Source organism: Setaria viridis, chromosome 1 (genome assembly GCF_005286985.2).
Source record: "Setaria viridis chromosome 1, Setaria_viridis_v4.0, whole genome shotgun sequence".
Taxonomy (NCBI): domain Eukaryota; kingdom Viridiplantae; phylum Streptophyta; class Magnoliopsida; order Poales; family Poaceae; genus Setaria; species Setaria viridis.
Window position 1 is genome coordinate 30,486,086 of NC_048263.2, and position 70,115 is coordinate 30,556,200.

Consider the following 70,115-nt stretch of genomic DNA (forward strand, 5'->3'; position numbering starts at 1 on the left):
TTTACCGAGCTAGCTCACGAGCTAAACGGGCCAGCTCGAGCTGGCAAACGAGCCGAGCCGAGCCTGACTTCCAACTCGTTAAGATAACGAGCCGAGCTGAGCTAGCTCGTTGTCGTAGCGAGCCAAAACGAGCCGAGCCGGCTCGATATCCACCCCCTGCACCCACCCATGAACCGACCGGCAGACCGGTTTGTGTCGGTTCAACCGAACCGCGTTCACGAACCAGTCTCCAGGAAATCCCCCAGGCGGCTTTCTTGGCCTCTGCCCCAATCCAGAGGACTCCACCTTCCCTTCCGCCGCAACCCGCCTTTCTTCCTCCTCCCATCGTCGTCCTCGTCCCCTCCTGGGCTAGCGCGGAGCGGGGATCCATCCGGATTCGATTCTCCTTTTGCTGGTAAGGAAGTCCTACCCTGCTTGGGCGCATTGTTCTTGGGGCCGAATTTATTTTCCAATTTGTTCGTGGGTTTTAACTGAAACCTAATGCTCCTCGTCAGGTCCGCCGCTCGCACGCGATGTTTCCCTGTCAGGGAGTGGCTACTGCGAATCCTCAGCTGCTTGGTGCTCCTGCCGCGAGCCGGTATGGTTCTCCCGCGAGGCCGTCTTTGCGTGCTAGACCGGCTTTTCTGAGCCTGCGGGATCCTGCATTTCGTCGTGAGCAGAAATCCTTCGCTTTGAGAGGTAAATTCACTTTATTTTCTTCTTTATGGGAAATTTTACTGGTGTGAATGAATGCTGTTTATGCAAGCACTTCGCATTGAGGCGGTTATCCGCTACTGGACAGCATTGCCTGAATTATTACGTGGATATGCTTGGGGGTACTGGGTAACTATGCTGTGCTTATTGGCTTATTGTTACCTCTGAAGCTCTATCTCAAGTTCTCGATTAGCAAGACCGTTATCCTTTCTTAATATAGTTTTAGTTTTGTGCGAAGAATTGCTGTAGTTTGACATTACCTCTGAAGCTCTATCGCGGAACTTTTGACTGCCTTTATTTTGAGATATCTTAGCTTTACTGTATTAGTTCCTCCAGACCAATTTGTTAGCATTTGTTTCTTTTAGAAAATGGAAAGTTGCGTGATCAAAGGAGTAAATTGATAAATTAATTTCAAGTTCTATATGCTTCCCTGGCAGAATATAGTTGATTGATTTTTTTTAGATCAGTGAACTGTAGAAAGTAATTTATAGGATGCAAGGGGATGTTATGCATGCTTGTCTTTTAACTCTGAAAAACCCAATGTGTTTAATTAGTAATTACTTTTATTATTTGTTATTTGTTTTCCCAAAGACAAAGGGAGTTTAGAATTTCAATGTACAAAATACGTCAGTGACAGCAAAAGTTTGCTACTGTTCGGTGTGCACTTCATGACAGTACGCCATTGAGGCATCTTATCTTTAACAATGCATGAAGTTGTTATCCATGTGGAGGCAGCACTAAATTAAGATTCCAGTCCAGTTCAGTTAAAAGTTGGTATTTTATGCTGAAGGTACAGACATGGATAAAATCTGGTGTTCAGGTCCTCGTATCGATAATATACACAAAGTTACAGACTAACAATTCATATCGACTTTATTGTGATGAGTACCACAGGTCGTTCTTGGGCAGATCCTATTATGAAATTCTGCTTCTTTTGCAAGTTTGCAACTATCAGTCATTGTGAATCCTGAATACTCTTTCAAGTTATAATGAGTAGTTACTTACTTTTCTCTAATTGATTTAGTAGGTTGTTTTTTTTGTCTCTAATTGGTTGAGTAGTTTCTTAGTTGTCTCTAATTGATTGAGGAGTTACTTGTTTCTTGATTGAGTAGTTTCTTGTCTCTAATTGATTCATCCTTTCTGCTTAAGTTACTTATCTCAATTTAAGGTGAATTATCTCAAAATGTAAGTCTTCTTCCTGTGCCAACAATGATGTTGGAATTCTTATTGATCTTCATATGACAATAAATTTCTTCCTTTCAGCTGGTGCGGATTTTCACCGTCATGTTCTATCTTCATCCTTTGCAAAGTACGATACCATCAAGGGCATCAAGCCACTGCTGCCATCCCCCAAATTGCATCCAAGAACTCAAGTTGGTTGTCAAGCATCTTTATCATCATTCAGCTATCCTGAGTTATCTTCCAAACCTAAATGGTGGTGGAGATCCCTAGCATGTGTACCCTATCTTCTGCCACTGCACAACATGTGGGGACACGCAGATGCCATCTATCAGCTTCATCCATACTTGCAAAGATTTAGCCTGCTTTATGCCTTCATTGATACAATGGCTCTACTCCCTGGGTGGCTTTTTCTGGTGATCTTCATGACCATATACTTCTTTGTTGTGAGGCGGAAGTGGTCGCCGCACTTCTTGCGGTTTCACATCATATTGGCTATCCTGCTCGACACAGGCTCACAAGCTCTGGCCACTGCGATCAACTGGAGTCCAAGCATAGTTTTCCAGGGTAAGCCAATGGCATATTTCTGGATGACAATGGCCTTCATCCAGATCTTCACGGTTGTCGAGTGCATGAGGTGTGCACTTTCAGGGTTGTATCCAAATGTTCCATTTATATCTCACACGGCGTTCATCCATTCAGATCTTAACCTGTTCAGGTAGTTGATCAGTGCGAAGTGCATTTTTTGGAATTAAGAGGTGCTGAATGAGGCTGGTGAGTAAGAGCTTTGAACGTGCTAGGTAGTTTGGAAAAAAAAAAGGACTACACAGAGAGTGTAATTGTTACTCTTCACTGCATGAGAGAATGTAACTGTTACTCTTCACTGTATTGTTGCCAGTGCTGTTAACTGCATGTCTCTGAGAGTGTGATTGTCACTCTTCACTGCATTGTTGCCAGTGCTGTTAACTGAAGATCCCTGGGAGTGTGATCGTTACTCTTCGCTGCATTGTTGCCAGTGCTGTTAACTGCATTTCTCTGGATTTATTAAGCTTGAGTGGCATCAGACTTCGTGCCTTTATTCTTCCTTCCGTCCACTTCGACGGTAAGTGCTGAAATTTAAACGGATGATGCATATCGATTGACTTGTGCGGTGATATTTGTTCTACATATTCCAATCATATGAAGTTTCAGTCGAGCTATTATTTCAGTTTCGTTAAGCATGTAATGGTTTTATGCTTGCAGCTCCTTGAATCTTGATGCGCCCAGTCATTACAAGTTTACAACCTGAATGGTTTTATTGTTCTGAATTGTTTAGACGATGGGGCACCGCTGCGGAACATTAGGAAACGGACCTGGCCCGGCCACTGCTGTTGTGATGCGCCATGAGCGTAGGCTGCGTAGCAGAGGACGCCGGTGGCTCAGCTCCTGACCATCCGCCTTGCAGCCGGGCAAGCTCCTCGCGGCACCTCCAAAAACACTACCGGTGCGCCAGCCCGAACAGAGATGGTAAAGCGCCGCCGTCAGATTGCTTCACGCGGCGAGCTGCGGCAGAACCACGGCCATCACCATCAGTATTCCGTGCAGCTGACTTGCAACAGGCACTTCTCCATGTAATAGGAACAGGAATACCACAAATATACTGAATTTGCCAGATGGAGAGTGAAAGTACGCAATCACCGAATGACTATTACAAAACAAGTATCTGCCAGCTTAGATGTTGACATATTCGCTGCAAAAGTATAGCCTTGGGCTTTTTTGCCCAGGTACCCTCTTTCTGCTATGGCCTACAATTCTATAGAAACATATTCCTACAAACGTATAGAAAGAATAAATAAGGTCTATCGATGCTCAAGATGCACTCGATGGCTTTGCTGTTCTCATTTCAGACCTTCTGATCGAGCTCGGACTGCGAGGACAGTATCCCGTGCTTCTGAGTTTTCTCGCTTGGTGTCGAGTAAACCTGGCGCTCTTTCCCTCCAGGTTTCGATGATGCATTCCCATACCAAATCATGCCGATCACAGCCAGAAGCATGCCTAGGGCGACGTGGAAATTGAGGCCCTCTTTCCCAAAGAAAAGGAAGCCCAAGGTCAACACAAGAATCGTTTTCATGTGGCCTAGAACTTGGAATGAGACGGCTGTGAATCTTCCGATGCATATGAATTGACTTAGGTTGGTCCCAACAGCAATTATGCATGACAACACGATGAAGAACTGAAAAATTCAAACATGACAAGGAAATTAGAATGTCTTACTCAGGTTGGTCAAGCCAACACCAAAGAGAAAAATTATTGCATCAAGCACAAGAACTATTATGATTCAAATCATATACCACAAGCTCATCTCAGTGGATTGTGTTGATGGTTAAAAAAATACTGTAGAAGTCGAAAACAGAATATTTCCTACATGTCTAAGAACCATCAATATGAAGCAATGTGCTATTTCTTATGGTCAAGCTAACTACTACCAGTATCGAACACCCTGAATATTACTTTGGAGAAACAAGGCTCCAAGTCATCTTCAATATTGCGGTAACCTCAATGCCAGACATCATTACTTAGTCTTGGCACCAAACCCACTGCAGTGTTCATTGCTCCAAGCTACACTAATCACATAATGATCCTGAAAACCTAGCTCAGATGGAATCATTGACAAGTATGAATTTCTCCCTCCAATCGCAAAAAGAATGATGTTTTTGGGACAAATGCAGTCTAACTTTATTTAGATTGGACACAAAGAAACGATATCTTGCATTGAAAATATCTTTGATAGCACTATAACCTTGAAAATATGTGGTTTTATAAGTATACGATGAAAGTTGTGCTCAAACATGTGATTCTGGACCAGGTCCCAAAAAAAAAAACTGAGTGGATATACAGTGCCAAACTAGCTGGACTGAAATAGATGGGCTGCTCATGGAACAGTTTTGCAAAGATAGAAACAAAAGTGTGAAACTAATTCAGAATATGCATCACATACCGTAACTATTGATGTGTAATTAAAAGTATCAACTCTTTTGTTGGTCAGCCAGAAGTCCACAAAAGGCCCCAATACTAACAATGATGCTGCCTGACCTGGAGCAGTATGACCTAAGAGGTTGAATGAGCCAAGCGAGTACTTTCGCTGAAGGTGATGAACATACTGCAGCACAGAAGAGGAGATCAAATACATTAAAGTGATAATATAACATAATAGGCTGTTGTGAAAGTGAAAAAAGGTGCACACGGCCCACACAAAGTTAAATGAAACTTGATCAGGTCGAAAAGGTTGAAGTTTATTTAGTTATTACTAAACTTCTCTTTGAACTTAACAAGGCCCAAAGATTCTTCTGCTAGCTAGACCTCCATGAATGGAGAGGAAATTCAGACTTCAGTATAAGTCACCAGCAAGTTTGAAAATTCCATACACAATACTTTTTTAGAAATTATAAAATTGAAACTGCTAAGTTAGAAGCCATCAAGCCAAGCTATACAAATAAGGGTTAAAGCAGGATCGCTATCATTAGGAAAAATGGATTACACAGGTATATGCATATCGAAGGACAGGTTATAATATCAAGAATACTCACATGCTGTTGTAGTGCTGTGCTCCAAACAGCTATTGCTGCAGCTAATAACCCTTGAGAGTTCACACTAACATCAGTGACAGTACATACAGCAACGCCAACCAGGACAAGTACTATACTTAGTTTTGTATCTCTTGAGTAACGGACTTTATCCAATAGGATTTCCAGAAAGCATAAGACTGGAATGATACACAACTTCGCAATCTGAAAAAAGCAAGGCACATAGTTTATTATACACAATTTTTCAATCCAACACTGATAAAATACCAAAGTTACGTTGTCACCTGATAGAATCCGACAGAGTTCCACATCAAACTAACATTCATCCCAACAATGGATAGGTTTGCAAAAAAGACAAATTTTACTAGTTCTGGTAATGGCAAATAGGATGGTTGAATATATCCCAGCCATTTCATCACTAATGTCATCAATGTTGTGGTTGCAAAATGAAGTCCAGTCAATGTTGTAGCTGTACAAGCAAACAGTAGAAAACAACATCAGTACAAGACATCTGAAAGATTTGCTTCATAATCATCATATTCTAATTCTAGATAGAAGTGATAACACACATGGAAAATGCGAATTAGGATTACAGTACAGCACTGTCAGTGTCTTACCGAAACTAAAACCATGTGTTGCCATTAAGGCTTTGTTGACCATGATGATACCAACTGATGTTACAACATTGAACATCCATGCTCCGGCATCTAATGCTGCTTTTCTCTCCGCCTTGCTTCCTGGTGCCATACCTTCTTGACATGTAGAGTCCAACCCAATTTTCTAAGTATCAGATCCACAATCCACCTTCCACACGAATTGCAATTTAAAGTCAGTTTGACAACATGCTGACATTTGCACTCATAAATGAACAGGTGGCATCAAATACAATGAAATACATGAAAACTATGGACTTAACAGAACTTCTCCATAAATTAGTGAATGCAAAAAGGGAAATTTTAAAGAACACACTCAAAGAATTACAGAAACACACGTAATGTGTAAGTATCAAGCAGTGAGGATCAGAGATGATAGGAGAAACATCATCAAATTACTAGACAAGCTTAACAAATGGTATCGATAGATATCAGTGCCAACTATCCATAAACACCCCGCTATCTGCTCTTGCTAGATCTGCAATTTTATAGCCTTTGAAAACTAACGGCATGTTGATGAATCGGAGTAGCAGCGTGGAGGCATGGGGTTCAGTTGAACCCAGGGGCAGACCAAGTATCAGAAATGGGTGTACACATGTACACCTTCGAAAAGAAAATCGTACTTAGTAGGTATAATACCTGTAATTGGGTCCAGATCCGAATACAAACAGGTTTAGGGGATCGGGGCGCTCCGTTTCCAACAGCAGAAAGAGAAGAGAGGGGGGCGGGCATACCTGGTTGGTGCTCGTCGGCGGCGAAGAGCCCGGCGAGGACGTGCTGAAGGGCGTCACCGCTCGCACCGTCGGCGCCGACGCGCCGCCAGGAAAGGAAGGCCACGAGAGAGGGAGGGAGGGGGAGGGAGAGGAGTGATTCCGTGATTGGGTGAACGCGCTCGGGCGTCGGCGTCTCGGTAGATCTCTGCAATCGCTAGGCCGGACCTACGCGGCTACGCCTACGGATGCTAAGTTCTACTGTAATTATTTATTTCGGATTATATCCGACCGCCAAAAATTAATAAAATAAAGGAAAAAATTTTTATTTTTCATCGCTAATGGCATTACGTCCCTCGTGTTTCATTTATGCGAATCAACTCCTTAACTAAATAAATTGGTGCATTTATTATTCCCACATTAGTTTAATCATGGTTTAGTATGATATAATGGTGGTTTATGCAGCGTAATCATTTGAATGGTCATTAATAACTATTTAGCAATGTAATATGCTGAGTTGAAAATATAAAGTCTAAATTTTTTTTAGAAATCCTCTAAATTGCCTACCCATAATTTTTTTGAAAAAAATACTGGAACCTATTCGCACTCCACTATTATAGAGATTGACTCAACATAAAATGTGGCTAAACATTGATTAGCATGATGATTGTATCGCCTAAACTGCTATTAAATATATTAAAATCATTGTTAAACTAAGGTGGGATGATAAATGTACCAGTTTAGTTAATTAAGGGGTTGTTGCACCAAATAAAATATGAGGGATGAATGTCACACTGTTGCAATACTTGAGGGATGAAAAATATATTTTTTTCTAAAATAAGTTAAAAATAATGTTCCAATGATTAAATTAGGGGCAAAAATAGTCCATTGGACTGATTTAGAAAACACCATTATTAAATACCTATTCAAATGTACTGTCTATCTATCTACTTACTCCATCTGTCCAAAAAGTCAAAAAAATAAGTCATTTTACGATTCAAATTTATCAAAAAAATAAGTCATTATACTCAAATCGCCACGTGAGCATGCGACAGTCAATTAGCACCAGTATAGCTAGTACCTAGAGGCAATTGATGCCATTTTATTCCCTTATAAATCTGTCCTAAAATTCGTTGAATAACTTATTTTTTTGGAGGAGGAGCACATGTATCCATGTATATAGTGATGCAAGTGGTGACATCAATAAGCAGCACTGAGTCACCTAACTAATTTATTCGATGAAAGATAAACCATGCACGGGTATTTTGTTGGCTCCACACATCCGAATTCTCATGGGCAGTGATTGCCGAGATAGCGCATGACCTTACAAATAGTATAAGAACACGTACATCACCATCCATCCCAGGTAACAAAGTCCTTAGCAACCCGCGTCAAGTATCGAGATGACGTTGTAACCAAATAATCCTGTGATGCTGGCGACTGGAGGATAGCTGAAGAACAATTTGAAGTCTTAGAAATTAGAAAGAACTATCGTACACAAAAGATCAATTTGAAATCACACTCGATTAAAAAGGCGATATGTGAACTACAAGTATATATGAGCGAAAAAACTCGTCGTAGCAAATACTACATCATTATAGAACAAAGGGAGTGGTTACAATTACAAATCTGAAATTGCAATTAGCTATTCCCCAACAAAAATGGCTCGGAGATGGACGAGTGTACCAAGAGTCCAAGACGTACGTCATCACCATTCATGAGCAAGGATACCTCACGATCCCCGAACGAATCCGTCAGCACGAATGCCGAGTTTATAACCATGACAAGCCCTTTCTAGTCTAGTGAAAATTGGCCGCCAAGTCCTTTTCACAGCACCCCCGCACCTCGTCTCAGTGGGATGTCGCCGTGCAACCAACCGGGTTGACCGCTCATCGTCCAGCCAAATGCCCCGTGCGTGCGTGAGTCCGAGACCGAGCCAGAAGTGCTCGCTGAACCCACCGCAAACCGCAGCGCAGTGGTTTGGTGCCGAGCTCACTTCAGACACCTGCCCCACGGCACCGGCAGCCGGGCGGGCGATGCGACGCGTCCCTGCCTGCACTAGCGCACAAGTGCGCGCTGTCCTGGCGTTCCATTCCATCCGAGATGCTACGCACGCCGTCCCCAACCGCTGCAATTCTAGCACTAGTTGATGACAACGGCAGAGCAGCTGCCTCTTGCCCTTTAAGGATCTTGTACGTACCTAGGTTGCTGTCGAAATCGAAGAATGCTGTTCATCCGGTCAGTGCTTTGGTTCATCGCAACAAAAAAAAGCGAGGGCCTTCTTTTTTCACTTGAGTAGGATTCACACATGTGGCGATCGACCTAACTCGTGAGAGCATGTCTGCGTGTTCGATATTGGCCCTATTTGATACTACGGTGAGGAGAAACGCTTCTCAAATAAGCTGCACAAAAATGGAAAAAATATTTTTTTGATAAGCAGATTTGATCCAGCTTCTGCGTTTTAGTACAAATAGGAGAGGTCGGGAGAATCGCGACCAGAAAAACAGCCCGTCGTTTGGCCAACTTATTTTGACCATAGTTAATTTAAACTGTTCCAGAGAGGATCATTGTGCTCCACGTTTCTTCTCCTGTGCTGGGACGATGACTCACGAGCTTTGTTGCCTTTTTATTTGCCAGTGCACCGACTGGTGGCGTGTGGACGGGTCAGTGATTTGGTCTTAAACCTCATAAGCTCTGAAACGCTGACGGCGCCTTTTTACCAACCTGTCATCGTCAACCCCAACGTCCACGAGGTGCCATGCCACATCGATCCCCTGAAGAAAAAGGTAGCCAGTAACCTGCCTGGAATTTCGAATAGGAAATTCAGAATGTGAATCACTAGTAATGCGGCATCCTTTTATTCTGAAAAAAAACACACGCCACTTCACTACTTGTGCACATTGATCATCCTATGAATTCTGAACTCATCAGGACACTGATGCTATCATTATCTAGAAGAAATGAAATTGATGCCCATAATTCGAATGCAATTTCCAGCCGTCGCGTGCAAAGTGGCTACCCACTGATCCGCCAGCAGAGCAGCCATGTCAAGAGGAGGAAGATGCCGCCGCTGATCTCCAGCAGCAGTAGGGTCGTGTTTGGTCGTACCCAGAACTGAACAGCCCAACTGCTCCAGCTTTCAGTCTTCCTGACAGCATGCCTGAACCACCGCGTCTTCCTTCCCTGACCCCTCCGCTTCCCTCCAAGCGAAAGCGCCACCCCCGCTGCCCCCATCGACGCCTTCCTCCTCAACACTTCAACAGGCTCCACTCCTGCAACCCACTCAAAGGCACCCCACCGACCACACTGCCAGCACCTCGCCAGCGACAGCGAAGCTGCATACCGATAGAATGCCCTGACCGAGGGAGGTTGCTGTCCGCTCCACTGGCTGATTGTGTTTCTTTCTTCCTGTTCGCCTTCCTTGCTCCTGCCATGGAGTCCTGGGGGAGGAGCTAGCCATGCATCCCTTTGGTGCCTGAAGAATTGCATAGCCTGATCAGCCAGAGCCAAGTACTGGAAAAGGTTCGTCACTTTGTTCCTTTCTTTTCGCTGCAAAACTGTCTCCGCTCTGCTCTTTCCTTTTGTTCAGATTGAAATGCTGTTTGTTCAGGTTAGCGTTGTACTTCAGTTCTGCACCAATATTGGTAGTGTTTTCGTCAACTTCAGTTTATACTGTATTACTGTTTAAGTGTTTATCAGGTTTGCGGTTTGTTTTTTCAACGTGACATTTTCAGTTGTATTTAGTTCTCGCTGAACGCGATACAGTGGTTCGGCTAATCTTACAGTTACATGGCTAAACAACTAGCAAACCCAAACAAATAGACAGTTGTTACTTGTTAGAAGATCATCAGTTCATACTTCATCGGTCTCGGATTGGACTGCCCAGAATCAACTTTTGGATTAGGGTTCAGACGATATTGCTTTTGAATAAACGACAGACAGGGTTCAGTACGAGCCAACAGTACAAAAGCATACTTATGTAGTTTTGTTATATATGGTCTTGGGTTTGGTGGTCATAATTTCAGAAGAGCAACTTTTCAATGCTTCTGATGTCAAAGAGTTAACAGCAAGTTCTTTTTTTTTTTCTTCGGAATGAGACACATCAACAAGTGGCTGTTGCTTCAGAACCCACACATTATGTCTCCTTTACAAAAGCTTGGTGGATGGAATGGAGAAGTGTTCACTGTTCAGTTCTAGGACCTTTTATCCTTAGCAGCTGGTAGGCAAAACGTGAAAACCAAACTAGTGCAGTTGTTGGGACCTTGAGGGGTTCATACATAAAGCAAGAGCATCATGCAAACCTAATTGGCTTGGCCACAACAATGCTGACAGAGGTTGTTAACGTAAATTCTTTGTTTATGCATGAAATTTGTACCGAATACCTGCATTGGCTAATCTAAGATGACTCTGATGCTTCCAGGAAAAAGCTGTTGGTGATTATTTTCAAGGGAGGGGCTGAAGAAGCAATCATCAAGGGAACGATGGCTGAAATGGAAGAAGCTCTGCGATCCTGCATGGAGCAGCTGGTCATTGCCCGAGAAGAGCGGGAGCAGATCATCGTGGAGGCGGCCAACGAGATATCCTCGGAGAAGAGGAAAGTGCGCGAGCTCCAGCAGAAGCTGGAGGACGCGAACAAGAAGGCCGCGAAGCTCGCCGCCGAGAACAACAGCCTCCGCAAGGCCGTCGACGCCAAGGACGCGCTGGTCGGCGAGCTGAGGCAGTCCGAGGCGGCCGCCGGCGGCAAGCTCGCCGACGCGACGGCGAGGCTCGAGTCGGCGCAGAAGCAGGCCACGTCGCTGCAGTACGAGGTGCGCATGCTGCAGAAGGAGCTCGAGGTCCGTGGCCAGGAGCGGGAGTACGACCTCAGGTCCGTCGACGCCGCGCGCCGGCAGCAGGCGGAGCACCTGGAGCGGATCGCGGCGCTGGAGGCCGAGTGCCAGCGGCTGCGCGCCATGGTCCGCAAGCGGCTGCCCGGGCCGGCGGCGATCGCCAAGATGAGGGACGAGGTCGATCAGCAGCAGAAGCAGCAGACCCCCGCCGCCAGCCCGCGCCGGCCGCGCCCCGCGACGCCGTCCTCGCCGCGGTCGGTCCCGCCGTTCTCGCCGCGGACGCCGTCGCCGCGGCGCTCGGTGTCGGACGCCGAGGGCCACGCTGCGTCCAGGCTCCGCGCCGTCGAGGACGAGAACAGGGCGCTGAAGCAGGAGCTCGCCAAGAGGGAGGGCGAGCTGCAGTTCGTGCAGATGAAGTACGCCGACGAGGCCTGCAAGCTGACGGTGGTGCAGAGGCAGCTCAAGGAGCTGACAGAGGAGAACAAGCAGCTGAACGATGCTAACTGTGAATCAGAGTCTTGGGCTTCTGCTCTGATTTCTGAACTGGAGCAGTTCAGGGCTGCCAAGCAGAACGGTGCATCCATCATGGCGTCATCTGAGATGAACTTGCTCGACGATTTCGCAGAGATCGAGAAAATGGAGATGGCGTCAGGTGATCTGAAGGGCAATGTGCCACGTGCATCTCTGAAGAAGGCGGATATGGCATCGGTTACGCCAGAGAAGAGTGGCAATGATCCTGCCGTGAATGGTACCATCCCCAACGGCCATCCTGAAAGAGTTCATGATATTTGGAACCTCGTGGTGCATAAGCATGAAGCAAGTGGAGAAAGCATTGAAACCATTCTTGAGGAGATTCAGAAAGCAATTTCTAACAAAAGAGAAGATTCAGAGGTACCATTTGACCGGTCTGAAATAGAGAAGACGGTGAGGGATCTGATTGAGAGAATCACTCCCATGATTGGCACATCTGCAGGGGATAATGTTGCAAGATCAGGACCGCTGTTACATGGTAAATCTGAACTTTGCAGTCGCCTTGAGCAACTGGTTCAGGTGTGTCATGATCTACTGCATGGGAAAGCTAAACTTGAAAAGTTCATCGACGAGGTTTGCCTGATCCTGAAGTACATTGTGGAACAATATTTATCGAACCAAGATCTATCTGACACCGCGGATAGTGATGAAAAGAATTTTGATGAGGATAAGTCACCAGGTACAGTCAACACAGAAGGTAAACAGGACATCCAAATTGCAGAAGCAGCAGCAACTCCAGATATTCAGAAAGAAGCACAGGAAGGACCAAATCAGCCAGCTGAAGACCATATAATGGCCACTCATCAAGAGAAGCTGGATGAAGAACTCGCACTAGTTGTACTTGCTCAGGATGACAATATCCTGCCGGGCAGAAAATCAGCCTGTTGTGAGATAGAAAGGTGGATGATAAGTTTGCTACATGGATTTCTTTTCTTTTCCCCTTAAAAAAACTCGTTTCAAATTTTTTTAAATAAAACTGATGCATATTCTTTGTCGTGCAGTACCGCTGCTGAGGCAAGTGTGCAACATTTTGCAGCTCAAGAGGAAAGTCATTTGGCAACAGTAAGTCACCCTGTTCTTGCAATACATTTTTACAGAAAAAATAGTAAAAGAATTGCAGGTTACAATTTTCAGCGTGTCATCAGGAACTGAATTCACAACATCTGCACTCCCTGCAGGACTCGGAGATTCTCGCAGCAGCTGACAAACTCGCCGAGTGCCAGGAGACTATCACGATTCTGAGCAAGCAGCTGCAGGCTCTGAAGGTCCCAACAACTTCATCAGGTCCTCTCGATGGCTCCATCTGCAACCCCAGGCCGAGCTCGGCGAAGTCCGACTACAAGCCGCAGTCGCTCGCGAGCATCCTCGCCGAGGAGTTCGCCTGCGCTGAGGGCTCCAGATCTCCTACTACGCCCAAACAGGAGCAGTTAAAGAAAGAAGAAGAAGAGGTTTATGCAACAAAAATGAGGAGCACGGCACAGGGGCAGAAAAACGCCGGCGCTGACGACGAGGAATCGACACAGGTAGTCGTCCATCCGGTGTTCGCCGAGGCGCGGAAGGAAGACGAAGCTTCGGCTGATCCGAAGAGGAAGAAGAAGCGAAGTCAGAGCCTGCTGGGCAGGATCATCTTCAGAAAGAAAGTGGAAGGCTGAAGCTGCAGAAGGTGAAGTCAACATGGTGAATGGTGAGCTGCTGCTGGTGCTGCAACCTGCAAGTGTGCCATGGATCCAAGCAGTGCTGCTACGTTCTGATCAGTGATTTTTGAGCGTGTTCTGTTTATCCATTCCTTGAATTTCCTGCTCCCAGAGATTGGCCGTACATTCTGTTTCGGAGGCTGATGGCTGATGGCAACATGCTCTGGCTGTCTGGCACATGGTGTGAACAGATTTTCTTCTTGACGTCCGCGAACAGATTTTCTTTGTGTATTTATTATGGACCTCATGGTTGTGCAAATGTTAATTTATTGAAAGGGAATACGCTCTTTTTTTTCCCTCCTTACACGAACAGTACATGAGTACAGTACTAGAACAGAGTTGTGTGCTCTGAGCTGTTCCTGCACTTGCGTATGTTGCTGGATTGTTTATCGCGAGGGAGACTTGATCCCCAGGCAGTGACAATTCACAAGGACTACGGATACATCATCAGCAGCAAATCTCTCATGATAACACGCAAATTAGGATACATGCTTGCCGCTCGCGGGCACATCCGCACATGGGACTGACATGCGGCCTATAGCTTGAGGGAGTGCTCCAATGCGCCGTTTGAATTTGGCTGCAGAGACATGGAGTCAAAAGAATTGCAAGATTGTTTAATTTCATGGCAGAGGTGCTCATCCCAAGAAGGATTCTCCAGCGGGAATGTGATATCCTGACCTCATTACTCTAAACAAATGGGAAAAAAAAGAATACTACTGATAAGTAATCCTGAGCAGAATGGATTGGACCAGCTGACCTCAACAGAAGAAAAACAAGGCAGGCATGGCTGGACCAGACCTCTCCTAGTCAGTAGTCACCTTCTAGATGAAGCAGCGTCGTCCCAACTCCCAAACCGGGTCACGCAAAGGACGGCCGTATTCTAGAGGCGGCCGAAATGGACAGGAGCAGGGAGCACGACGACACCTCGATCCCACAGGCCACAGGGGGTTTCAGACGCTGACCCCTCCGCGGAAAAACCATGAGGAAAAAAGTCTGCGGTGCGGTTGGGCGCGGGCGGCAGATCAGAACACGGAAAGAAACATCACTAGTTGCGCGTGCATGCTCCAAATCCGCGACGCCATCGACACCTTGAGGCCATGGATGGGCATGGAATGGAGGTCACACCTGGGCGCAGGCGCGCAGTTCTGCCAGGTGACAGCCCAATAATTAGGTTATCATTCCGGCCGCAGTGACGTTCAGGGACGGCACGGAGCTTTGTGTGTTTTTAATTGACTGACGGCAATCGTTTGTCACTTCTCTGTCCTGCACTTCTCGTTGATGGATAGCGTTATTCGGCGGTGCGGCAAAGCCATGGTATCTCGCTATCTTATCTTCATATCTTGTAGGCTTTTTTTTCTTTCGTGGAATTCTTGTGCTTGTGCTACCCGGTGGCCAAATGGCAAGTTGTGCAACGGTTCCGATTCTTTGCCGTTGCGTATGCCGCGTGGTTTGATGGGAGAGCTCGCGTTATGTTCTCGGCTCCCTACCGCCACAAGGTTCCCGGGTTACTCAAATTTCTGGATGCCATTCAGGCTAGCTGTTGATTGAGGTGCCACTTACCCAAACTCTAATTATTTTCTTCGCATATATCCTTTGTTCTACTTGCTGGATTGACAGGATGTATCATCAAGCACCACACCCATACGGAGTCAAAGCTAGACCATTTTATTAAGATCAAAGCAGACTTCCAGGCATAATTTTGTATTCAACAAATAAAAACTACTCAAAAATTCAATAGCAAAAGCATAAAGGTGCATGTACTTTGCAAATCTCTCATAAAAAGACATACCATTATTAGCAGTGCAAAATGTGAATCGCCGGGAGATTCTTCTTTTCAAATTTGTAGTGTTTTGTATGCACCTTTTTTCTTCTTTATTCGAGGTTCTAGTTCCACAATCTATCTCCACTCTACCATCTTTGCATCATCATAACAGTAAAAGCAGAACGGGAATAGATAAAAGGAGATGAACAACGAATCAAAAGCTCGTTACGTAAGACAAACTTTCAATCCTTTTAACCTACCTGCGACACTTTTTTCACATCTAGGTAACAGCAGCTAGACGATGATACATGAACAGCAACAACAGCAAGTGCCAAATTATCCTGCAGTGTCCTAACTCCTAAGCTGCTAAAGCATCTGTCAGTATCGGCGTGGCCATTCGCCATTAACTACAACTAACCCCTGTTTGACAAACGGGCCACCTGTCGGTCTCCTGCCGTCACCGCGCGTTCATCAGTCTCGCAGCGAGATCTCGAACAGGTCGGACTCGGCCTCCGGGTCGCCGACGGACGCCGCGCCGGAGCCGGTGACGCTGTCCTTCCTGCTTTTGCTCGCCCGCAGCGCCTCCATCCACCCGGAGTCCACGCGGCCCATGGAGAAGAGCTCGCCGCTGTCGTCGAAGTCGAGCCCCATCGAGTCGCTCCCGCCGCCGCCGCCGCGGGCGTCGACGGCGGACGCGGCGCGCACGAAGCACGGGTTCGCCGTGCGCCGCGCGTTCGCCGGCGCGTACCGGAACTTGCCCTGCCCGAGGTTGACCAGCGCCATGACGTCGAAGCTGGAGGCCAGCACCGGGTACAGCGGGCTCGCGAACGCCTCCGCGTTGCAGCTCACCGCGTGCACCAGCTGCCCGTCCACCGTGAAGAACACCTTCCGCTTCGCCGGCTCGAAGCCACAACCCACCACCTTGTCCACGCCGACCCACGAGGACTTGTCCGATTCGTACACCAGCTTCATCCCTGGAACAATCCATCAAATGACTTTCAATTTCAGATCACGTCTTGACCTCATCAAGAATTGTCGAAGCAGAGTGCTTTATGTGCGTTGCAAATCACGTACCGTCGAGGTAGACGGCGCCGTTGGAGTGGAAGCCGATGGACGACGCGTACGTCCCCGCCAGCACCGGCCGTGCCGGAGCGGCGGACGCGACGGCGAGGCCGAGGGACATGACCAGGTGCCTCTGCTTGTCCTGTTGATCGTCCTTGGCGGCTCTGCTTTCTTGGACCGGGTCCTTGGCGTCCGGTGCGAAGCTGATGAGCTTGACGCGGTCGCTCTCGCTGGCGCCGTCCCGGCCACGCCGGCTCGCCCTCGACGCTGACCATTCCGGCCGTTTCGTGTTCAGGTAGATGATGGTGATCTCGAAGTAGGCGTCCTGCGGGAACGGCGCGCCGGCGAGCGGCGGCCCCGGCAGAGGCAGGCTCATCCTTGCGAGGCACAGCGCGCTGGGGTTGTTCCCCGCGTCGGCGTCGCCGCGGAGCGGGCTCGGGATGCTTCCGGGAAGCCACCTCTTGGTGGACGACGCGGCGGCGGCGGCGGCCGGGTTGAGCCGCACGGCCTGCATCCGCTCGGACGACCCCGCGGGGAGCTCCCATGCGGCCGCCTCCGCCATGTCGCGGCTGGTGTCGGCGTCGCAGATCGGGCAGGTGCCCCAGAGCGGCGACGAGGAGGCGGACTTGGACCGCGGCGGCGCGACGGCGAACACGAACTGCGCCCACCCGTTCTCCGCTGCCTCCGTCACCAGCCGCGGGTGGTCCGCCCACTGGAACGGGCCCTGCTGCGCGCCGCCGGGGCCCCGGTGCCTCACGTCGACGCGGTGGTGGTGTTGGTGCAGCTGCTGGAACCGGAGCCCCACGCGGGCGCTGGCTGTGCTGTACCTCATGTTGAGCTTCGCCAGCCCAGGGCTCGCCGTCGGCTCCACACCAGCCGCGGGGGCAACTTCCGGGAGCTCCGGCGGCGCGTTGCGGGGCGAGCTCCGCCGCCTGTACACAAGGAACGCGACCGCGACCAGCGCCGCGATGGGGAGCCCGACGGCGAGCAGCAGCCTGAGCCACAGCACCGCCATGACGCGCGCACGTCCCAGCCGCCGCCACTCACTGGGGGTATCGTCGCAGGTGCGCCGACGGAGAGGTGGACATGGACATGGTCACGATGCTCTTGGGGGGTGCGGCTGCGCGGCCGGTTGATTCTTTTCTGCGTGCTGTTGTTGTTGCGTTCTTGGAGCGTGGTTTGGTGGAGGGTCTCGGGAGGCCGGCGCGGGCACGGAACGCGGACCGGCTCAACCAGAACGGGCAAACAACAGCGGTTGGAGCCGGAGGGGGGTTTTAAATTGCGCGCAAGCGGCACGCCATCCGGGCGTGATGCTGCGGCCTGCGGGTGTGGGTTTATTTTGCAACGGGGACACCGGCACGTCGCACGGTGCGGGTTAATTAGGTTGCTGACGTGACATGTGAATGCTTTCAACGTGGTATATTCCCAAAGTTCGTGAAAGAGTCATGATGCGCGGGTTATTTTGAGAATTCTCAATCATAAAGGCAGAGATTCACCGAATATTTGACATTTTCATATCTTTAAATTGAGGTTAAGCATAAGAGCACACTGCCCATGTTAGGATCGGGATCTTTGACAGAATTAGGTTGTAGAATCATGATTCCGTCAGATTCTAGAAAAGAAGATGTATTTGAAGTATAACATTAATCATATTCTAAAGATAGAAGTCTATAATGCCGCTTTGATAGAGTTATTAAATTTTGTATACTTATCAAGTCCACATAATCCATTCAATTTGAATTTAATGTAATATTAAACATTATTTGACCATATTTTAAATCATTTAAAAGGGTCAAAGTATTCATAATAACATTAGGAAACATAAAAATATTCATAATAACATTACAAAACATGACACGCCATACCATGAAGAGAGTAAAATATGTAAAATGAAATCTATAAAACATAATTAAGCATAGATATTACAATAACTTATATGTTAGTAAAATTTAATAGTAGGATCATGAGCATGTATGATCCCATAGGATCCTATATCAAGGGTCATGATAGAACGGAACTAAGATCAACAATGGGATCAACATGAGCATGTTTCGCTTCATATATTGTGTAATATTCAATATTTTCTTGAATCTTTTTTATCTTTATTTTTACAATGATGTTTACACTTGCATTTATGGGCAGTAAATCTATTTACGTATAAGCTAACCACACATAGGATGAAATTTATATTTCACTATCTGGTTGAAAAGGGAAAACAATTGTAGCTACAAAATTGAATTTTTAATGAATACTCATCTTCAGCACTAAAGCTTGAGTAACAAACTTTGTAGTTATAGAAGTAATCATGAGCATGAAGTAGTTAGACGTTGAAAAACTATCAACCAACCATTCCCTATTCGGCTAATCCTACATTTAAAACTGGTCTATGAAATTAGTTGTCAACATAAGAATAAGACAAAAAGGAATTTAAGGACTTGCATAACTTATTTTTCATCACATAGACTTACTACTTAATAGACAATTTTTACAAAGATATTTTGTCAAGGAAAATGATCAGCCCCCTAACTCCCAACAACCTAGTGAATCGTGGCTGCACCTACATGATTCATATTGAAGTTTTAGGATACCTGTTGTACATGTAGCATTTGCATGAAAGAGAACGGCACTTGACAAGATTTGTGGGAATTAGATGTAGTTGATCAGTTACTATCACTTTCGTAATCATTATTATCATGCTAATACTCCTAAGACAAAATATTCTAGCTTTCCAACAGAAGAACGCGAGATAAAACCTTCACCTGCTTCTCTTATTTTATGAGAAACTTAGAAATGTAATTACCAATAACTCATTCATGTATTTAAGAATCATTGTGCAAGATTTTTCTTGCTAAAGGAATATAATATTAACCATTTCCTTTTATTTCATTGATGGTTTAAATGATTTTAGTGAAATGCAATGGAGTTTCTGTTCCGTTAAAATATGCTGCAAAATACCACAAAAATCAAATCCTGGAGAGAAAAAAAATAATTCCATGTATAGGGTAGCCGAAGGGGTTTCATTACATATTTTCTGCTAAATTGATACTAATGCTGGTACGACCTCAAAAAACTTTTCAACATTTTGACATCTCTGAACTCTGAACTTTACACCTTGTTGAAGCCGTTACAAACAGCGGTGGACGCAACGCAGAGCACACGTCAGAGACTTTTCCCCAGATACCAAATGATAAGAAAAGCATTGGTTCTTTTTCTGCAACGTCGGCCAGTCGGTGACCCGGTGCGGCAGCTCACGTCAGATGTGCCGGCCTGACGCCTGCCTGATCATGTTGTTCGGTTCAGAATCCCTTCATCTTTATCTAACCCCATCCCTAATCTCTTTCTTCTTGAGCAATAATCAGTGCACGTGGTGCGGAACGGGTTCTCACGTGGGGGAGGATCCGGGTCTTTGCTTGATCTGACGGGAAAAAGAAATTGGTTTGCAAATGATCGTTGGCCCTTCACATTCTCTCGAGCTTCCTGTGATGTTCTTGTTCTCACTCCCGTCAGTTGGTTTGTTTTTTTTTCGATACACAGTTTGTTGAAGCTTTGAAAGCATTACCACGGAACCACTGGTTGTTAAAAAACAGTCAAATGGCAGTCAACACAATTCGTGCATTCCTGGAATTGTTCATTTAACTTTTTGCTTTTGATTTTTTCGTTTCTAGAAGTGTTCAGTCATTGCTTCTGGGTTCCGGCTGCTGTGTGCTGTGATTCCTCAAAGGGCCAGAGGCCAGAAGCAATGTTGGCAGACCATCAGAGTAGGCCGCGCTGCTGGATTTCGGCAGTGGCTGAAGTGGCCCAAGAAATCGACGATGCAAGGCCCAAGAAGTTACGGTGCTGCTACCTGCACGTGTGCAAACTGGTAAGTTGGACGGACTCAAGGTCTTCGCAGAAACAGCGGTCAAGCAATGAAATCGACGATGTAAGGCCCAACAAGTTACCGATTTATCAGTAATTGTTCTTTCAGAAAATCAACTGAACGGGCCAATTCTCAGTGAGTTTTGGTGAATACCAAACATATCATCGTTGTACATGTTCGAAAATAATCTGTCGGGTGGAATCCCGCAAACTCTCTCTAATTTGTCTTCTCTTCGACAACTATCCTTGGAGGGCAATACGCTGGGCAACACATTGCCATCTAACTTCGGCAACGCCCTCCCTAGTCTCCAAATTCTGTACTTGGGAAACGACATGCTAGTTTCAGGTCTAATAGATTGGGATCTGTCATCTAATAAGTTCACTGGTCAAATCCCAAGCATATTCGGTAGTCTTTCAGGGCTGTCTATTCTAAACCTTGAGGAAAACATGCTTGAAGCAAGCGACAGTGCTGGCTGGGAATTCTTTGATGCCCTGACAAACTGCAGTTCCCTGGAGGTGCTTTCATTGGCTAATAATAATCTGCAGGGAGTCATACCATATTCGATTGCTAACCTGATCTACTAATGAACGAAAACCACCTATCAGGAATAGTTCCGCCGAGTATTGGGAAATTTAGAGCTTTAGTTAGGCTCTCATTGGGAATCAATAATCTTACCGGTACAATAGATTGGATTGGAAAGCTGCAGAAGCTACATAAATTAAATCTCAACAACAACAACTTCATAGGGGCAATCCCACCTTCACTTAGCAACCTTACACAATTAACAACAATGTCTTTTGCAGAAAATAAATTCACTGATTTTATACCACCTGGCTTGGGAAACCTTAAACATATGACAAGTTTGAACCTTAGCTACAACAATTTCCAAGGGAGCATACCAGTCAAGTTTGGCAATCTTAAACAACTAATGTCACTACATGTTTCATCAAACAAACTTAGCGGGGTAATTCCTGAAACTTTGGGCCAACGCCAACAGCTAACCACCATTCAAATGGACGAAAATATTCTTACAGGAAACATCCGGACCACCTTCAGTAATCTAAATAGCTTGAGCACGCTTAATGTTTTGCATAACAACTTGTCAGGACCCATGCCAGCTTGTTTAAATGATCTTGAGCTTCTCACTAAACTAGATCTATCTTACAACAATTTCGAAGGAGAAATACCAAGAAATGGAGTATTCGACAATGCTTCAGTTGTTTCACTCGATGGCAATCCCAGACTCTGTGGAGGAGCCACTGATTTTCATGTGCCTTCTTGCCATCTTGATTCTAGAAGTGTAGGACTCGCAAACAATCTGGTCGAAATATTGATCCCAATATTTGTCTTCATGTCACTTATAGTGTCGATATACATTATAATCTATGGGAATAAGACATCAAGAAGACCATACTTACTGTTGCTTTCTTTTGGTAAGCGGTTCCCTAAAGTTTCCTACAAGGATCTAGCCCAAGCTACAGAAAACTTCCTCCAAGTCGAACCTAATTGGGAGTGGAAGCTATGGTGCAGTTTACAAAGGAAAATTAACTCAAGCTAAAATTGAAGTGGCAATTAAGGTTTTTGACCTTGAGATGAGATGCGCCGAAAAAAGTTTCATATCGGAATGCGAAATGTTGAGAAGCATTCGTCATCGGAACCTTCTTCCTATCCTAACTGCATGCTCAACAATAGACAATACTGGCAACGATTTCAAAGCTCTAATTTATGTAGTAATGCAGAATGGGAATCTGGACACGTGGTTGCATCCCAGACCTACTGCAGGTCTGAAACATTTGGACTTGATACAGAGAGTAAACATAGCTGTCAGCATAGCTGATGCCTTGGCATATTTACACCACGACTGTGGGAATCCTATTGTCCATTGTGATTTGAAACCAACTAATATCCTTCTTGATGATGATATGGATGCCCATTTGGGAGACTTTGGCATTGCAAGTATAGTTCTTGATTCTAGGTCAGCACCAGTTGGACATTCTGGGCTTAATAGTTCAGTGGTTGCGACGGGAACTATAGGATATATTGCTCCAGGTATGCAGATTGTCACGTCCTGCATTTGTATCTGGCATTTTCTTGTTTCAGAAAAGATGAGGCAATCTTTTATGCAAATGAATATCTTGACTTTAGACTGCACTATACATTAGATTTTTATACGTTTTTCTCAGAGTATGGTCAGTGTGTTCATGCATCAACATGTGGGGATGTTTACAGTTTTGGAATAGTACTACCTCTAGAGATGCTAACAGGCAGGCAAAAGACCAACCGACTCTATGTTTGAGGGTAAAGTCAGCTTTGCTAGCTTTGTGGAGAGGAACTTTCCAAATCAAATGTTAGATAAGATCGACGCTTATCTCCAAGAAGAATGCAAGCGCTCTATACAAGCAATGCCAGAAGCAGAAAAGGAGATCTATCAATGCTTACTATCACTCGTGCAAGTAGCTCTTTCTTGCACGCGTCTATGCCCAAGAGAACGAATGAGAATGAGAGAAGTAGCCATTAATAACTTGCATGCAATCAGGAGGTCATATGTTGCAGCGTCAAGCAAGAGTAAGTCATGTTTCGCTGGAGTTATGTCCAACATGCCATGGAGCTTAGTTAATTAGTATGTCTTTGGAGGCAACAGAGGCATAAAGATTATAAATTAGCCTGGCCACGAGCACCATGCTGAAATTGACGAACAGCACTGCTTGCAACGTCTTGTACATAACTGAAACTAAGATTTGGTTTGTGAACCTGCTTAGTAATAAAATGCAACTGGTAGAGAAGGAACTGATTATTCGATGAAGCATTAAGAATTTGAAGAAGTGTCACAGATCGCCTTGTTGATTGTTAGCGTGACTGTAATACTAGGCGACTCTTTTCAGATAATTCATCGTGCGGACTACTCATATGAACCAAGTCCCATCTACGCTTTGATCAGTGATCACCATGTAGGATATATACAATCCAGATTCCCTAGGCAATGCTTTAGAATAGATTTGGATCTGTCGTCCAATAGTTCACTAGCCAAATACCAAGCATATTCGAGAACATTCAGGGGTTGTCTCTTCTAAACCTTGAGCTAAACCCTGAACATCCTTGAAGTAGGCAATAGTGTTGACTGAGAATGATCAATGATGCCATGGTAGACTGTATTCCCCTACGTCAACGGTCTCATAGGTCGTCTCATGTAGAGCCACGTCAGATTTTTGATGATCTGGAGGAGAGAAAGCGAGGAGAGAGAAAGAGGTTGTTCTTTCGCGAAACAACCACCTCATGAGCTAAATTGTAGGATTACAAGATCAGGGGTGGAGCTAGGATTTGAGGGGGGATGGACAAAGTAAAGTAGAACTGATAGCCATGTGATTATGGATTACCTGCGGCGGTGTCAATTTGGACAGCAATGGTGGCGTGGCCGCGGCGGCGTCACGCAGCGTCTCAACTCTCACGTTCGATCTCCCGGTGGCCAGTCTAGCAGTACCAGCGCCGGGTGGCCGCGGTGTCCAACAAACTGGCGAAGGAGAAGACTGAAAGACCGAAGACGAATAGTCGAACGGACAGAGTCACGACGCTTGATGCTTCGAATTCCAAACAATAATGAAGGGAGAAGGTGAGCAACAACCAGATAGGTTTAAATAGGCTGCTTCTTATTGGGTCCAAAAACAATTAACATTTGGAATGAATGGGAGGAGGGCGATGAGCTGAACAGCTAATATGTACATGTATATTTATACCAGAATCTAGAGGATTAGGGTTTAGGTGCCACCCGAGGATCAGGAGGTCACCCGAGGATCGCGTGGCACGGCACCGCTAATCTTGTAGCTATAGGTGCTGTATCACTTCATCCATTAGTTTTATTGCTGAATGAAATGAACCAAAGGACGGCAACCACAACCCTCATTAATAATTAACCTTGGATAAGCAAAACACATGCAATTGTTGGTCACATGTGTTTACTGATACATTGTAGGCTCATCTGATGCACGACGTGGAACTATCGTGTTCCTTCGTGGGGCTCCTACTCAATCATTTAGTTACCGCGTGGTTATGGCTCAGGTTAGCTTCACTGACCTGCACACCGTTGGTACCGCACATTATTCACTGAACCTCCCCTACGCCACCCGAGGATCAGGGGGTGACAGACACCCCCCCCGCCCCCTCACCCCTCCCTCCCTCTGCCGTTACAAGATAACTTAACAATCATTGTATAAGTTATTGTTATCATGCAACTCATAATATTTTATTTTTTCATATGCACAAATTGAGGAATTATATAGCTCTACCAAACACAACCCATTATACGGGTTGCCTGTTGAGTTGTCTTAAAATTACGTGTCAATGCATGAGACCGTCTATTAGACGACACCAATGTACTTGTCCTAAGAACTTGTTCGGTTAATCCCCTCCGTGACAGGATTGGGGGAGGGGAACTAGCCCCCACGGCCAACCATACACACACATATCCGGAATTAACAACCAAACAAGGTCTAAATATGCTTTCATTGGCTATTAGGGGGTGTTTGGATACCCCTTGCTAAACTTTAGCAGCTAAATTTTAGCACCTTTTAGCTGCTAATCTGCCAAACACCCTTGCTAAAGTTTGCTAAAGTTGAGTTGCTAAAGTTTAGCCCTTTTAGCAAGTTTTTGGTTGCTAAACCTTGCTAGAAGGTGGGGTGGACACCATTTGCCCCTCGTTATTGCTTGTACGGTGTGCACCTCCCTACCCCCCTCCCGCACTCGCACCCGCACCCGCGTCTGCTCAACGCATCCGCCGATGCACCCGTCTTCTTCATCCCAACTCCTCTGCTCGTCGCATCTGCCGCCGCCGCTAGACGCATCCACCGCCGCCGGCTCCTGCAGTCCAGCCCCGCCGTCGGTAGGTACTCCCACCTCATCCGCTGTAACTCCCGGATCAATCCCCATCTGCGCATCCCATCTTCCCCCCCGGATCTATGCTTTGCTGCGCTGCCACCCCCCGGATCCACCATCCTTGCCGCTGCAACCCCCGGATCCATCCCTATCGCTGCCGCCAACAGCCTCTGCTCCATCCCCCTTCCCGTCGGCGCCTCTCCCTACTCCATCCCCATAGCCGGCGCCAACATCCCTAGCCCCATCCCCACCGCAGCCGCCAACGTCCCCCTGCACCATCCCCATCGCCGCCGCCACCACCCCTTGCCCCATCCCCACCACAACCACTCCGAGCAGATGGATGGATACCGTGATTGGTTTTGCAGGGTGCTTCATCCTCGGTGGCCCCTTCTTTCCCTAATCCTGTTGCCGTCCCTGATCCAGACGAGTTGGAGATCCTGTCCCAAGGCTCGTCGCGTGCTCGGGTGGCTCCATCTCTCTCGGTTGGGAGGGTTAAGATACAGGATCTTGACCTCAACTCCTAGGATGAGCCATTCCCCTTCCTCGATGAGTACTCGGATTTTCTGGAGCATGGAAGAGGACGTGGCGATGGTGGTAGACTCGGCTCGTTTCAACCTCCCTGTCAGAGCGATGGTGGTGTTTACATCGGTTGGGGAAGGAGTGTCACTACACGTGGTCGTCGCCGTGGCTGTGGAAGGAGTGCTACTGCTTCACTTTCGCCACCTGCAGGTTTACCTCTTTGTTATGTTGAATTGCTTGATCTTGGTGGATGATCTTGGTGATTTATCGTTACTGGTAGTGATTGAAGGGCATCACTTATATTGCAGGTGGTAGTCCTCCCATCCGGCAACCAGTTCGGGGGAGGTTGGGACGAGGCACATCCTCTGCCGCCTTTTCATCGTTCATGAACATGGGTGATGCTGAAGAATTGGATGACGAAGCTGGGGATGAAACTTCTGTAAGCATCCTGTCCTGTTAGAGTAGTGTGCTACACTTGTTTTGTTAGAATATTTATGTTTTGCATTTTGTGTTAGAACAAATATGACAAAGCAAATTGGAGAAAAAAAACATAGGTATTTTTTTGTGAATTATCTGTGGAGCAAATGCGGTTAGGCAATGCACCAGGTGGGGTGATGAATACTAGAGGTTTCAAGGAAATAGCTACAAAATTCAGGGAAATGACTAACCTCAGACATGAACTCAAGCAATTCAGAAACAGGTGGACACAATGCAGGAAATTATATGAATTTTACAATATGGCCATGAAACAATCAGGTTTAGGTAAAAAAAGTAATGGAGCAATTTCAGCATCTAAAAAATGGTGGAAAACTAACAGCAAGGTAGAAAAAGTATTTTTATTTGTACTGTTTACCTATTTTTTTGTTGTAAGGTACATAATTTCTGAATTCCTCTATCATTGCATTGCAGTCGCCAGAATGCAATAAATTTAGCAGATTCATACCTCACTACGTTGATCTATTGCACGAGATGTTCCACAAAAAGGTTGTTGATGGATCAACATCCACCATAGCTGGAGATGTAGATGAGGATAAGGAGTTCCCTGATGAAGATGAGTTAGCGGTGGATGAGGATGAGGACTACCCTCAAGAGAGAGCCCTATGAGTAATGGCAGCCGAAAAAGAAGTACCAGTACAAATGATACGGCATCAAGCCCACAAAAGAAGAGTAAAAGTCCATTTTTTAGCATGTTCAAGGGCCTCATAGACACCATGCAAGCTAGTAGCTCTAAAGATAACAATACCATGAGGGTTAAGATGGAGTTACAGTTGAAGCAGAGGGAACTGAAACTGCAACAACAGTTAAAGCAGAAGGAGATGGAATTGGAATTTAGAAAGCATACTCAGGATAAAGAAGAAGAGGAGTTCAAAGAAAGCCTTGTTATGGCACAGGATTGTGGAGCATCAAAAGAGTCAGAAGAGTATTTTGTTGCTATGGAGTTGTTTACCATTAGACTTAACAGAATAGCTTTTGGCACATTGAAGACAAAAGAAGCAAGGTTGAAATGGTTGAAAACTAAGTGTGGGAAGTACTTTGGCAGGTGTCACACCCGGTTTTTAAAACAAAACCAAGTATTAACTATATGTATGCCAGGATCAAGTTTCATACATATAGTGACATCATAAGTGAATAACAGCAACAGTATCATGTAAAAATATACAAAAAGACTTACGAGACTAACAGAGACACGCAGCTTAAACTCTGGAAACGAAGGCTCCAAACTTCACAGGCACTCGACTGGGGGTTGCGTACGCCTAGAACTCAGCATCATCTTCATAGAAACTTCACACCTTCTTCTTCTGAGCAGCAGTAAGCAAGGGTGAGTACACTTATGGTTGGTACTCAGCAAGGCCATAGGAACTAACCAGAATTAATGATTTAAGTCCATCTTCAAGTTTAATTAATCATGTGAGGGTCCAAGCCGCTCATAACCATGAGCACGGTTGATGTATCAGTTTACACTCTGCAAAGGTTGTACACTTTACCCACAACTCGTGGTCCCCGGTGTCGCCCGGGTTTGCAAAGCCCTTAAACACTTCCTTTGGTGAGTGGCTGGGGGGTCCACTACGAAGCCTTTACAAAGACACATAGCTAACTAGTAGCCCGCTAGAGTTTCAGTAGCGATGTGGGTCACAACCCGTTGTAATGAGTCAGCACCTTAGAAGGCTACTACTCCGGGTCCTACCCCCGACACCTTCTCCCTCCTTACCCTTTCGGTAAGGCCACTAGTCAACCACATGCCTAATTAGTCGGCTAAGATTAGAGCCATGTGATGTTGTGGTTGTACTATTTTCTTGGGTGGTTCTCCATGTTCCAATTAACATTCTCATGGTATTATGAATAAAGCATAGGTAGAAGGATAGTTAGGGATACTTGCCTTTCTCCAACGACAAGTTACTCTTATTGCTCTTCGGTCCTTGCTTTCTTGAAACTCTTAACCTTCAAAGCTTCGGACAGCGATCCTTCTAATCGAAGCAAACATCAGCAACAAACAAACAACAAGAGCAACTAAGAACAATACACCAAAACAAAAGAAAGGCTTAAAAGAGCGTACTAAAGGATGAGGGTTCGATCTAGGGAAACGTTGAGAATGGAACTATCGAGAGATTTGATTCATGAAAGAAATAAAAAAAACTATAAGCTAGGTTTATTTTATTTAGGATATTTCAGAAAGAAAATACCCTAAGTTAGAATTAAGACAAATTATACTTTATTTGCAAAGATCGAGGTAGAAACCTAGTCAAGTTTTATTTATAAATATTTAAGTACAATTTATGCAAATTAAATATTTAATTTGGAAATAAAGCATAGATGAACATCTAAACACATAAGTTTATATTTCGAGTTCAACTAAGCATATTATATTAAAAACACATTTATATTTATATTAGCCAAATTAATATTTAATTATAAAAATTTGGGTTATAACCTATGTAGCTTTTATTTAGAAAGCAATCGAATAAATATTAATCAAATTGAATTTGATTTAAGAAAAGCCGAGATTTAACTCTAAATAGTTTTTAATTGAAAGAATTATTTAAATAGATGTTAATCAAATTATCTTGAGTTTATGAAAAATCGGTGTCAACCTAATTGGCTTTTATTTAGAAAGGTTATGAAGTGAGCATTAATCGAGTTAACATTTATTGTGAAAAACGATGGATAACACTTGGTGACTTTTATTTAGAGAAACACAGGTTAATCAGGTATTAATCAAATTAATATTAAATTTATTTTTAAAGACATGAAATGTAAGATGACATCAACACTAACATGTACTTTATGTTGTTATGAACCTAACGCAACTTGAACGGATTTAAAACGGAGCTAAAACGCGAAATCTACGGATAAACAAGGTTCTAAGGACTAAAACGTGATTATTTGTAAACTACAGGGGTTAGCAGAGAAGTTTACCAAGATTCATTGAACAGAGCCCACGAAAAGCTGAAAGCTCGAGGTTGGATCTGCAAAAGGGTAAGGATTGGATTAGATTGCAAGAAACTGGAAAGTTCAGGGGGTTTTTGATAAGATTTTCAAGTCACATGAAATAAAGAAAGGATATTAGAGAATTCAGGGGCTAGATTGCAAATCTGCCATCTTCTTCTTTCTTTCTCCAGAGATAGGCATGCGCCTGGGTTTGGCCGACGGGAGGAGGGGCCTCGCCGGCGTGGGAGGGGGGCCTCGCTGGCGGCGAGCTCGCCGGCGCGCGGGCGGCAGTGCCCTGGTGGGGGATACGGGGAAGAGAGGAGGAGGGAAGGAAGGAGAGGGCCCTCACCGGAGGAAGAATAGGAACTTCGGCCGGCGACAAGACGGGCGGCGGCGGCGGTGATTTGGGCGGGGAGGAGCGACGGGAATGAGCAAAACGGAGAGAGGGGAGTGCGGCGAAGCTTTATAGGCCGAGAATGAGAGCGGAGAGGGCGCCGGGGAGGCGAATCGAGCTCTGGCAGCCATTAATGGCCTTCGAGCTTGTGCGGCCATTTCTGGGGAGAGGAAGAGAGGGGGCGGCCGTTTGAGGTCGGGAGTGGGGTAGGGGAGGCGTCACGAGGTCGTGAAGGGCCTCGGGAGGCCGGGAGACGAGGGGGCCGGGAAGGCCGGCGGCGCACGGGGGACGCGCCGTCCCTGTTTGTGCGTCTGGAGCTCCAACCGAAGGTGTCGGGTTGAAAACGGTACGGGAAATTCCCGTACCGACCGACACCGTATACCGCATTAACCGATCGGATATCGTTTTTGCAGGAAAAATATAAAACGGGAAACCGACACCGTATTTTAGGCAGGAACAGGAACGAAATCAGTTAAGGGGTTCTCCCGACCGTATTCACGGTTCCCGTATTCAGCAGGAAAAATACCGGCGGTATTCCCGTATTTTGCACAGCAAAATCTTATTTTCAGCCCATGTCAACTTGTAGCCCAGCACACCTCTCACTCTCAGTCAGCCGCGCGGCCCAGCCCAACAACAGGCCTACCAACAATCCACAACCGTCAACCAGGGCAGGCAGTCAGGCACTGGCGCACTGCTGGACTCATCCATCCGTCCGCCACGGCGCCACGCAAACCCTAGCGGCTAGCGCGAGGCTCGTCCGTCCGCCGGCCGCCGCCCGTCCGCCGCCGCCCGTCTGGCCGCCGCCCGTCCGTCCGCCGGCCGCCGCCCGTCCGCCGCCGCCCGTCCGGCCGCCGCCCGTCCGGCCGCCGCCCGTCCGTCCGTCCGCCGGCGCCCGCCCGTACGACGCCGCGCGCCCGCCCGTCCGACACCGCGCGCTCGTCCGCGGCCGGCCGGCCGCCCGTCCGCCGCCGCCCGTCCGGCCGCCGCCCGTCCGCCGCCACCCATCCGTCCGGCCGCCGCCCGTCCGTCCGTCCGCCGGCGCCCGCTCGTACGACGCCGCGCATCGGACTCGCCCTCGGCATCGCGCAGACCGTCTGTATGTTCTTGACAATTCAATTGGATTGCTCACGATATTTGTGAAGTGATTGCTCGACTGTTAGTTCCTGACAAATGCTCAATTAATGCAATTGCAGCCAACGGTGGATTCAAGGGAAGCCTCACCGGCATCAGCATCGGCGCCCGCCCACGGCCGGCGGTCGTCCTCCATCGGCGGAGCAATGTCGCCGCCGACTGGGGGTCCTGCCGCCTCTGCTGCTGGCTCATCGGGATCCAAGCGACGGCTCATCCTGGAGCCGCCACTACCGGTGGTGGTGCATAGCACCATGCTTCCTACTCCAACTCCAACCTCAGGTGGTGTATTATCCTTGTAAATTGTAATTGCTTCAGGAAGTTGTATTGCTACTCATAGAATCCAAAAACTTTCATATTTTACTCAACCTATTGCTACTCATAGAATCCAAAAACTTTCATATTTTACTCAACCTAGCTTGTGATATCATGTAGAGGCACTGCAAGTCTGCAATATGTTATTACACTTTATATATTAAATCGTGTATGTTTTGTAATGGTCACTGTATCTATATGATGAATTGATGATGTATTGATGTAGTAATGGTCTCTGGTCTATATGATCGTGTTTTCTAATTGCATAGGAATACAAGTATATTAGTGCAACCAAAGTTATTCATGTATTTATAGTCTCTGGTTCTTATTCATGTATTTCTCCTCGCAGGATGTATGATGTCAAGGTCAACAAGTGGTTTGTGTCTGTCTAGTGCAACTCCAGCATCTAGTCCAGCAACTGATGATGGGGTTTCTTTGCTAAGTGGAGGTGGCATTGGTAGTGACAGTGGTGCTGGTGCAGCTGATATAGGCGGCAGTGGTAGTGACAGTGGTGGAAATGGTGCTGGTGATGGAAATGTTGGACAGCAAGGTCTGCAAGGAACAGATACAACAAATGCCATCATTATTGAGGGTGATGAGTCTGTGCCTGCTGAAGATGATCAGCGCAGTGGGAAGAGGCAAAAGAGGTGCACATCTGATGTATGGCAGTACTTTACCAAGAAGAGGGTGGTCATTGAGGATAATGGGAAGACATATGTTCAGGTCTGGGCTCATTGCAAATGGCCAAGATGCAAGCACAAGGGCAGATGTGAGAGTAATTACGGAACAACTGGATTTTGGACCCATCTGAGGGTGGCACATAGTATAGTGAAGGGCCAACAGCAGCTCAAAGTGGAAAAAGATGGGAAGAAAGACATCACTGCTGTGGTACCATATAGGTATGATGAAGAGGCTAGCTTGAGAAAGTTTTACCTAGCAATAGTCATGCATGAGTACCCATTTAATATATCTGAGCATGAGTATTTTGTTGAGTTCATCAAATCCCTGCGTCCTAACTTTCCAATCAGATCTCGGGTTACCATTAGGAAGGAAATTATGAACATGTTCTTAGCTGAAAAGGAAAGGTTGTATGACTACTTCAAATCTGTCTCTTGCCGATTTAGTGCCACCATGGACATGTGGACTTCAAATCAGAACAAGTCATATATGTGTGTCACTGTACATTGGATAGATGACAATTGGTCTATCCAGAAAAGGATTGTTAACTTTGTGCATGTAAAGGGCCGTCATACTGGTACAAAGCTGTCGGAGACATTTACTGAACTTATGGTTAAGTGGTATATTGACAAGAGAATGTTTGCTCTGACCTTGGACAATGCATCAGCAAATGAAGTAGCAGTCAAAGACATCATCTCTGATCTAAAGGCTAATGCTAGTGCAACGTCTTTGATATGTGATGGAATATTCTTCCATGTGAGGTGTGCTTGTCACATACTGAACCTTGTTGCTAGGGATAGTTTGAGTGTAATCACACCCATAATTGAGAATATTAGACAACTTGTTCTTGCTGTCAAAGGATCTCCATTGCAATGGGAGGAGCTCATGAAGCGTGCAACCGAGTGTGGATTGGATACAAACAAGGGCCTTTCACTTGATGTGTCAACCAGATGGAATTCCACGTATTTGATGCTTCGAGATGCTTTGTACTACAAGAATGCATTCATGAGGCTAAAATCGTCAGATCGCCGTAGGTATGAAAAAATCACTCCTTCTCCTAGTGAATGGGTCATGGCATTTAAACTGTTCCAATGCTTGAAGAAATTCTTTGATCTCACTGAACTATTGTCTGGAACTTTATATCCCACTGCAAATCTATTCTATAGAGGATTTTGTGAGATAAAGATTTTACTACATGAATGGTCAGTTTGTCAAGATATCACTATTAGTGCAATGGCAAGTTCTATGAGTACGAAGTTCGAAAAATATTGGAAGAAATCATCCACTACACTTGCTATTGCCTGCTTTCTAGATCCTAGATATAAGAAAAGGCTTATAGAGTTCTACATGAGAAAATTCCATGGTACCTCACCTCAAGTTTATGTTGATGAACTTGTTGATGTCATCAAGAAACTGTACCAGTTCTATGCTACTGCTGAACCTTCATCCTCGAGGCCTAAACGTGGGTCAAATGATGTTAAGGATATAGATACAGCTGACCTATTAGTGGACAGTGGAGATGATGAACTAGAGAACTTCTTATATGAGTCTAGTGGGCATGATGCTAATGATATGAATGAGCTGGACAAGTATATGGCAGATCCTCCTCTGAGGCTTAGTGGTCAGTTTGATATCTTGGCATGGTGGAAGAATCAGACCGATGAGTATCCTGTTCTGTCAAAAATAGCTCGTGATTTGCTAGCTGTACAAGTCTCAACCGTCGCTTCTGAATCTGCTTTTAGCGCTGGTGGACGTGTTGTTGATCCTTTCCGTAGCCGTCTTGATCCTGAAATGGTTGAAGCTTTGATATGCATGAAAGATTGGGTTGCTGCAGGCAGAAGAGGTTAGAAAAGTATCTCAGTTTTAGTTATTGTACAATATTTTATCATAATCATGTTTTCTAATATATGTGTCTTGGCTAACTATGATTTTCAGATAGAAAGATTGCTTCAATTGTAGGTGATCTTGAAGTTATTGAGGCTCTTGCTTCGAAGCTGAAGATTGAGGTCATTTTACTGTCTAGTTTAAGTCATTTTCAACAAAGTCAATGCTACTGTAACTTTTTAAGATTGATGCCTCCTATTTGTTGTAGGACGACGATGTCGCGGATAGTGATGAAGAACATGGGCCACATGAAGATGATCTGGACCTCTTTGACATGTAGAAATGTAGAACTTGTGTTCTGTTATTTGTGTACTTTTTTTTATTTTGGACCTGTCAACTTGTGATTTGTGAACGTTATGATTTATGAACTTGTGAGTTGTGGTATGTGGACAGCATGTTCATCTGTCGAGTGTGGATTATGCATGTTCAACTTGTCAGCATGTTCGTCTTGTGGCTGGTATTGACGTATTGTTTACTTGTTTGCATATGGATTATGCATGGTTGCTATTGTTGCATCGAGCTCTCTGTTTCTAAGTGGTTACATATATCTATATTTCCGATTTGTGTTACCGTTTCCCGATCGTAATCGACACGTTCCCGTTCGAAATATTCCGTTCCTGATATCGTGTAATACCGGATCCGTTTTCCCGTCCGACCTTCCCGTTCCCATTTCCGTTCCCGACTAAAAAAATATAGGAGAGGGAATGGTTAAGATATTTTCCCGACCGTTCCCGACCGTTTTCAGGCCTACGAAGGTGGAAGAGGCCCCTGGCAGGTGGGGCCCACCTGTTGGGGGGGGAGAGAGAGGGAGTTGGGGTGGGCTGGTGTAGGGGGAAAGGAGGCCGGCGTGTTATGGGCCGAGGTCTGCTAAGGAAAGATAGAAGGTGGGCCGATTGGGAGTAAGAGATGTTGGGCCGGAAAGAAAGCTGGGCTGGCGGCCTGAGAAAAAGAAGAGGGAAGAGGTGGTCCGAAAGAGGAGGCCGAGGAGGGCGGCCTCCCGGATCGATTTGGGTCGGGCCAAAGGTTCGGCCCAAGGAAAAGATTTCCTTTTCTTTTTCAGTAATAATTCTCGTGAAAGAAAATCCAGAGAAAATCCGGATAACTCATTTAATTCACGAAAAATACTCTGAAAATCCTAAAAATTCTAGGAAAATTCCTAGAGACAATTTGGGACATGAGGAATCCAAATAAAATATTTGGAGCTCATGAAAAAGATTTTTGGAACCAGCCAAAAAATTGGATTAAGCTCAAGGAAAAGAAGAATAATTTCTAGAAAAACTGGATAATTCTCAGAAGGGTCTGGCCAACGTCTAAACGCATTTTTAAAACTTTTTCATTCAAGAAATACCAAGATGCATCGGCATGAATGCACAGACAAAGAACAACACTATTTAATTTTGAAAAACAAACAATTATTTTTCCTATACTAAATTTCCTGTGAAGAAAAATAAATGTTGGGAAAATTTTAAAATTATAGAAAATCATTGTTTAATTAATCATTTTTTTATCACATCCTGAAATTTGAAAATTGCAGGGTGTGACAACACTACCCGTCTTAACAAGAATCTCGTCGCGAGATTCGCAAAGGCTAGCAAGAGATAAAGATTTAGGTGGGTAGAGTCCAACACTTATTAGATTTCCTCCAGATCGTTTATCCTTACATAAGCTTTTCAACCATACTTCTTTATTCCTTACAACTCACATAAAGACAGAAACACTTTAGGGATATCTAGTCTAATCCAACTTTTGAATATCCATTTTTTTTCCTTCATTAGTCCATCTTTGAAGAATCTTCACTCATATCTTGATAAAGTAATTTGAATAAAGCTTGATGTCTTCTCTCTAACTTGATTGTCTTGAATCATACTCAACTCTTCATACACATTGTTTAGTCTTCTTCTCCTTTTGATCCAAACGCTTCTTGGGGCACTGATTGATGAAATGTCCTTCTTTGCAGTAGTAACATGTTTTTCCTTTTTTGAATCCTTGGAAAGTGCATATGGTATGAGAATTGAGCATCGGAAGGTGAGGGCATTCTTTCCTGACTGAGGCATCCTAATCATTCGTCTTGATTAAGAGACCAACTGATGTTGTCAGACTGAATGCAGGGTTATTGGGTCCTTGGTCCCGGGGTCGATCATTCTTCTCTTGACTTGCTTTACTAGTTGTGGTATTGCTTGCACTCTTTGTGATCTGAGGTTGCGAGTTCGATCCCTGCGCTTTGCTTGTTTTACTAGTTGGCTTCTTGACTTGTCTACTTCGGCTGGGCTGAAATTCTATGAAAGAGATACTCCAATCCTCAAGGTTCGTAGTCTCAGTACTATCTTTATCTTGAGTAACTTTCGCTAGGACTGGTCCTCGGGCATACAACTTTCTCTTCTTATTAATGTCTAAATAATAACGTTGTCTGGCTTCAGCTGTCATTAGGCTATCTTCTTCCTGGAGACATGGAAGTCCATGGTGTTCACAACATTGACATTTTCCTAGACTCTTAACATCCTCATGTTGTCTTTCCATTTCCAACTCTGGTGTGTAACAGCCTGGGTGCTTAAATAGTTTTTTAATCTTAAGAGCAAGTCCTTTGTACTTAAAGAAAAGCTTTGGCAACTTTTAGGCAAAGTCCAAGCTTTGGGGCTCTCTATTTAGAGGTTTTCAATGTCATCTTGAGCTGAGCCCTATACCAAAGTTTTAGAGCTTCGGGACCTTAACAACTTTGCTTTAAGGAGCAAGTTTGAAATCTGTCCCGAAAGCCTTGAAATCCAGGTCAAATTTCCCTAGTTTGGTCAACTCAGCCTCCTTTAGCAATTCCGGCTAAGTCTGGAAATCAGCCTGACCTGGCGCCTTAGGGCGGGTTTATCTTTTGAAAGTTGAACAGAACATCAAGAAACCCCTTTATAAAAGTTGGAGAACTAAGTCCCTACAACAACCTTGCTAATTGGACCTTTGTCCAATTCATCTCTGAAGCTCCCCAAATCTGCAGCTCAAATCAGCCCAGAATTCTGAAAACCAGCCAAACCGCCGTTTTTCCCTAAGTCCCGGAAATTGGCGTTCCTCCAAAATTTGGAGCTTTGAATCTCCAAATCCACCGTGTTTTTAAACTTCGTAAAATTACAAAAGTTGGACCTTGGTCTGTGTACTACAACTCTTGTAAAGGGAGTTAACGTGGCGCAGTTTGAAAATCAGGAGATCAAGAGGCTGGAAGATGGGCCCGGCAAAGGATCTCGCGGATCCGTCGGCCAGACAGCGCCAGAGCGCGCGTGCACCATGCACCAGAGGGCTGCCGCCAGGTGGCGTGACCTCGCTGGCGAGCGCTGCCTTGCCCAGTCGCCGGCCGCTACAAGATGGGTCGACGCGCCTCGCTCCCGAGTCGCGCGCGACGACGACCCGCGGTCCTCCGCTCTGCTCTATCTCATGTCGCCCGAGGCCTCGCCGACCGCGCTAGGCGCACTGCCTGCAACTCCGCTGTCGCCCCGGCCACTCTGCGACTGAAGATCGGCCGGTGCCGTCTCGCTTCCCGCGCGCATCCGTCTCACCCGGATCCCCGGCCACGCGCCCCAACGCCTTTCGGCCCTCCCGTCACACCCCAGTCGCGCTGCCCACGTGTGCGCCCCGCGACGCTGCCGTCTCCACCAACCACCGCGCAGGCAGTGACAGCTCCTTCCCCCACCTCGCCAATAGCGTGCCCCGGCAAAGTCGCTAGTCCCGCGCATGCTCGCGTCACATCGCTCGCCCTATCACCTCACTTGCAGCACCCTCGCCTGCAATGCTCTTCCCTTCCTCCTGTCCTCCAATGCCGCCGTTGCCATCGATAGCCGCGACAGCACGCCCCCGCCCTTCTCCGGCTCACCGGTGCATGCCTTCACCCAGTAACCAGCGTGATGCGACCCCACGCTCACGCAGACCTAGCAGATCCGCATGCCCAGCAAACCCACTTTACCCCAGCCCCAAATCCTCACTGCCCAACCAGGGCAAGATTGTGTCCGAGCTCGCCAATGGAGACGCCGACCAATCGCCGCCGCGACAGAGCACTCCTTTTCTCCCTCGATCTTATCCTCTCGCCGCTCGTGCTCGTTTTCTTCCTCCGAACACTTCCGCGCATCTATAAAAGGGGTACCAAAGCCTCTTACCGGAGTTCCCTCCGCTACCACCACCATTGCCGCACTACTTGCTTTATTCTTCTCCACCGCACTCGCCACCACACACTCCTCTGCTTCGCGCTCAAGCGCCGCCGCGTGAGCTCTCTGTGGAGCTCCTCTTTTCGCCCAACCCCGTGCCTTGCTGACCTCACCAGCCGCTTCGCCATCCTCTTGCACAGCTCTAGAGCTTGCTTGTTGTTCACAAGAAGCACCACCGCTGCCGAAACGCCGTCGTTCCCCGTTCCGCTTCAGCTTGTTTCTTCCCGACCCCGAGACCTCGTCAGTAGGACCGGAGGTGAGCTGCCGACCCCTTTCCAGCTCTTCCCAACCCTGAACCGTCCACGGAAGCGACCCGACCCTATCCACCTCGCCCGAGTGCTGTCCGTCTCGCCCGAGTGCTGCCGTCTCGTTCGAGTGTTGTCCGCCTCGCCCGAGGGCTCGGTTGTGTCTTTTTCTTTTGATCGAGGGTATCTGTGTAAAATTTCGGAGACTTCTCCGTGTTAAATCTGATGATCCCGGTGCAATTATTCCTTAAGTCTAAGGGTCAGATCGTAAGTTTTTCCCCGATCCGACTCTTTTAACTTGTTCTAAATCAACAGAAACTTGGAAAGTACATCTTAAATCGGGGAAAAATCAGAAAAGTGTGAAATCACTTGGGTTGGAATCCTCGTTTTGAGTAGAATCCAATATAGTGGGTTTCATACCTTTTCCTGTAGTTTTGCTACAGTTTTTGGGTTAAATATTTGCAAATGCTATTGAAATCACCGTCTAAGTGTCTCACCCTTGCATTGCATTTCGTGTAGAGCTGAACCTCACAGACGGCACGTACGAGCTGCACCCGGTGCCCGAAGATGAAGTCATAGCTGAGTAGTCGCCTGCAGGAGTCGAGCCTGTGTATGCCGAAGACCAGTTCGCTACCGCCCCGCTTGAAGGCAAGCCCCGGAGCATAACCCAATCTTTATAAACTTGTGCATGTCTTCTGTTGTTATGTGTGTGCATTTACGTTCCAGGAGTTGTTTGAAACCATAGATGCATGACTTAGTTTCCCTTTGTTATGAACACTAGTATGATAGGTCGAGTAGTTGCAATGCTTAAACAGGACTCAGTAAAAGTCGAGTGATTTCCTGTGACTCGCGAGTTATAGGAGTTGCTTGTTCTCCTTTTTGTTACAACTATAAGGACGATGGACGGGGCAGGGCCTTGTGAATTTTTTTGGTGGTCGGTGGATTGCCCCGTCTGTCTACATGAAATTGGTTTAAGGTCGAAAGGTGATGGTGTTCATGATCAAGTGTTTGAAAGTACTAATCTCATACCTAGTATGGGATGGGGAAGCCTAGTAACTGATTGAACCAGGATGTGAGCGGTTCGATCCACTGTCTCTGGAACAGAGTTTCCCTTGTGGCCGCATGTGGTGACAAGTGCGGTCATAGAATGGCAGAGGCCGGGTCTGTGGAGCCTTGTACCAAGGGAAGTGGGCCCAACACAGGTCTGGGGATTGATGGGGATGACCGACAAAGGAAGCGACCCTTCGTGGTGCGTGGATGACGTGAGCTTAGGTTCACCATGCATGGTTAAGAAATTCGAATCGATTCGTCTGCCTCTCACAGTTTGGGACTGCTTGATCGCTATGCTACACTGAGTAAGAATGGAACTTGATGGTGATGTTAATATGAATTCTTGTGTAATTGCTTGGAAACCATTGCTTGTTTAGTATAGCTGCTAACTTAGATTGGTAATTGAACATAGAACCTGTGGCTAAAATATTGAAAGTGAGGATCTACTGTAGTCGCTTTTGGCAAAACAAACCGCTCAGCCAAAAAGCCTTGCATGTCTAGAAGTTGGTGGATTAGAACCACCCGTTGGTTAAGTCTTGTTGAGCGTAGTCGCTCAGCCTTGCTTGTGGCACATCTTTCAGGTGATGTTGAAGCCCCTGAGTTTGCTGCTTGTGGCACTTGGCCTCCCCAGCTTCCTCCTGGGTGGACGGTCGAGTGGGATCCCTTCTCGGATGGAGAGGACAGGGATCATTGATGTCTTGATCGGCGTCGTCGTGACATCCGACTTCGGCGCTAGCTTCCGTTTGTTTATTTCCGCTGCTTAAGAACTCTGCAGACTATGTTTGAATTTCGAACCTGATGTTGTAATAAACTAATGTACTTATTTAACTTGGATGATCTATTGTATTCTCTGGAACCACTCACCTTCGTGTGAGCTTTGCTTTCTCGGTCCTGTGTAGTGGTTTATCAGATGAAATCCGACGGACTGCCGAGTTACTTGATTAAAGCATATGATCGCGTGTCAGGCAACTTAATTGTGCTTTAGCTAAGTTAATTAGGGCGGTTCCGCCACAGCTGGTACCAGAGCAAAGTTAGCAGGACAGAGAAGGCAATAGATCCTAAACGCCTCTTTCTAAATAAAATTTGCAAGAAATGTGTTTGAAAAATCCGTACGATCATTAAGGATGAACTTAGTGCGAGAGGCCCTAGGGGAATTTTGGGTTATTTAAGGTGGCTATTAGCTATTGGTTATTTTTCTGACTTCCAGCACTTTGCCCACGTGTATCATACGTGCGCCGAGTTCCGCATCATGAGTATGCGAGGGTTGATAGGGAGTTCTATTCAAAAGAACCTATCATCGCGGTTGTTTTCTCCCACGTTTATTTTACGTGCGCAAGATTCCGTATGGTGATTCATGCGAAGGGTGGTATGGTTCGATTCCAATGGGCCTATCATCACGGTTGTTCGCCCACGTTTATGGTACGTGCGCATGATTCCGCATCAGGAGTATGTGAAGGGTTATATGGTTCTATTCAAAGGGGCCTATTTCCACGGTTGTTGCGCTGTCCATGTAGCGTTAAACGCATGGGTGCTGTTTCTATAGCGAACGGTAATGAATGGGGACGCTTTCGTGAGTGTTGGCACAAAATATTCATGTGCTTGTGTTTTTCTACGGTACACCTACTGCGTTCGCATAGGAAAACGATATTAGAAACCCGACTAGCTACAATAGGGAGTGACGTAATTGTTGCCTTGCCACCAGCACTAACCACGTAAGTCCAAAACTTTTTGGCAATTATTTTGGTTGAGAGGATGAGGTAGGTCGTGCATGCATCATGAACTAAAATCCGTGAACCCAAACCCTTAAATCAACCTTGCCCTCGTGTTTAAGCTCTTCTTCGCGTTAAGGATTTTCTAGCTGCCTTTTTCAGCATTTACCACCTGTCAAAGATCTAAGTGTATCACCCTGTTAGGATCTGTTTTCACTCCACTTCTGAATACCAAGCTTGTTGCCCACTATCAGAAGAGAATGTTGGTAAAATTTGGGATTTTTTGGATGAGTCCTTGTTGAGTTATGGGCTTTTTCTCTAGCCTACCAGAATCTGTTTTCATCCCGAGTTTTAATCTCACGTTCTTTCATCGATCTTGGTTCCAGATGGCTACTCCCGGGTGTGGTGGAACTGCCCTAACTAACTTTTCTAAAGCACAATTAAGTTGCCTGACACGCGATCTTATGCTTTAATCAAATTAACTCGGCAGTCCATCGGATTTCATCCGATAAACCACTACACAGGACCGAGAAAGCAGAGCTCACACGAAGGTGAGTGGTTTTAGAGAATATAATAGATCATCCGAATTAAACAAGTATATTAATTTATTACAACACCAGGTTCGAAATTCAAACAAAGTTTGCAGAGTTTTTAAGCAGCGGAAATAAACAAAAGGAAGCTAACACCGAAGTCGGACGTCACGATGAGGCCGATCATGACATCAATGATCCCTATCCTCGCCGTCCGAGGAGGGATCCCACTCGACCGTCCACCCAGGAGGAAGCTGGGGAGGCCAAGTGCCACAGGCAGCAAACTCAGGGGCTTCAACATCACCTGAAAGATGTGCCACAAGCAAGGCTGAGCAACTATGCTCAACAAGACTTAACCGACGGGTGGTTCTGATCCACCAACTTCTAGACATGCAAGGCTTTTTGGCTGAGGGGTTTGTTTTGCCAAGAGCGACTACAGTAGATCCTTACTTTCAACATTTTAGCCACAAGTTCTATTGTTGTTTACCATTCTAGGTTAGCAGCTATACTAAACAAGCAATGATTTCCAAGCAATTAAGCAAGTAACAATATTTAGATCACCATCATCTTCCATTCTTACTCAGTGTAGCATAGTGACCAAGCAGTCCCAAACTGTGAGAGGCAGACGAATCGATTCGAATTTCTTAACCATGCATGGTGAACCTAATCTCACTACATCCGTGCACCACGAAGGGTCGCTTCATTTGTCAGCCGTCCCCATCAATTCCCAGGCACATGTCAGGTCCAAACTTCCCTTGGCATGCAAGGCTCCACAGTCCCAGCCTATTGCTGCACTGTGACCGCACTTGCACCCACATGATGCACCATGGGAACCTCGTTCCAAGGACAACAGGGGTATAAGCTACTTGCCAGTTTGATCAGGTACTAGGCTTCCCCATCCCATACTAGGTATGAGATTAGTACTTTCAAACGCTTGATCCCGAACACCATCACCCTTCGACCTTAAACCAATTTCATGTAGACAGAAGGGGCCATCCACCGACCACCAAAACAGTTCACAAGGCCCTGCCCCGTCCATCGTCCTTATAGTTGTAACAAAAGGGAGAGCAAGCCACTCCTATAACTCGCGAGTGACAGGAAATCACTCGACTTTTACCGAGTCCTATTTAAGCAAGGCAGCTAATCGGCCTATCATACTAGTGTTCAGATCAAAGGGAATCTAAGTCATGCATCTACGATTTCAATCAACTCCTGGAACATAAATGCACACACATAAGAACAGAAGGCATGCACAAGTTTAGAAAAACTGGGTTATGCTCCGGGGCTTGCCTTCAAGCGGGACGGTAGCGAACTGGTCCTCGACGTGCACGGGCTCGACTCCTGTAGGCGGCGGCTCTGTTACGGCTTCGTCTTCCAGTGCCAGGTGAAGCTCGTACGTGCTGTCAGTGAGGTTCAGCTCTACACGAAATGCAATGCAAGGGTAAGACACTTAGACGGTTATTTCAACAGCAGTTGCAAGGATTTAACCCAAAAACTATAGCAAAACTACAGGAAAAGGTGCGGAACCCACTTTATTGGATTCTACTTAGAACAAGGATTCCAACCCAAGTGATTTCACATTTTTTCGATTTTTCCTCGATTTAAGATGAAACTTCCAAGCTTCTGTCAATTTAAAACAAGTTAAAAGAGTCGGACGGGGAAAAACTTATGATCTGACCCTTAGACTTAAGGAATAACTACACTGGGATCCTCAGATTTAACATAGAGGAGTCCTCAAAATTTTACACAGATACCCTCGGTCAAAAGAAAAAGACATAGTCGAGCCCTCGGGCGAGGCGGACAACACTCGGGCGAGGTGGACAGGGTCGGGCGAGACGGACAGCACTCGGGCGAGGCAAACAGGGTTGGGCGAGACGGACAGGGGTCGACAGCTTACCTCCGGTCCTACGGATGAGGTCTTGGGGTCGGGAAGAAACAAGCCGAAGCGGAACGGCGGAAGGCGGTAAGCTTCGGGTGGCGGCGAGGTCCAGCGGTGCTCCGGCGGCGGTGGTGCTTCTCATGGACAACCAGCATGCTCTAGAGCTGTGCGAGAGGAGGGTGAAGCGGTTGGTGGTGTCGACCAAGTGCGGGGTTGGGCGGAAAGGGGAGTTCCACAGAGAGCTCAGGTGGCGGCGAGTGCGGTGGAGAAGAACAGAGCAGGTATTGCGGCAAAGGCGGTGATGGCGAAGGGGACTCTGGTAAGAGGCTTTGGTACCTTTTTATAGATGCGTGGAAGTGTTCGGAGGAAGGAACGAGCTCGAGCGGGTGAGAGGATAAGATCAAGGAAGAAGGAAGTGCTCTGCCGCGGCGGCGGTTGGTCGGCGCCTCCATTGGCTAGAGAAGCAGAGCTCTGGGGACAGGATCCTCCGAGCATTGGGCAAGGGAGATAGCGTTAGGCAAGCGCGGTTTTACCGGGCAGAAGGATTGGTGAGGTCGAGTGTGGGTCTGGTTGCGTCAAGCGCAGGATTGGGTGCGGTAGCTCGACCGGTGTGCGGCAGTGGTGTGGCATGCGAGGGAAAGGAAGACGCGGACGCTGGTTGGGCGAGCGGGCGAAGGCATGGGACGATGGCGGCCTAGCGGCTTTTCCGACAAGTGGGCAAAGCTCCGGTTGGCGGGCGTGGATGCACAGCAAGGGTGAAGGATGTGCTCGGCCGGCGATTGGCCAGCACGGCGCTCGCCCCGTCTTGTCGTGGGCATGGGTTGGGTGTCGAGGCTCGCATCCTGTTGCTTCCTCGTCGAGGATAGGGTGCCGACGAGCTGCCAGTGGACGGCGGCCACGCAGCAGGCATCGCGCGGGCGAACATGCCTGGGCGCGCTGGCATCGAGGCAAGGTCGGGCAGCGCACACTATCGACTTTTGAGGGGGCCACTCCGAATTAGCCAATGGGTCTTTTAACAAAAGTTATCTGAAATGAAACATTTTACAACTCTTATCTGCGCAAAAGATTTAAGTTTGCATATAAAAACTCAAGTTTTAAATTTAACTCCAAAAAGAGCTTTTTAGGATCAAAAGGACATTTTACCTCTTTTGCTTAGCGACTAACAACCGGTTTGGGTTTAAGTACACCTAATTAAGGCAAAGTTGTTACATTGGGCACGTGATTCATGGCGAGAATGGCACCTCCCACTCCACGTGCCTACACTTTGAGGGTTTTCCTGCTATCTTGTGGGGCGCCTTGAAGTTGTTTGGGTACCAGTCGCCGCCTCTTTAGCGCAGGTAGTTTATTGAAACCCTTGAATTCGGAATATGGGAAAGTAGCTCCGGCGGCGGGATGACTGGGTGGTGGGCGAGAACGTGGGGCGCTTGATGTGACGTAGCTGGTTGCGTAGTCGGGATCGGCTTTCTGAGTGAGCCGACGGCTTCGTCATATAGCACGATCGGCGCAACGCCCCGAAGTGCTTCCGTTGCTTCTGCCCTCCTACTTATCTCCGGCACGATGGGCTGATATTATGGCATCATCGGCCGTGCAGCTGATTGAAAAGGTGCCTGGATTGGAACACTTTCATAGCTGGCCGATTGATCTTGGACGACCGACGCCGATGGTGTCCCCCAAGGCATTGAATTCGAAGGAAACAACTGTGCGGAGGACAACTGAACAGATTGCGGCTGGAGATACGGCGCGCTATTAGGCCCTAGAGGGATTGAGGATGAGGAGGTGCCGGGACCTCCAATTGGAGCCTGGATCGGCTGAGGAGCTAAGTAGGGTGTATTTGAATAACTCCTGATCGGGGCCGTAATAGGTGGGGCATACGCTGGCCCCTGGTACCCTTGGGATACGCCGTTGGCCAAGGAGCTGATGCGGCATTGTATACCGTATTAGAAATCACTGGGGATTGATCAATGAAAGCTTGATAGACAGATTGTTGAACCATCTCGGACAAGTCTTCCGGTAGTACGCCATCTGCTTTTCCAATTCTTCCTTCTGGTCGGCCTTGAGGTCTGCTTCCGTCACCTCGATGACGTTGTCCTCCGAGACTTCGGCAGCTTTTGACATAGTGGCGGTTGTTTTTGTCCCACCGGGCGTGCCAAAAGTGTGTTGGCGCTAGAAATTGGCCGATCGAATCTCTACCGTCAGAAACACGACCCGGGAGAATCTGCTTAACTCCTGTTCGGGTGATTGCCCTGGTGCGGTTCGCGCAGCGTGCCAGCCAATCTGACCTGTTGATTGGCAAGGAAAGAAACGTGTCAGATCCCGGAGGTTGCGATCGGCTAAGGTTCCGATCTCGAGATAGCTTATCAGCGAATCGGCCGATTTGCTGGAATAAGGAAATCGGCTATAATGCGGCCGATTACCGTGCAGCGTTTAGTAAAGAAGACTGCTAGAGTAATCTAAACAACGCTACAATAACAACACTAGGAATAGATCTAAATCGGCTATGCGTAAAATAATAGATCGAATAACGAAGTACAAGAAAGCCGAAAGTTCCAATTCCTAGCTGGATAACTGGTGATAAAACTAGAACAACAGGCAAAACCTAAAATTCTAGTAAATATCGATAACTGGTGAACAAATCTAAACGAAACGACAGCGATGCGCCCGAAGTTAAAGCTTAGATGTTACTCGGTAAACGGAACTTACAGAATCGGCCGGAGATCAAGTTGATGCAGCCCCGCCAACCCGTATGAACTCGTGAAAAGAGAAAAAGTATTGGCGAAGTCGCCTGCTTCGAAAGTAAGTACGAGGAAATAGTAGTTTGTTGTATTGAGTTGATGATGATTACAGATCTACGAAGGTGGCTATTTATAGCCTGTTACAAACGATTCCTTAACCGACAAGAACTCTATCTCTAATTTTAAACGAAAACGAATATTTACAAGTACAATTCGTATTGGAGTTGATCATCATGCTCTCATGGGCTGACTCCCTTTTTATTCTTCATTATCCACTTTAAGCTCATACCGGCCCAACTGCTCCAGCCTCTTAATCTGCCGATTTCTACCAACTCCATCGACAAGGGATAGCCGATTACAGCCTACATGTCAGGGGCTCCGATTCCTCCGACCCTGGAACCTAAGGTCGAGCGAGGCGGAGTTCTACCTTCGGAGGGTCAGGCGCATCCGATCCCAGGACTCGGGGGTCGGGCGAGGTGGAGTCCCACCCTCGGAGGGTTTGGCACATCCGACCCCAGGACTCGGGGGTCGGGCGAGGCGGAGCTCCAAAGGTCAATCGGCCGATCCTCGACTGTAGCACCAATCGGCCGATTTCCATCCGTCACCCCTGTGTCTCGCTGCATCTTCTGATTTCTTCCTTTCCTAACGCCGATTTTACACGTGTCAAAATCTGGCGTCAACAGTAAGATATTTTGTAGCCGTTACAACTGGGACTACAGGGGAAGCTTTAGTCCCAGTTGGTCTTTACAACCGGGACTAAAGCCCCTCCTATCGGTCCCAGTCGGTGTGTCATTTTTAACCCGGGACTAAAGGTCCAAAGTCAACCAGGACAAAAGCTCCTAGATGGAAGGTCAATTCTCCAGTAGTGATCTCGTCCTTAAATGAACCAATTTTTTTTACACAAAAAGGGAGGTCCACATATTTTCTCTTTCATGTTACTATTACTAAGTGGAGGCTCCTTTTGAAGCCTCCAGGTGAAGCCACCTAGAATTCCTAGGTTGAAACTCTAGAAAAAGAGTGAAATCCTATAAATTCTCACAAAAAAGAAAAATATCTGGCCATCAATCGGTAGACTTAAATCATCATAGCCATTGGATCTATTATGTTTTCTAAAAAATTACCCATCTATCCCCTAAATCTATATCTAAATTACCCACCTATGCCATTATATAAAATTAACTGAAGTAACCCCCTAATCTTCATCAAAATTACCAAATCATACCATTATAAAACAATATTTAAAATAACCCCCTAAATTTGCAACTAAATTTCCCCCCACGTAAAAAAAGTTAAAGTGAACCCTTAAATTTGCATTTGTATTATCCACATCTGCCATAATTATCTTACTATTACTAATTGGAGGCTACTTTTGAAGCCTCCAGGTGAAGCCACTTAGGATTGCTAGATGGACACTCTAGAAAAAGAGAGAAATCCTAGAAATTCTCACATAAAAGCAAAACATCTTTCCATCAATCGGTAGGCTCAAATCATCATAGCCACTAGATCTATTATATTTTTTAAAAAATTACCCACCTATGCCATTATAAAAATAGCCTAAAGTAATACTCTAAATCTATATCTAAATTACCCACCTATACCATTATATAAAATTAACTAAAGTAACCCCTAATCTTGATCAACATTACCAACTCATACCATTATAAACAAATATTTAAAATAACCCCCTAAATTTGCAACTAAATTGTCCACCACTAGCACTTATAAAAAGTTAAAGTGATCCCTTAAATTTGCATCTGTATTATCCACATATGCCATAATTAAAAATAACATGAGGTAACCTAACATTTAAATCCAATCACCTTAATTAAAAATATACAGTAATATGAGTCTAAATTATCTATTTCTTACACTATTTTTTGACGGGAATATTTCATACACTATTGGTATATGATATAATAACTAAGGTATATACTCATGATGTGCGTCACCATTTATAAAGATACAGAGGAAGTGATGAGAATATGGATTTCTGTGTTAAAATTATAGCGCAAACTTAGATTCCATTAAACAAATTCAAGCGCATACCTACGATGCAAAATGAAAAGTTAAAGATTATTAACATGGATGAAAATATTATAGAGTAATTACTAACTAAAATCTATCACAATTGGATAAAGATAATAGGCATATGTGGAGGAACTACCCAAATTAACTTAGGTAAAGCACACTTAAGTCGCCTAACACGCGATCATATACTTTAATCAAGTCAACTTGGTCGTCCGTTGGATTTTATCCGATAAACCACTTAACGCAGGATCGAGAAAGCAAAGCTCACACGAAGGTGAGTGGTTATAGAGATTACAACAGTCCATCTAGATTAAATAAGTGCATCAATTTATTACAACATCAAGTTCGAAATTCAAACATAGTTTGCAGAGTTTCAAGCAGCAGAGATAAATAAGCGGGAGCTAAATGTCGTTGTAGGACATCATGAAGAAGCCGATCATGACATCAATGATCCCAGTCTTCGCCATCCGAGGAGGGATCCCACTCGACCGTCCAACCTGGAGGAAGTTGGGTAGGCCAAGTACCACTTACAGCGAGCTCAGGGGTAACAACATGACCTGAAAAGATATGCCACAAGCAAGGCTGAGCAACTATGCTCAGCAAGACTTAACCGACAGGTGGTGACTACATCCACCAACACCTAGACATGTAGACTTTTTGGCTATGGGGTTTGTCTTTGCCAAAAGCGACTAGAGTAGGTCCTTACGTTCAATATTTTAGCACAAGGTTCTAGTTGATTAACCATTCTAGGTAAGCAACCATACTAAGCAAGCATAGTTTTTTCTAGCAATTAATAATAAGTAACAACATTAAATCATCATCATATTCCTTCCTTACTTAGTGTAGCATAGCGATCAAGCAGTCCCAAACCGTGAGAGGTAGACGAATCGATTCGAATTTCTTAACTATGCATGACGAACCTAATCTCACGACGTCTGCACACCACGAGTGGTCGCTTCATTTGTCATCCGTCCCCATCAATTCCTAGACCTGTGTCGGGCCCACTTCCCTTGGTACAAGGCTTCATAGACTCGGTCTCTGCCGTACTATGACCGCACTTGTCACCACATGCGGCCGCAAGGGAACTCCGTTCTAGAGACAGTGGGGCGATCTACTCACGTCCCGGTTCAATCAGGTACTAGGCTTCCCCATCCCATACTAGGTATGAGATTAGTACTTTCAAACACTTGATCATGAACACTATCACATTTCGACCTTAGTCCAATTTCATGTAGACAGATGGGGCAATCCAACGACCACCAAAAATAGTTCACAGAGCCCTACCCCGCCCGTCGTCCTTATAGTTGCAGCAAAAGTAAAGGGCATTCAACTCCTATAAATCGCGAGTGACAGGAAATCACTTGACTTTTACCGAGTCCTATTAAGCATTACAACTACTCAACTCAATATACTAGTGTTCACAACAAGGTACTAAGTTCATGCATCTACGGTTTCAATCAACTCCTGGAACGTAAATGCGCAATCAAAGCAATCAATTGTATTGCAAGAATTTAAAGACAGGAATTCATGCTTCAGGGCTTGCCTTTGCACGGGTAGTTAGCGAACTGGTCCTCGGCTTGCTCTGGTACGGGCTCGACTCCGGTGTGGTGCAGATCCGCTACGGCTTCTTCTTCCGGCGCCGGGTGCAGCTCGTACGTGCCGTTAGCAAGGTTCACTTCTACACGAAATGCAAATGCATCAAATTCAAACTTCCATGCTTTCTTATATGGGACGCAAAACATGAATTATTGCTGAAGTGTAAAACACATTACGACCACATTCACCTAAAAAAGGTTCTAAACTTTCTTTATCTTCATGAGGTAAGGTGTGTTGTGGTATAAGACCTGGGGTTGATTTGATGGTGATTGTGTACATTTATATAACTTAAGTTTATTAAGCTTTAGATCGGAAAGTTATCCTATTTCTGAATATTTTTCTGTACCTCTTCCGAAAGAGACCATTATTCTTACTTTATGTTTCTTTCTTCCATTTAATTAGGTCCATCTTCCAATTTTTATTTCAACCTTCAAATAGTAAGCTATGAAGTTGAAACTTTACCAGAAACCTAACCTGGACATGATTAAGCTACTGCACAAATTTGAGGCTCATTAGAGTTGCACAAAAATAATTAAAATTGTTTCATTATGATAAGGTAGTGTGTGCTTAACTATTTTTAAGATAGAAGCCATAACGAATCTAGGTATGCAATTTTAACAGTAGGTTCCAGAGGTGAAATAGAGCCTTTGGTGAAGTTTTCAAAAATTTTAGTGAAGGACATCTATTTCCCATATATTTACCCTATTTATCTTTCCCTAAAAAGGAAAGTGATTTTCTTTCTACTTCTGACCAGGTTCTATATTTTTCCTACAAACTACTCTACACCACTGACCTATTCTAATTTGTTTCACATTTTTATCATCTCTGGTTTAATTATGATCTAAAAAGAAAAATCTTCCTGCAAATTTCAATTAATAAACTAAAACAGTGACTTACCTATCTGAGCTAGGCTCCAATTTTTTCCAAGCTTCTATACTCAGTAACACAAATTGCAGATTTGGATTTATCTTTTTAGAATTTTTCCTTGATTTATAATGATTTAAATAGCCTACACAACAAATAAATCATAACTGCAACATTTCTAATGTGACATGTGAAAAATTTATTTTTAACAGAAACTAGACAGTGCGCTGAGTTCAACAAAATTAATTTGGTATTTTTATGAATTTTCTACAAGTTTTAGTGAATTTTCCAAGTTAAACACATTTTCTACCAATTTAAACATTAAACCGAAGACAGGTTTACAACCGGGCCCCTCTAAGTTTTCAGACTCACAACCACACCCTTGCTATTTATACCTAAGCCCTCGATCGAGTTTCGCAATCACACTTATGCCCTTATGGCGGCGCTCGGCGGCGGGGTTGTGATTCCGTCAGCTCGTCGGCGGTTCCAGAGCAACAAGCGCACGAGGAGGAGTGTGTGCTCACCGTGGGGCTGCTGGTGAAGGGTCGGACGCGAAGGGGGGCTTGGTGGCGGCGGAACGGTGAAAAGCAGCATTGCGGCTGTGGCGGAGTTGGGCGGCGGTGTTCCGGCAGCGTCGAAGCTTGGTGATGACAATGGTCAGCGGCTTGAGCTGCGTGAGGTGGTGGCTGAGCGATTTGCGGCGACAGTGGAGAGCGAGGCTGCATGGAGGTAGGCTCTCCACGGTGGGGTGGCTCGGTGGCGAGCGCGAAGCAGAGCAGGGGGAGCACGGCGAGGTTGGGCGAGCGGGAAAGGGGCACAGGCGGCGTAGGGCCTCCATTTGTAGGGCCGCAGGGGGGGGAGGGGGGTTGGGGGGAGCAGGCGAGCGAGGCGGAGATGGGACGGGTAGCTGGGGACCGGAGGGGAGCTGGGGCACTGCTGCGGCCATTAATGGTGGCGGTGCCATTGGTGCGGAGGGGTGACAGGCGGGGTGCGGCAGGCGAGGTTGCAGGCGCTGGGCGAAGCGAGCGTGCGCGTGGGGAATGGCTTTGCCGGGGCATCGGGTTGGCGAGGCTGGCGCTCGAGGCGTCACAGCCAGGCGGCGGTTGGTGGAGGCGGTGGCGTCGAGCAGGTCGTCCACGGGGCCGCGCGCTCATGGCAGGGCTAGGGGCGGGGTGTGCCCTCGGGTGAGGCGGAGCTGCCGGGAGGGGGGGGACGCGGCGCTTTACTGGCGGCGGGGCGCGCGAGGCGTCGTCCTGCCGTGGTTGGAGACCGGGCGAAACGGCTTCGCCGGTGAAGCCGCGCCACGCGGTGGTGGCGCTCTGGAGCGCGCGGCGCGCGTGCTCTGCACGACGTGCGGCACAGGGCAGCCCAACGGCCGAGGTTTGAGGCGTGGTAAAATGAAGATTTACCACTAAACTTGAAAATTCACCAAACTGAGTTTAAGTTTTACAAAAGGTGCAAATTCAAATTTGAAATACATTTGGATTTATAAAGCTCCAAAGTTCGAGGGAACGTCTGATTTTCGGACAGGCAAAAACAACAGTTTAGCTGGTTTCAATGTTTTTGGCTGAGTTGAGCTCTAGTTTTGAAAAGCTTCCGATGTGAATGTGACCAGGATCCAATCGATGAAGTTATTGTATAAACTTAGTTCTCAAAATCTTATAAAGGATTTTGCTAGCGTTCTGTTCAAGTTTTATGAGATAAGCTCATGCCAAGATGCATGTTTGAACTGATTCCAGACTTGGCTTAGATTGGCAGGTCTTGGGCTGAGTTGACCAATTTGGCCAACTTTGACCTAGGTTTTGAAAGCCTTCTATGCAGATTTTGACCTTACTCCTTTAGTCAAAGTTGTTAAGGGCTCGAAGCTCCAAAACTTTGGCATAAAGTTCAGCTTGAGTTCATATTGGAAAACTTTAGATAAAGAGCTCCAAAGTTGGAACTTCAACTGTTTTTCTTAAATTGGCACATATTCAAATTTTGAGTTTTTGAAGGTCTTCTGCTCAGATTTAAATAAAACACCAAAAATAAAAGTTGTTAGGGAAGTTGAGTTCTAGAACTCTTAGTTGAGAAGATTTTGAAGTCTTTAAGTAAAAATTTGAGTTATAGCTCAAATAGTTGTTTAGCTTGTGAGGACAAAAATATCTTTTTTTTTACTTGTATTCACAACTTCCAATTGCTCTCATATGCTCTCATGACTAAACTCGGTTTAATTAGGCCAGATTGTTACAGTATATATCTTTATAAGTATTGTATTTGAAAATTTAACGAATGAGATGTAGGTCATGGTAATAATAGTTTTATAGTAATGTGGTCTCATTTTCTCATTTTTTTCATTGGAGACTCCGACTAGTTCCCACGAGACACTAGAAAAAAGAGAAATTTTAGAAATTCTCAAAAAAATAAAAAAATATCAAAACACCAATCCTATAAACTCTAATAATTGTAGTCATTGATCTATTATATTTTTTAAAAAGCTACCTACCATTATCATTATGAAAATATTCAAACTAAACCTATATCTAAATTACTAAAGTAACCTCATAATGTTCCTCCAATTTACACATACATATCATTATAAAGCATAATTTAAAGTATCATTCTAAATTTGTATCTAAGTTACCCACTTATGTCGTTATTAAAAATAACATAAAGTAAACACCTAAATCTTAATAATTATATTCATGTGCATCATACAGAAATATAAAAAATAAACTAATATATGATTCTAAATTACTTATTTATATCATTGTTAATATGAAAAATACTAAGTTAAAATATATACATATGGTGAGTGTCACCATATATACTATTTATATATGTATACAAGGAATTGATGAAAAATATTAATTTTTATGCTAAACACAATGTATGGAGGTACGATACAAAATGAAAAAAATATGTGGATCAAAAAGTTTATAGAGTAATTACTAATTAATAATAAATCGCAACTAGATAAAGATAAGTACATAAGTATTATATTAAAGTATTGAAAAAATGAGAGAAGTAGGTAAACAATTTTGATGATTAGTTAGGAGTTTAATTTCTAAATAATTATTTAGATTCAGTAGCTTTTTAAAACATTAGCCCGTGTGGGAGCACGGGTTGATGGACTAGTACAACTAATACTGATTATTAGATATTTCTCCAATTGAAACGGTGTTCAACATCTGCAAATTTAAAACCCTGTAAAGCACGGCATTGTACAGACTATTCTTGTCCAGATTGCATACAAGTTGACTTGACCGACTCGCTATCCTGTCAAAGATAACCTATGAACGAATCATGCCCACACATACATTCTGGAAGCGCCATCATCACAAAGGTCCAAATCGGACCTGGAAACGAAAATCCAGCCCCGTAGACCATTCCTCGAGCTGAATTTTATCATCATCGAAACCACACGAGACAGGTCGCACATCAGCCTGGAATATCTCTGTCCGTTTCCCGGAGAAAAGTACTTGTAAAGCTCAGACAGCGACGGCGGCGCTGGGCAAGAAGAAGGAAACTGAGAAGTAGCAGTGATTGGCGAGTTTGACGGACTCATATAAGGCGTCTCAACGCGAGTGTGTGGATGTAATGGTGCTGTAAAACTGTTTTTAAACCCCTGGGACCTCAGCTAGCTGAGCATCCAACTAATAAATTTCAGAGTTCAAACACCCAATACCAAGAAGAGAACAAAGCATATCAGGAGGATTGCCGGCAGAGCAGAGGTACCCTTCTCTTTTGAGCTCTTTTAGCATGTTATTACCTGCTGTAACTCTGTCAGGGTTCTGTCTTGAACGGGTGTCCGCGCCCTGCGCTTTTTTTTGAAAAAACAACGAAAATTTGCATATTAGCTGCTAGCACATGTTTGCTCGCTGTAAGAGAATTCGATGGGGTTATAAGCTTGCTCATAGTAACTCTGATTATCGCATGAACGCAACGTCGTTGCTCTAGTAATACGTCAGAAAGTTTATGCTTTATTTTTGCAGGTGACAATTAAGTGCCTAATAATGTGGCAATCCAAGCTGCTGCCGAAACTCGCCATGCTTATAGTGCTGCCGTTGCTGCTCCTGTGTTATGCAGCGGGCAACGTCCATTGCTCGACTATTCACGAAAACAGCGAAGATTTTCACTCGCTGCTCGACTTCAAGAAGGGCATCACCGATCCAACAGCCTTGAGCAATTGGACCAGCAACACCCACTTCTGCCGGTGGAATGGTGTGAACTGCACCTTGACGCGGCCATATCGTGTCACGGAGCTCGTCCTCCCCGGCAAGAACTTAGCTGGCCAAATCTCCTCCTCTCTTGGAAACCTGACCTATCTTAATACGCTTGTTCTAACCAATAACAGCTTCCATGGCCCCATACCTCTTCTTAACAAACTACTAAACCTGAAGTACCTTTCCTTGGGAGGCAACCTTTTGCATGGTGCGATTCCTGACACACTTACAAACTGTTCTAATTTAGTTGCACTAGATCTCTCTAAAAACAACCTCACCGGTGTTATTCCTCCTAGAATAGGCTTTCTTACCAAACTAGAATCTCTTCTCCTGAACGGAAATTCTCTCTCCGGGGTCATCCCACCAGGCCTCGGCAACATCACCGATTTATCAGTAATTGCTCTTTCAGAAAATCAACTGAACGGGCCAATTCCCAGTGAGTTTTGGCGAATACCAAACATAGCAACGTTGTACATGTTTGACAATAATCTGTCGGGTGGAATCCCACAAAGTCTCTCTAATTTATCTTCTCTTGGACAACTATCCCTGGAGGGCAATATGCTGGGCAACACATTGCCATCTAACTTTGGCAACGCCCTCCCTAATATCCAGTTTCTGTACTTGGGAGGCAACATGTTTGAAGGAAACATTCCAGCTTCTCTAGCCAATGCTTCAGGTCTAATACATTTGGATCTGTCGTCTAATATGTTCACTGGCCAAATCCCAAGCATATATTCGTGAACTTCTCAGTTCTATCTACTCTAAACCTTGAGGAAAACATGCTTGAAGCAAGCGATACTACTGGATGGGAATTCTTCGATGCCCTAACAAACTGCAGTTCCCTGAAAGTGCTTTCATTGGCTGGTAATAATCTGCAGGGAGTCGTACCAAATTCAGTAGCTAACCTGCCCACCAACCTCACATATCTAATAATGGGTGGTAACCACCTATCTGGAACAGTCCCCCCGAGCATTGGAAAACTTAATAGCTTAATTCCACCTTCCATTGGCCAACTTACACGGTTGACATATTTATTTCTTGCTGAAAATCAATTCACTGGGTTTATACCACCTAGCTTTGGAAACCTTAAATCATTGTTGGAGCTGCTCCTTAGCTACAACAATTTCAAAGGGATACTTGTACCACAGAGTTTGGGAAATCTTATAAATCTCGTACATTTGGACCTTAGTAATAACAATCTCCAAGGTGACATAACTCTAGATATTAGCAAAATTAAACAGCTCACAGATCTACGTCTTTCATCAAACAAGCTTACTGGAGAAATCCTGGATACTTTTGGCGAGTGTCAACAATTAGAAACCCTCTTAATGAACCAAAATTACCTTGAAGGAAACATCCCGCCATCTTTCAAGGGACTACAAAGCCTGAAATCACTAAATCTTTCTCACAATAACTTGTCTGGCACGATTCCAACTATTTTGGAGGATCTATCGCTTCTCAATAAGTTGGATCTTTCATACAATCATCTCCACGGAGAAATACCAATGAATGGAGTCTTTGCAAATGCAACGGCTACTTCACTCAATGGTAACTGGGGGTTATGTCGAGGAGTGATGGATCTCCATATGCCTGCATGCCCTGCGGTTTCTCGGAGAATAGAATGGAAACGCTATGTGACCATCTTACTGATTCTAATATTTACCTTCATGTCACTCGGGATGTCAATTTACGTTATATTCCTTGGGAAGAAGCCACCAAGAAGGCCATACTTATTATTGCTTTCTTTTGGTAAGAAATTTCCTGGAGTTTCTTACAAAGATTTAGCCCAAGCTACAGAGAACTTCTCAGAGTCCAACCTAATTGGGAGAGGAAGCTATGGTTCAGTATACAGAGGGAAGTTAACTGAAGCTAAAATCGAAGTAGCTATTAAGGTCTTTGACCTTGAGACAAGATTTGCGGACACAAGTTTTATTTCAGAATGTGAGTCTTTCAGAACCATTCGGCATCGGAATCTTCTTCCTATACTAACTGCATGCTCAACGATTGACAATAATGGCAACGATTTCAAAGCACTAATTTATGAGTTCATGCCCAACGGAAATTTGGATACATGGTTGTATCAGAAACATGGTGGTGTAGCTCCAACACAGTTGGGCTTAGCTCAGAGACTAAACATAGGTGTTGGCATGGCTGATGCACTGGCCTATTTACACCATGACTGTGGAAGGCCTATTGTCCACTGTGATCTGAAACCAACTAATATACTTCTTGATGATGACATGAATGCTCATTTGGGAGACTTTGGCATTGCAAGTCTCATTGTTGATTCCAGATCAATAGCAGTCGGACATTATTCATCAGGTTGTAGTAGTTCACTCGCTGTGAGAGGAACTATTGGGTATATTGCTCCAGGTATAAATCAAGAATTTTGCCATCTCTTCCTGTATTTGTATAAAACAATATGTTATTCACTAAATAATTTTCCTCTGTTTTTAGAGTATGCTCAAACTGTTCATGCATCAACCTGTGGGGATGTTTATAGTTTTGGAATACTACTCCTGGAGATGATTCTAGGCGAAAGACCAACTGATTCCATGTTTGAGGGTGGGCTCACCATTATCAACTTTGCGGAGAGAAACTTTCCAGATCAGGTGTTACATTTCATTGATGCTCATCTCCAAGAAGAATGCAAGGGCTTTGTTAAAGCAGCGGCATCAACAGAAAACGAGGTCCATCGATGCATGTTATCTCTCGTGCAAGTTGCTCTTGCTTGCACGCGTTCATTGCCAAGAGAAAGAATGAGCATGAGAGAAGTAGCTGTAAACTTGCAATCAATCAGGAGGTCGTATGTTGCAGCGACTAAATGAGGGCAAGCCATTGCTTGATCTTGCTGAAATTGATGAAAGCTAATACATGTGGTGGGCAGACATCGTGTTACCGGCTCATGCTAGGACTTGGGATTTGAACATTTGGAAAATGGATTTGGTAAAGCATCAGTGATTTTGGTGAAGTACTGATCTCGTATGGCTTTGATGGGTAATGTCTCGTACTGGAATACATGGGACTGCACTCTAATCTCAATGCGAATCTGCAACCCGCCTAGAATTGGTTCAGATCCATCATCGAAATCCCAAACTGGAATTACCTTCCACCAATCACTTCACAGAGTACGGGCTATTGAGATCATTTCATACCGTTGGTGCAGCCGAAGATTGGACACTGGGCCACGCGCGCTGCTCGCAGACGACGCGCCGCCGCCCGCGGCGCCTTCACGTGGAGCAGCCGAGATTTACCCGCAATTGCTCGGTGCCGCTGCGCGGCTGCGGTCGAGGTGGGGGCGCTCCGGCGCTAGCACTACTGTGTGCCTGGGTCTTGGCGTCATTGGGCAAGGCCGCATGTGTTCTGCGCCACTGCCCACTGGTGTGTCATTTTGAGCCTGACCCTCTGACGACGGCGGGTTCCATTTAAAAAGTTTTTTTTTTGTCGAATTGGGTATTTGGATGGTGCTACTACCAACCATGCATGTCCAGCGACGCTAACAAAAAGTGGGGGAAAAACACCTCACATGTTGACGGATTATTTGGCCTCGAGTCTGTCCTTCACGTCTCTGCAAAAGCTTGTGTACGTGCATATTGTGGTCCGTAGAGAAGTACGCCAGCAATTGGCCCTTGAGTGTTGAGTCTCAAACAGAAAGAACATCGGTCACCCCAGTAAGGCATGCTAATGTACAATGGTGTCGAGAAATTTTGCAGTAACAATTCGTATCTACGAGTAATTCAGAGGTGCAGGGCACTTCAGAGTTCAGGTATCCTTTCCTTGTAGAGTTAAGTGGTTTCTGAATAGACGATTTATCTCACTCGCTAGATATTGTCTCCAATTCTTCGTACAATACTCACCAGTAGCATGCAAAATCGTGAGAAGCACGGCATCCATTATACATCCAGATTCGAATATCGAATACTTACAAGTTTACTTGACCCGCTGCGTTGTCTAGGAAAACAATGAGCAAATCACATCCACAAAAATACAGTCTGAAAAATTGATTTGGAAACGAGAATCCTGTAGACGCAAGCAATTCCACGAGTCGAGTTTTGTCAGAATCGCAGGCGGACGAGACGTGTAACACGTCAGTGCGTAAAAATCGTTGTCCTGTTCAGGCTGAAAAGCACACGCAGGAGCAGGAGTAGCAGTACACCACCGGCGGGATGCGCTAGCTGCTGCCAGCAGGACATGCCGCGAGCCCGCGACGATTAGTCCGGCTCAAATAACGACACCACCGGTGCGTGAGGAGATGAAAGCTGAGAGGCGACAGTAACCTGCTAGTTTGACGGACTCCATCTCGGCGCAACAGCGTAAACTTAAGCCAAAAAAGGCCTGTATTTGAGACAAGGAAGATGTGTGGCAAGCTAGCTGCTCCTGAGCTCATCCAACGCAGCAGTTCACGGTTCACACACCCTTACAGCAGCACCCGGCACAGCCACTTCTCAGCGCTGGCTGTGATGTTGCGCGCTCGGCTGAGCAGAGGTGCAATACTCTCTTTCCTCCTGATTAGTGCTTTCAACATCCCTTTTATAAACCTGTCATTAATCTTATCTTCAAGCATTTAGACGGGTTATTATATGAGAACCTGATCGGATCATAAGATGGCAGTCCGGACATGCCTCGGAGTTGGTACCTCCGCGACGGGTGATGTTTGTTCTTTGTGCTTTTCAGGTAACAAGGGCCTTATGTCTCCCCATGACCCGGCGAAACTCGGCATGCTTACGCTGCTGTTGCTGCTCTTGTCTTACGGAGTCTGCAACGCCAGTTGCTCGACGATCCCTGATAACAGCACGGACATGCTCTCTTTGCTTGATTTCAAGCGGGCCATCACCAATAATCCTGGAGGAGCCTTAAGGTCTTGGAACTCCAGCATTCCTCATTGCCAGTGGGAGGGCGTCGCCTGCAGCCTAAAGCACCCAGGGCGAGCCACGGTGTTGAGCCTAGGCAGCTTACGCTTGGCCGGTCCAATTTCCCCCTCAATTGGAAATCTAACGTTCCTTGAGACACTGAACCTGTCCACAAATAGCTTTGCCGGCGAGTTACCCCCTCTCAACCGTTTCCACAGAATGCAAACACTTGTGCTGGCACACAACTCACTGCATGGGATCATTCCAGATACAAATTGTACCGGAAATTCCCTATCAGGTATTTCACCCCTCGATATAAGTCTCTTATCCAATTTGGTTGTTTTAGTAATTCACGGAAATAAGCTAACTGGAATGATCCCACCAAGCGTACAAAACATGACACAGCTACTAGTTCTCAATCTTGCCGATAATCAGCTAACGGGAAGCATTCCCGATGAGCTGGGCAAATCAAAAAATCTGACGGGTGTGTTCCTGGGTGGAAATAGTCTATCAGGTGGAATACCATGAACCCTATTCAATTATTCCTCACTCCAATTATTAGATTTGACTGAATAAGCTAGGGAAAGAAAGCATTGCCACCTGAAAATACACTGCCAAATCTCGTATATCTCATACTCGACTACAACAACATTGAAGATCATATCCCAGCTTCATTTGGCAATATTTCAGGGCTACAACAATTAGACTTGTCCTCCAACAGTTTCACTGGCAAAGTTCCAAGCTCTCTTGGTAACCTTGGGATGTTGAATTATCTAAACCTTCAGATGAACAGGCTTGAGGCAAATGACAGACAAAGCTGGGAATTCATAGACAGGTTAAGTAACTAAATTAACCTTCTACCGCTTTCACTAACTGATAATCACTTCGAAGGAAGAATACCAGATTCTATTGGTAAGCTTTCAAACAACCTTCAAGTGCTAGAGTTGGGTACAAACAACTTGTCAGGGATAATTCCCACCAGCTTTGGGAACCTTACTGGCTTAATAAAACTTGAACTAAGTTACAACAATCTCAATGGTCCAATCTTAGAGTGGGTTGGAAATATGAAGGATCTTGGAGCTATAGTTCTTGATGCAAATAACTTCACTGGTTTGATTCCGTCGTCTATGAGTAATCTTACAAAATTGACTCTGCTCTCTCTGGCGGAAAATGAATTCGAAGGTCCAATATCACCATGTCTGGGAAGTCTGCCACTTCTTACATATTTGAACCTTAGTTATAACAATCTGCAGGGTAACATTCCTAAGGAAATATTCCATCCCGAGTCCTCAATGACCACATGCGTGTTATCCTACAATAAGTTAGAAGGTCCAATTCCTGCAGAGATTTCTAAATCTTGGACGACTGACGGAACTATATCTTTCATCCAATAAGCTTAGTGGGGAAATTCCGTCAACCCTAGGAAATTGCAAAGAGTTACAGATCATTGAAATAGATTATAACTATCTCCAGGGGAGCATTCCGTTGACTTTTAATGGTCTAAAGAGCATGACCTTGCGAAATCTTTCACACAACAATTTGTCAGGCTTCATCCCAACAAAACTGGGTGACTTACAGGACCTCACCCAGCTGGATCTATCTTACAATAATCTGCAAGGCGAAGTACCCACAAATGGAGTATTTGGAAACGCCAAATTTGTCCCGCTTCTTGGCAACTAGGGACTTTGTGGAGGAGTGCGGGATCTACATATGTGCCCATGTCCTACAGTCTCAAGGAGCAAAGAAACACGATACTACTACCTGATCAGGGAACTCATCCCGGCATTTGGAATCATGTCACCCATAATGTTGATCTATGCTATAATCCCACAGAAAAAAGAAGTCAACAACAAGGTACTCATTGTTATTTTCTTTTGGTAAGAAATTCCCTAGAGTTTCTTACAAGGATATGATCTAGCTCAAGCTACAGAAAACTTCTCAGAGTTCAACCTGATTGGGAGGGGTAGCTATGGCTCAGTGTACAGAGGAAAGTTAACTCAAGCTAAAATGCAAGTGGATATCAAGGTTTTTGATCTTGAGATGAGATTTGCAGACAAAAGCTTTGTATCAGAATGTGAGGTGCTGAGAAGCATTAGACATCGAAACCTTCTTCCTGTCCTAACTGCATGTTCAACAATACACAATAGAGGCAATGATTTCAAAGCTCTAATTTACGAGTTCATGCACAATGGAAATTTAGATAGATGGTTGCATCATAAAGATGATGGCATATATAGCTCCGAAATTGTTGGGCTTATCTCGAAGAATAAGCATAGCTGTTGACATAGCCGATGCGTTGGCCTATCTACACCATGACTGTGGAATGCCGATTGTGCACTGTGATCTGAAACCAACAAACATCCTTCTTGCTGATGATATGAATGCTTATTTGGGAGACTTCGGAATCGCAAGCCTAGTTCTTGATTCAAAGTCACAAACAGTTGGGCAATTTGGTTATAATAGTTTAGTTGCTGTGTCAGGAACTATAGGCTATATAGCTCCAGGTACAAATCAAGAATTTGTCATCTCCAGTTGCACAGGAATATTTTAACTTTAGATTAACCTAACCAGTGGATCTTATATGTGTTTTCTAGATTATGGTCAAAGTGTTCATGCATCGACCCCTGGGGATGTTTACAGCTTTGGAATAGTTCTTCTGGAGATGTTAATAGGCAAAAGACCAACTGACTTTATGTTCTCAGCATTGTTAACTTTATGGAGAGGAACTTTTCAGATCAGATCTTAAGTATCATTGATTCACATCTCCAAGAAGAATGCAAGTAGTGCTTTATTCAACCATTGGTGGAAGCAGAAAATAAGGTCCATCGATGCTTGCTGTCCCTGGTGCAAGTTGCTCTTTCCCCGTTTATTACCAAGGGAACGAATGAACATGAGAGAAGTAGCTGTTAACTTGCATGCAATCAGAAGGTCATATTTTGGAGCAATTAAGCGCAAGTTATGCATTGCTCGATCTAGGATGGTTACCTCAGTTTCATTTTTTAATACAACAGGCATAAAGAAGCTGGATCAGCATGCTGAAATTGACGAATTATCATGCTAGGGATTAGGGAAACTGTATGCATGCAGTGGGCAGTGAGTTTTCTTCGTCATACTAAGATTTAGGGTGTAAACGGATCGAATGGATACCTCCGGATATGAATTTAGATAGTTTATTCTTCTTGGATTCGGGTACGGATAGTGTCATTTATGTCGGATAAGATATATATGGATATCGACATCCTATGTATCTGACTTTGGATGCTGAATATACGGATTCGGATATGGACGCCCCTCCAAATCTTACTATTACTAATTGGAGGCTTCTTTTAAAACCTTCAGGTGAAGCCACCTAGGATTCCTAGGTGGACACTCTAGAAAAAGAGAGAAATCCTAGAAATTCTCACAAAAAATAAAACATTCAACTATCAATCTATAGATTCAAATCATCATAGTCATTGAATATTTTCTAAAAAATTACCCACCTACCATTATGAAAATAGCTTAAAGTAACCCCCTAAATCTATATATAAATTACCCACCTCTGCTATTATAGAAAATAAACTAAAGTAACCCCTAATCTTAATCAAAATTACCCACTTATGTCATTATAAAAAATATTTAAAATAACCCCCTAACTTGCAACTGAATTGCCTACCATTATTACTTAAAAAACTTAAAATAACCCCTTAAATTTGCATCTATATTACCCACACATGCTATTATTAAAAATAACATGAGGTAACCCTACGTAATATACAACAATATATGATTCTAAATTGTCTATATCTTGCACTATTGGTATACGATATAATAATTAAGGTCTATATGCATGATGTGCGTCACTATTTATAATTAAAGATATAAAATGATGGGAATATAGATTTCTATGCTAAAATTGAATCTCAGACTTAGGGTTCATTAAACAAATTCAAGCGCATACCTGCAATCCAAAGTGAAAAGTTAAAGATTATAAATGTCGATGAAAATATTATAGAGTAGTTACTAACTTAAATCTATCACAATTGGATGAAGATATTAAGTATATATCTACATAAGTATTGTGTTCGACTATTTAACAAATGAGAGGTAGCTTATGGTAATAGTTTTGTAGCAATGTAGTCTCATTTTTTTTCCCATTGGAGACTCCGCATTAGTTCCCACGAGACAAGCTAGAAAAAAGAGAATAATTCTCATAAAAATTAAAAACATCAAACACCAATCCTGTAAACTTTAATAATCATAGTCATTGATCTATTATATTTTTAAAAAAATTTACCCCACCACTGTCATTTTTAAAATATTAAAACATGAGCTCTAAACCTATATCTAAATTACTGAGCTTAGCTATTATAAAACATAATCTAAAGTAACCCATAATCTTCATCCAATTTACTAATACACATCATTATAAAGCATAACTTAAAATGTCATTCTAAAATTTTATCTATGTTCCCCATGTATGTCGTTATTAAAAGTAAACACCTAAATCTTAATCTAATTATCTTCATGTGCATCATACAGAAATGTCAAAAAGTAAACTAATCTATGATTCTAAATTACCTATTTATGTCATTGTTAATATAAAAATACTAAGTTAAAGTATATGCACATGATGAGTGCCATCATTTAGACCATTTATACATGCATGTGCGGAATCGATGAAAAATATTGATTTGTATGCCAAAAATAATGTATGGAGGATTGGAGGTGTGATACAAAATGGAAAAAAGTATGAATATGGATGAAAAAGTGCATAGGGTAATTCAATCACAACTGGACAAAGATAGGTACATACCTATATAAGTATTATGTTGAAGTATTGGAAAAATAAGAGAGTAGTAGGTAAACAATTTTGATTATTAGCTACGAGTTTAATTTTTAAATACAATAGCTTCTAAAAATATTTTGAACATCAGGCGATGGACAGTGGATTCAAATTCGAATACGGACAGACAATATCCGTAATATTTTGAACATCAGGCGATTGGGACTTCGTAAGCATAAATTTTTTTTTATAGTATGTCAGTTTGCTTTGATGGTGATGTGATTCTTTTTGACAATTTTCCATCGCAATTAAGACACATAGAGAAAATTACATCGGGCGGCAGTGCTAATCAATCTGGAAGTCCACGATCTAGCTAAAAGTCAGATTTGGATCCTAAATCCAAATCCCAAACTGCAACTACCACCAATCGATTAGTTCAAAGAGCAAGGATTAACGGGATCGTTCATATACCTTTTGTGCGGGCGCCGGCCGGACAATTGATAGCCGTGTCAGGCTCGCCCGCAGATGACGCGCGCGTCGCCTGTGTACGCGGCGGTGGAGTCTATCCGCAACGATGAGGTGAAAAGCGATTTCTCCAAGGTAATCTATGCGCCTGGGCCTTGGGTGCGCCAAATACTCCGTCCGGCCACCTCTTCAGGTTTGGAGAATCATCTCAGAAGGCAAGGTTTGAAGAATCTTCAGGTTTGAATTTTGAAATGAAACTGAAGACTGCATCCTGGGATGATTTAGACTTCCCGAAGACAGTTTGTAATCAGAGAATGCATTATGCATTCAAGTGACAGCTCTTAAAAGACTAGTAGTAGAATTCTAACATGTCCTCATATTTCCTTGGAGATATCAATGAGCATGATCCGATACCTACATCTAGAAATTACAATTCTCACTTGGACTTTTATAAAGCACGCGGCACTTATGTCCAGGAATTCGCAATCGATCGCAGAACAAAGCACGCAAGTCTGCACAATCAATTCAGGGAGCACCACAAACGTACCATAGCTGATTTGGAAACGATAAGTTTCACAAGTAAACCATTAGTCCATTACACGTGCTGAGTTTTATCAGCATCCGTAGGCGGACGAGAAAAGTCAGACGAAGTGTCCCAGTCCGGCTGCAACGCAAAGAGCTGAACTAGCAGTAGAGCTGCGGGATTCGAGGCTGGACATGCCGCAACAACCTTGTCCAGCTCAAATAGCGACAGCACCCGTGGGTGAGTGAGATGGACGTTGAAAAATCTGCAGTAACTGGCGAGTTTCGCAGACCCGCCAGGGTCTTCGTCGCCATAGCGAGTCGGCGACTGCGGGTTGGGGGACGATGTCAGGTGGAGGCTGAAAAGCGGCTGACCGGCGAGTTCGATGGCCTCAAGAATCTCCTCTGCACCACCGGTCAAGCTAAAATAAAGCGTTCAGTTGGGTTCGATGGTTTTGTGCGGCGTTCTTGCGGTGCGGCATCGGCAATGGAGCCATGGGGGCAACCGAACATTCTGTTTTGTGGTTGTACCGGCCTTCTACAAACTGGCATCTGATGCTGTCCATCGTCAATGATCAGTTTGCAGGAATGTTAGAAAGATGGGTTAACGCTAAACGCAATGACAAGTAGTACAAAGGGATCAGCCCGAAATATCTCTGTTCGTTTCCTGCTGAAAAGTAAAATAACTAGACAAACAGTAGAAAGCTGGGATTAGAGGTGCGCATGCCGTAACAATCTTGTCGAGCTCAAATAGCGATGCGGCGCATGGATGGAGTATAGATGTACATTCGGGCAGCCCGGCCCGGTCTGGCCCGGGCCTGGCATGGCCCGTTTATTTTCGTGCCGGGCCTGGCCTATCACGACAACCCGTCGTGCCGTGCCGGGCCAGCTCACGGGCCTCACTGGTGGCCCATGCATGGGCTCGTGAGGCCTTTTTCGTTCCAGCCCAGCCCGAAGAGCCCGACCATTTTTACGTGCTGTGCCAGCCCACAGCCTGTCAAGAGAAAAAAAACTTCACCGAACAAGGGTGAAACACTGATTCACAATCTAAGAGTTTCAAGTTCATCGAACATTCAAAAATCAAAATGTAAGGTTGATCAACAAACACACATTCATCACATGCACGCAATCACACAGAAATTCATAATAAAGGAATTATTAGAGTTGTTAACACTTGATCTATGTGATCAAGTGTTGGCTGCCTCATTAAAAACCTTCCTAGGTAAAAACTCACCCTTGTGAGAAAACCCTAGGAAGGCAAAAAGAGTACAGCCAGCTCAAGACTCAAGTTCAATTCAACATTACAGTTTACAGACATTGAGACACACACACAGACATAAAAATATAGAACTAGAACACCCAACTGGCCAAGCCAACACCAACAGGCAACAGTCCAAGTCCAACAGGCTTCAGCTTCATCCTCCAGCCCTCCAGCAGTTTAGCTTGCTCCTGGGGTAGGCCTAGAGGTGCACAACAGCATAAGTGTTAGCAATTGAAAGTGTTTAACAATTGAACAAAAGATGAGTTAGTAATGGACTTACTGACTAGCTTGGCCTTCATCTTGGTCTGGGTAGGGGCTTTTGTAAGTTTCCTCTAGTTCATTGACCTTCTTCTCAACATCATGTTGTGCTCTTGCATCTCCCAACTCCCAATCCTTAAGGCAGGTCAGTATCTCCACCGTATCCGGCAACAACTGTTGGCGCCGCTCCTCAATCACCCTGCCAGCTAGACTAAAACAAGATCCCAAAGAAACAGTGGAAACTGGAACAGACATAACATCTTTAGCAAGTATGAAAAAAATAGGATAGGATAGCTTGTGCTCATGCCACCAACTAAGTATGTTGAAGTCATCGTCATAGCAAGTAATAGTATCACTATCCAAGTAGGATGACAGCTCAGAAGCAGAAAATATAGGAAGTGTAGATGAAAGAACAGGAGAACCATATGAACCAGATGGACCAAGACCACCAAACATCTTACCCCATGCTGTTCTTTTTCTTACCAGTAGCAGTTGTAGGTTGAGGGGGCCTTTGCGTCCTAACTGCACCAAACTTGTTTTCATACTTATTAAACAACTTATGTAATTCAGTTTTTACCTCAGTGAAATAAGAAGAGTAATCAACACTAACTGTCTAAGAAAGAAGTTGGAGAACATTATGAAAACTTCTCACCTTGGCTCTAGGATCCAAAATGAATGCAAAGGAATACAATAGACGTATGTTCTGCCAATACTTGAGAAACTTAAGCTTCATGGGAACAACAATATTTCTGAGAAATGGATCAGAATCTTAGCCATGCAAATGGCCAGCAATCTCAATAATATGATGCAACATCAAAGGACTTGTTGGATAGTAAACACCAGATAAATCAACAGTGGGATCATAAAATATTTCAAGGAACAACAAAATTTTCTTAGCAATTACCCAATGGCTTTCAGTTAAAAGTGGTTGGCCATTGTGCAAACCATAATGAGCAGAAATAAAGATAGAAAAGACAGTCTTATATGGTAGTAGATGTTTGAGCATGAGATATGTAGAATTCCATCTCACGTCCATATCTAAACCAAACTTACGAGGGCGTACCCCATTGACAATGCAGAAATTGTGGAAAGCTACAATGCGTTGATGAGAAGAGTTCTAAAAAGAGATTGCAGTCCTAAAAGCCTCAAGATAAGACTTGATCCTCTTCGAACCAGACTTGACTATGAGATTGATAATATGACATGCACAGCGTTGATGCAAAAAACCAACAAGTGCTTTATCAGAATCAGAATCAAGAGGTTCAGGATCTTGACCTAGATAACCAACAAATTTGGGAATAAGTGTGGACACGACAAAAGTATTAGCAGAAACATATCAAGTATGATAGAGAAAATTTTATCCTGTAAACCAAACTTAGAAACTGCTTGTTCAATACGCTCAGCAATGTTAACACCAGATGGGAGCAATCAATCAACCTAAGAGCAATGACTCTCTTCTCTAATTCCCAATCAGCAGAAACAAAATGTGCAACAACACTAAGGTAATCCTCCTTAGCATTGCTAGACCAAATATCAGAAGTAAGACAGATAGAAGAAATATGAGACTTCAAAGTATCAAGAAGAGAAACACGACGCTCGGCAAAGTACTTGGTAAGATCTCTAGATGTGGTCTATCTAGAAACTTTAGCAAAACGAGGGTTATGAGCACGCTGGATGTACTCCACAAATGCCTTTGTCTCACCAAAGCCTAGGGGTAGATCAAGTCTAGCAATCAACCGGCACAATTCTTTGCGAGCAAGATCAGGCTTGTATTCCCAATTAATAATTGAGCCATCAGAATGGAATTGCAGTTGCGACTGAACAAGAGAAGGATGGTTTTGTTTAGCCAAGCACATCTTCTGGTGCTGGAGCAAATGCCCAGTACCAGCACAAGACCGGTTAGTAAGAATGTGAGAACAATGACGGCACCTGGTAGAAAAATAAGAAGACAGTTATCTGCGACGCCGGAGCCCGTAGCAGGAGAAGAAGACAGTTACCTGCAAGAAGAGGATCAAGAAAACAAGAACACGATCAGGAGGATCTACATCATGAGAACAAGAAAAGAATCAGGAGGATCTACATACCTGCGACGCCACAGCCTGGAGCCGGAGAGGATGATGGGAACAAAATTAGGAGAACAAGAAGAGGATCAGGAGGATCTAGATCCAGATCCAGGGAGGTGGGACGGGAGGAGTCAAGGAGCGGGGAACGGAGGAGTCGAGGTGAGGAGGCGGTGCCAGTGGCAAGTCGGCAAGGCACCAGGGAGGCAGGGAGCCAGGGAGGTGGTCAGGCGGAGGCGTGGAGGAGGTGAGCCGGGAGTGGAGGAGTCGAGGCGAGGAGGCGGCGCACCAGTCACCGTCGGCCGTCGCCGGGACGTGGGATTGCGGGTGTGGGATGGGAGGAGCCGAGGAGGCGAGGAGCCTGGAGCGGAGGAGTCAAAGTCGAGGCGAGGAGGCGGCGGGCGGAGGGGAGAATGGGGTAGGGTTTGCGAAGAAGGGCGCGGCCGGCCGCGGGGGGCTTATATATGCCCTTCTTCCCGACCGTTGGTGAACTGGTGGGCTGTCTGGGCTGGCCGGTTGTTCGCTTGACGGGCCGGCAACAGGCCAGCGGTTCGCCTTCATGCTGGGCCATGCCGCCCGTCGGGCCGAGGCACCAGCCCATGCCCGGAACGAGGATGCGGGCCAGGCCAGCCCGAGTCCGAAGAGTTACGGGCCGGGCCGGGCTAGGTCTGGGCTAAAAATACGGGCTTCGTGCCGGGCTCTCGGTCTGCGGGCTGCATGTACATCTATAGGATGGAGACACGGAGGCTGAAAATAGGGCAACTCTGGTTGGTTTGACTGACTTAGGGTCTTCGCTGTAACGGTGGTCAAGAATCAAGATAAGGTAAGATGTCACATTGCCTCAAGCAACGAAAGTGTGTGGATGTGAGATGTGCTGTTAAACTCTCTTGGACCCATGGGTACCCCCAAGCAAAGTTCATGGCTCATTTTCTCAATGAAGGAAACTTTATTGATCTTAACCAATTACCTTGATGGTACAATCATATTAAGGCAACTTCTGGCGACTTGGCCTCTGTACAGTTAGGATACACATATGACATAGCCTAAGTACAAGGTTCATGCATCACCAAAGACGACCCGGCAAAGGCAAGAAGAAAAGGCTGTCATGTTGCGCCCTCTCGATACGATCAGAGGTTGTTGTTCTCTCTTGATTACCAATACATGTATTTTTGGATTATC

At 45.1% G+C, this 70,115-nt stretch overlaps 6 protein-coding genes, 2 long non-coding RNA genes and 2 pseudogenes across 9 annotated transcripts; 6 read left to right on the forward strand and 4 right to left on the reverse strand.

Annotated features, from left to right (window-relative positions):
- Positions 1-236: 236 nt before the first annotated feature.
- On the forward strand, positions 237-2,920 carry LOC117861777 (protein TIC 20-I, chloroplastic). Its single transcript, XM_034745319.2, has 3 exons — positions 237-394; positions 495-678; positions 1,957-2,920. The coding sequence occupies exons 2-3, from the start codon at positions 513-515 to the stop codon at positions 2,592-2,594; spliced, it is 804 nt and encodes a 267-aa protein (XP_034601210.1). The 5' UTR covers positions 237-394; positions 495-512; the 3' UTR covers positions 2,595-2,920.
- Positions 2,921-3,498: 578 nt separating this feature from the next.
- LOC117861767 (UDP-rhamnose/UDP-galactose transporter 6) lies at positions 3,499-7,013 on the reverse strand. Its single transcript, XM_034745313.2, has 6 exons — positions 6,823-7,013; positions 6,053-6,239; positions 5,720-5,904; positions 5,439-5,639; positions 4,850-5,011; positions 3,499-4,084 (listed from the first exon to the last, which is right to left on the reverse strand). The coding sequence occupies exons 2-6, from the start codon at positions 6,180-6,182 to the stop codon at positions 3,755-3,757; spliced, it is 1,008 nt and encodes a 335-aa protein (XP_034601204.1). The 5' UTR covers positions 6,183-6,239; positions 6,823-7,013; the 3' UTR covers positions 3,499-3,754.
- A 2,974-nt stretch (positions 7,014-9,987) lies between these two features.
- Positions 9,988-14,156, forward strand: LOC117861781 (filament-like plant protein 7). Of its 2 annotated transcripts, none has more exons than XM_034745322.2 (4): positions 9,988-10,320; positions 11,219-13,057; positions 13,160-13,220; positions 13,337-14,156. In XM_034745322.2, exons 2-4 carry the CDS (start codon positions 11,280-11,282, stop codon positions 13,808-13,810), a joined length of 2,313 nt encoding a protein of 770 aa, XP_034601213.1. In that variant the 5' UTR covers positions 9,988-10,320; positions 11,219-11,279; the 3' UTR covers positions 13,811-14,156. The 2 variants fall into 2 exon arrangements, with proteins under 2 accessions (XP_034601213.1, XP_034601216.1); XM_034745325.2 differs by lacking the exon at positions 9,988-10,320 and adding an exon at positions 10,409-11,132.
- LOC140222930 (uncharacterized) lies at positions 14,103-15,379 on the reverse strand. Its single transcript, XR_011898278.1, has 2 exons — positions 14,610-15,379; positions 14,103-14,429 (listed from the first exon to the last, which is right to left on the reverse strand). It is a non-coding gene; the product is annotated as an uncharacterized lncRNA (long non-coding RNA).
- A 438-nt stretch (positions 15,380-15,817) lies between these two features.
- Positions 15,818-17,993, reverse strand: LOC117861795 (uncharacterized). Its single transcript, XM_034745331.2, has 2 exons — positions 16,689-17,993; positions 15,818-16,588 (listed from the first exon to the last, which is right to left on the reverse strand). The coding sequence occupies exons 1-2, from the start codon at positions 17,689-17,691 to the stop codon at positions 16,086-16,088; spliced, it is 1,506 nt and encodes a 501-aa protein (XP_034601222.1). The 5' UTR covers positions 17,692-17,993; the 3' UTR covers positions 15,818-16,085.
- On the forward strand, positions 17,763-32,007 carry LOC117855747 (uncharacterized; annotated as a pseudogene).
- A 16,340-nt stretch (positions 32,008-48,347) lies between these two features.
- Positions 48,348-58,116, reverse strand: LOC117855764 (uncharacterized). The gene is made up of 3 exons (XR_011898281.1): positions 57,911-58,116; positions 49,637-49,771; positions 48,348-48,650 (listed from the first exon to the last, which is right to left on the reverse strand). It is a non-coding gene; the product is annotated as an uncharacterized lncRNA (long non-coding RNA).
- On the forward strand, positions 54,125-57,726 carry LOC117864314 (uncharacterized). Its single transcript, XM_034748369.2, is given in 4 exon segments — positions 54,125-54,263; positions 54,525-55,481; positions 55,484-57,128; positions 57,213-57,726. Coding segments are annotated over 3 exon segments (2,952 nt in total). The 5' UTR covers positions 54,125-54,263; positions 54,525-54,545; the 3' UTR covers positions 57,584-57,726.
- Positions 58,117-58,710: 594 nt separating the features above from the next.
- LOC117864323 (tyrosine-sulfated glycopeptide receptor 1) lies at positions 58,711-61,109 on the forward strand. The gene is made up of 2 exons (XM_034748379.2): positions 58,711-59,240; positions 59,430-61,109. The coding sequence occupies exons 1-2, from the start codon at positions 59,111-59,113 to the stop codon at positions 60,131-60,133; spliced, it is 834 nt and encodes a 277-aa protein (XP_034604270.1). The 5' UTR covers positions 58,711-59,110; the 3' UTR covers positions 60,134-61,109.
- A 129-nt stretch (positions 61,110-61,238) lies between these two features.
- On the forward strand, positions 61,239-62,887 carry LOC140221671 (probable LRR receptor-like serine/threonine-protein kinase At3g47570; annotated as a pseudogene).
- The last annotated feature ends 7,228 nt before the right edge of the window (positions 62,888-70,115 follow it).

Excerpts from the sequence above, each read along its gene's own strand:
- LOC117861777 (XM_034745319.2), top strand. The coding sequence starts at position 513 with ATGTTTCCCTGTCAGGGAGTGGCTACTGCGAATCCTCAGCTGCTTGGT. Across the intron at positions 679-1,956 it reads GAAATCCTTCGCTTTGAGAG|CTGGTGCGGATTTTCACCGT; the intron begins GTAAATTCACTT and ends TCTTCCTTTCAG.
- LOC117861767 (XM_034745313.2), bottom strand. The coding sequence starts at position 6,182 with ATGGCACCAGGAAGCAAGGCGGAGAGAAAAGCAGCATTAGATGCCGGA. Across the intron at positions 5,905-6,052 it reads AACACATGGTTTTAGTTTCG|CTACAACATTGACTGGACTT; the intron begins GTAAGACACTGA and ends TTGCTTGTACAG. Across the intron at positions 4,085-4,849 it reads ATTACACATCAATAGTTACG|TTCTTCATCGTGTTGTCATG; the intron begins GTATGTGATGCA and ends TGAATTTTTCAG.
- LOC117861781 (XM_034745322.2), top strand. The coding sequence starts at position 11,280 with ATGGCTGAAATGGAAGAAGCTCTGCGATCCTGCATGGAGCAGCTGGTC. Across the intron at positions 13,058-13,159 it reads GCCTGTTGTGAGATAGAAAG|TACCGCTGCTGAGGCAAGTG; the intron begins GTGGATGATAAG and ends TTTGTCGTGCAG. Across the intron at positions 13,221-13,336 it reads AGGAAAGTCATTTGGCAACA|GACTCGGAGATTCTCGCAGC; the intron begins GTAAGTCACCCT and ends CACTCCCTGCAG.
- LOC117861795 (XM_034745331.2), bottom strand. The coding sequence starts at position 17,691 with ATGGCGGTGCTGTGGCTCAGGCTGCTGCTCGCCGTCGGGCTCCCCATC. Across the intron at positions 16,589-16,688 it reads CGGCGCCGTCTACCTCGACG|GGATGAAGCTGGTGTACGAA; the intron begins GTACGTGATTTG and ends GGATTGTTCCAG.
- LOC117864323 (XM_034748379.2), top strand. The coding sequence starts at position 59,111 with ATGTGTGGCAAGCTAGCTGCTCCTGAGCTCATCCAACGCAGCAGTTCA. Across the intron at positions 59,241-59,429 it reads GCGCGCTCGGCTGAGCAGAG|GTAACAAGGGCCTTATGTCT; the intron begins GTGCAATACTCT and ends TGTGCTTTTCAG.